The sequence below is a fragment of the Scomber japonicus genome, chromosome 4 (genome assembly GCF_027409825.1).
Source record: "Scomber japonicus isolate fScoJap1 chromosome 4, fScoJap1.pri, whole genome shotgun sequence".
Taxonomy (NCBI): domain Eukaryota; kingdom Metazoa; phylum Chordata; class Actinopteri; order Scombriformes; family Scombridae; genus Scomber; species Scomber japonicus.
In genome coordinates, this window is record NC_070581.1 from 18,435,921 (window position 1) to 18,508,009 (window position 72,089).

Genomic DNA, 72,089 nt, shown 5'->3' on the forward strand with positions numbered 1-72,089 from the left:
ATTATCGAGATTATTGGCATTCATTTTCTTTTCTAAATGATTAACGTAGGGTTGCGACTAATGATATTTTCATCACAGATCAATCTGTTGATTATTTTCTTGATCAATAAATTGATTGATTGATTGGTTAATAAAATGTGGGAAAATTGTGAGAAATATCAATGAGGAGTCCCAGAAGCCCACAGTGATGTCTTTAACTTCCATGCTTTGTACAACCAACGTCTAAAACTAATCATTCTTGAATTAATCATTTAAATAATTTTTGATTTTAATTCAAAAATTGCCTAAATTCACTAAAGCCAGCTCCTCAAACGTGACTATTTGAAGAAGTCATTTGTTCGCTTCGGTTTCCAGGAATAATTACTGACATTTTTCACTGTTTTCTGACATTTTATCCACTGTGCAGTCAATTGATTCTAAGAGAAAATAATAGTCACACCAATAGATAATGAAAATGATTGCTCAGCCTTACAGTACACCTATGATGGAATAATATTACTTCATCCTTAGTTTGATAAAACACAACAACAACAAATGAGTGCAGTATTAACTAAAACATTTAGTCTAAAAACTACCTTTTGACAAAATCTCGTTTTGAAATCTAGTCTAGGCCAGGACCACAAGAAGAAGGATAAAGGACCTGGCGTTGTTGACATTGTACTTCAGTGTTGCAATGATCCCAATTAAGTAGACCTAAATAATATGGAGTAAACCTCAGTTTTTGAAGCCACTGGTAGAAATTCCTAACATGGAAAAAAAATCATGTTTGTCATTTTTACAAGAAAAAAAAGATAAACGACTAAAGTAAATAAACAATTAATTTTCTGTCATTTGGATTAACCATCTTTTAGTGTTACACCCTCCTCTGGCAGAGACAACGACAGTCACACTTCATGTTTTCCTTTCACACAACTTTTTCCTCTCTCCTCACCCCTTTGGTCAAGGGAAACAGCGAGGTGCTGGGTAAACAGTGGCTCTGCAAAGTGCTTTTTCCCGGGCTGTGTATACCTGGGTAATAGAGGCAGTAATGGAGTTTGCTCAGGCTAAGGTAATCCTGGAGCTGTGAACGCAGCATCTGCTGCTGTGTCTCTCTGACGCTGCTCTGTTCCTCAGCAGGTACTGATGCTATTGTAGCTGTCACTGTTACTGTCCCACACAAGCCATTTGGGAGCAAAGCAATGTGTATGTGTGTTTGTGTGAATGTGTATTTTCTGATAAAAAAAACTGCAACGGAGGGCACAGTGTCTGGATGTGTGCGTGTTTGGTGGAACAAGTCTGGGTCTGTATGTGTGTGTGTGTGTGTGTGTGTGTGTGTGTGTGTATGTATGTGTGTGTGTGTGTGTAGAACAAAAAATATACGTGTTTGGATGTTATAGCTCACCTTTGGGAGGTGGGATAAGAACAGGGCTGGCGGCTAGGAATGAATTTACAGGGCCCGATCTCCCAGAAACAATTTCTTTATGTGGGTTACACACATTTAGAGTGGCTACTCGTTCCCCCCGGGCCTCAGCACACCACACACAGCTACTGGAGATGGCCAATGAAATACAGAACACCTTTTATAGGACACATGCTTTTTATTTATTTTTATTTATCCCCTGTAGCTTTCTTTTTTACCCTCTGCTTTTCTCTCTTTCTCATTCGCTCTCTCTCTCTTTCTTTTGAGGTCTTCGTCTTTCTCATTCCATGTTCTTTTTTCATTCCCTCCTCCTCTCTTTTCATCATGCAGAGCTACAGGAGGTGGCAAATAAAAAGAGATCACCTTTTTATAGGACACATGCTGTACGTTTCATTTCTGCTGGTTGCTCTCTTTGTCTTAGTCTCTTCCTCTCTCTCTTTCTTCTGTCTCTCTTTCTCTATTTCTCGCTCTCTCTCTCTCTCTCTCTGGACTTTGACATTATTCCCATGACCCAGAGGGCTTATTGGTAGAAGAGGAGGATAAAGTAAGTAAGTGAAAAATGTGCAGGGAGAGTGTGGTAAAAGTGTATTTTGAGACATAAAGGAGTACTTGTTGTATACTCTTCCCTCTTCATGGCCTAATGTTTTCGCTCAATCTCTACTCGCTGTCAGATCCATCCATCTATGAAAAATATGTTCCAGGAAATTAGATATAGCCTAAATATCTACAGATGTCAAGCAAAAGTAATCTGTGCAGAAAGTTTGCTGATTGAATAAACTGGTGATGTTATAGGTCTTACATTTCATGATTCATTCATAGGCCTGCAGCCACATTAAAAATACATACATACACTTATTGGAGCAACTAATCAGTGACCGCATATTTGTTTCTCTTAATCTATTCCTGTACCTTCAACATCCAGTCTTCCTGCCAGCTCCACTCAGCAGCTCCCTGCATCTCTCTCCTGTCAATCACGTCTCACTGTCAGCTCCCTCTCCTCCTTATTTTGTAACTTCCTCACTCCATTTCTCTGCCCCATCTCCTCTCTGTTCTTCATACAGGCTTGTGAAAACAGAGGGAGGGTGAGAGACAGATGGAGCTGGAGTAGATTGTCAGAGATATATTTTCAGTTGGAATGACCATCTTTGTTTCAATCAAACCAGCTTGCAAGGCTTTTTAACAGCTCACGGTCATGAAAAAACCATCAAGGGCCACAAATGAACATAATCAGGCAAATGTTACTGATCTCCCACTAACACCCCCAACACTTCACAGCCTCTGCTCTGCCATCGCACTGATGCATTATGTTAAGTCACCAATAGATTATCATATATGAATCGCCATTTACGCGAGGTGATCCATGCGGTGCAAATAACGCCCGCAGATGTGCCGCATCCATCGGATTGATGAATTGCTCTACATGTTCAAATCGCAATTGTAATCTTTTTTTATGTTCCCGTCGTGTAAAGACAATAAAACCACTGGTGATTGCAACTATTTGGCAGACAAGTAGTAGGCTAGTGCGTCACGGCGCAGGGAATTGTTCCTTATTTTGTTTCTCTGGGTTCTCCGTGAAATACGGTGACAACATACTAAAGCATTTAGCAGCTCTGGAAATATCACAGCTCACAAAATCAATCAACATGAGGCAAGACAGCTGTTTGCCACAGCTGAACACCAGCTCCTCCTGAAGTGCACAGAACCCGGCGCCATATACCCGTATATGCACACCTGCGTGCCCCGATGTGTGTGCGAGCGCGTATGTGTGTGTGTTTGAGAGAGAGAGAGAGAGAGAGAGAGAGAGAGAGAGAGAGAGAGAGAGAGAGAGAGAGAGAGAGGCTGTGCAACACCTGAAACAACCGCAATCATTTGTCTTTGCACTAAAATCACAACCGTGATAAATAAAACTAATATCATATCAGTGTAGGCTGATGGGATGTTCCCCTGCAATCTTTTTGCATAACTGCCATGCCTTCATAAAACCAAATCCTTGTCTATTCCCCAAAATGAAACAGATGAAGAGTAATCCATTCTGTGCAGAAACGATTTTCAAAGACGAGATAACCAGCAGACCGTTATACAATCATTCATTTACTTTTTTATCACGCACACTTTTCATTCAGTTAACAAAAAGCGCATTATAGCCATGATGTGCACCAGGCTGTTGTGTGCAGGTGTACAGGCGATCCAGAGCTCCATACCTGTTGGTATGTCGGTGTGGTCTTGTTCTATTAGCCCTGCAAGTAGACCTCTCTCCTCATAGCCGCTCCGCTATCCGAGACGGAGGAGAGACTCTCATCCCCTGCCCAGCACCATAAAACGGCTCCTCTCTCAAACCGGCCGCTCAGGTTCCACTGGAGTGGAAAAGTTATACCATACCATCCACCTCCGCAGCCAGGCAGCAGAGAAACGGAGCCGCTGGCAGACGTGACCCCGTGATAAAAACCAGCGCCCTCGATACAAGAAAAGGTCCTCTGAAAGTTCCGTTCCTCTCCTCCTCTTCTGCACAGGAAACTTAGTTATTGAGCCATATCGACATGGAGGAAACATCCAACTTAACTCCCCCAATCAGCCTCCTTTTGTTTGTTTTGCACCGAAAATCCCTTCTTTATCCTCCTTATTGGCAGTGATGAGAAAGTCGCCCAGTGTGGCGGGACAGAGGTGCGGTGCGGTCGGGGAGTCAGGCAGACTGTTGTTGCGCTCCTGTCTGTCCGCCTGGAAGATGAAGAGCGCTGCATGACTGTCAGCTCCGAAGTGGAGCAGCGCTCCCCAGCGGCCAGATGAGGGATCAGCTGACTGGAGAGGCGCATGCAATAAACGTAAATGATACCGTACAGTAATGTGAAGAAGGCCGTATGGACTGTGCCAAGACCTGTTGGATATATGATATTAGTCGTCTGTAGTCAGCCTAGACGGGCAGACAAACAGAGAATAAAAGCATCAGCACATACACACATACCAACACACAAATGCACACACAACTCATGATGCGTCAGCAATGCCTCTCAGGGGGCTTGATGTTGGACACTGAGAAAGTCTGAAATGTTTTTGTCACTTCAAGAAGGACAAAGCAATATTGTTGACACCCCCCCTCCAACACACACACACACACATATCTCTCGGGGCTGTGTGAAGTTCAAATTAAATTGAACTCACTTTAGCTGAGCTATGAGCATTTCCCAGTAGACTACACCAACGCAGAGGGGTGATCGACACCATGCCCAACCAAACTGACCTGTGTGTGTGCGTGTGTGTGCGTGTGTGTGTGTGTGTGTGTGCTTGCGCGCGCTCCACTGCCTGAAATGACCTGAGCTGCCCAAAGAAGTTTATTCACAATAAATGACTTTGTCCAGACTCAGTCACTCTGGCCAGTGCAGTTCATTTAAGTAAGCAGCCTTGCAGGCTCCAGAGTGTAACAGTGTGCATGTATATGTGTGTGTGTGTGTGTGTGTGTGTGTGTGTGTGTGTGTGTGTGTGTGTGTGTGTGTGTGTGTGTGTGTGTGTGTGTGTGTGTGTGTGTGTGTGTGTGGTATGTGCAGTTTTCTCCTCTGGTGGCAACAGAAACAGATAGACAGCAGTAGGTATTAAGGGCACAGGAGTCAGGCAGTGGAGAAACTTGGTCGTAAAAGACACACACACACAAACATACACACACAGACACACACAGCCTACTCAATGAAACAAAGTACAGCTGAAGTTCCGGCAGCATGTGTATAGTATATATACAAGTGCCAGAGTTTGTGCATGTGTGTGTGTGTGTGTGTGTGTGTGTGTGTGTGTGTGTGTGTGTGTGTGTGTGTGTATGTGTGTGTGTGTGTGTGAGATGTAATCGAGGTAATGATGTATGGTTGCACACATGGATGACAGGGTAATTGATCCATAGTGGGGGTGTGATTGTGCGCGTGTGCATGTGAGGAGGCCCGGTGCCAGTCATATATCATTTCACCCTGTGAGCTAATCTGTTACTCTGACAAAGAGTTCAGATTACTAATCTCTCCTCTGCTTTCTGTCGTCCTTCTCCAGCCTTCAACACTCTCCTCTCCTCTCTTTTTTCCCCTTTTGCCTACCTCTGTTTTCATTTTTCACTTTCTAATCCCTTCATATCATCCCCTTAATAAACCAAAGCATAGTCCTTGTCCCCCTCTCTCTCTGTGAAGTAACACAGGTGAATCATGGGTAACCTAGCCATGGGATTTGTCTTCTGCACCATTCTCTTGCAGTACACTTAAACTCAGCATGTGGACAGCAAGATAACAAGTAGACACACACATGCATGTAATGATCCCAGGGCTGTATGCAAGCCCTCAAAAATCAACCTAATCCCTTTGGGATGTGTGGCTTTTTGCACACATACATCCTCACACACACATACACACATTTGGACACACATGCACACTCCAGTTGGTGGCCTCCCAATGGCACAGAGGGGGATTTAAAATGTTCCAATCAGAGACCTTGGTGCATTTCTGTCACAGAAAAGATAGTCAATTGCTACAGAGAATCTTTTCAGACCATATGACAGCCTTGAAGAGCCATGTTGTGTGTACATTGAGTAGCATACACACACATGCCCGTGCAAATGCACACAAACACAGCCACATGGATGTATGAATAGAGCAGATCAGAATAGTCTAATCACATTCATTTGTCAGACATTAGCTTCAGTCGCTGGACTGAACAGTAAATGAGCTCAACAAAATAGCTGAAATGGAGACAAATGCTGCTGGACCATAAGATAATCCTCATGAACATGAGGAGTTTGCCACATGGCTCATACTCATAATAATCACAGCTATTAATGAGGGTGGACAATGTACCATGTGGCAGCTGTTACATGCAAACCTCATATTGAAAAGGTTTTAAACAACAAGGCTGCCATTTCATATTGTTTTTATTTTTGTATCTGTGGCACTCATCCCCACTGAAGATGTAAATCTTTCAAAAAAAGTATGTTCATGCTTAAAAACATTTAAAGCAGCTATAATCAATACTTTTCATTATAAATTGAATGAAATAATTATATGTAATGTTAGTGGTGTGGCTTGTAGTAATGAGTGCTACAGAGAAGTATCACCTAAATCTGCAGTTCCCCTCAGCTTTTCACAGCTTTATAATGAATTCCAGCTCATTGTTCAGCTGTCCAGCTGCAACTTCACTATTTTGGTTCACTCTCATAATTCTCATTGTATCATTTTCAGTTCAGCAGGCAGCTGTTTCCAGAGAAACATCTCTGAAACTCAACTATACACAACCCGTTCAGCAAACAGACACAGTTAGTAACTATCTGGTCTATCAGTTAAAGAGCCAGATGTTTTACTCAAGATATGATAAAACAGCTAGAGGGGAGGTAATATTGGCCTTACATTTATCAGATGGTCAGAACTCCAAATAAATGATAGTGTTGCTCTGTAGTGCTGGATGTGTAAATAAGCAACAGTTTTCTAACAAGTCAACACATAAACTTAAAAGTTGATGATGAAGTCAATATTTTGTTCGCAACTTCTTTCTGTTGCCCCCAAGTGGCAAGAACAGTTCAAGCAGGTTAAAGTTATTTTCTATAAAGCTGGACTGTTTTTTTAACATGTTACTTAAACTGAAGTAAAAAGTGTATTTTCTAGTGACTATTTTAGCCCCAGATCTTGTGCACTAGTGAGTGATGATAGCAGGTGGGCTCTGTATATTGTGTGAAACTTAAATACAGTGTTCATCACAGTGAAGGAGCATGATGGTATTCATCCATACTTTACCATGGCTGCCACCTGTTACAATATATTCGTACTGGCACCAAAATAGTTGCCCTTTGCAGATCTGTAAAAAAAATAATTTCATGTGAAAACATCAAAGTAGAGATGAAGCATCATTTGAGCATGTGTGCATGTTTCAAAGCCCTCGCCAGATGACTATTACCAATACCATGTGGCACAGAGTGCTGCTCACTGTGGTATAAGCATACAAACACACACACATTGTCTCCTGTGTTACATTGGCAGGCTGTAATACCAGCATTAGCATATGAAAGACAGCAGCTGGAAGGTGTAGCTGTCAATGTTGTTGTTGTTGCTTGTGTTATCCATTTGGATGGCAGCTCCTCTGTTCTTGCTATTCCTCGCTCACTGTTGCGCTACCTCCTGTCTTTCTGTGTGTCTTTCTGCGTGTCAGTCATGCTGCTACGTTTAACTAATCACATGCCTCAGGGAATGTAAGAGACATACAGTACAGTATGCATGTTTAAAGATTGGATACTCATTACTCTGACGATGTAAACGGAATTTGCTTTGTATATTTTGTGTAATCTTACTATCACAGTCTAAACATATGCTGACTTTCGGAAAAACCTTCAAGTTTATTTCCTAAAAGTTTTGCTTCTAATCTAGAAATCTGTGCTGTCATTTATTAAATTGAAACTGCTGAAGAAGTCATTTTTTTAACTTGGGCAGTGCTTCTCAGAAAAATGCGAGTTACGGTGTAAAAAGAAGTTACAGTAGATCACTTATCACAGGCTGTAAGTTGAGTTGAAAGACAGAGCTGCCCTCAGCAAAGAACACTTTATCTCAGATAGCAGCAGGGTGCAACCTACCAACTCAACTCTCTCTCTCCTCGTGTCTGTTTCCCTCACTATCTCTTTCACTCAAAGATGTAAATGTTCAAACGGACTAATTCCTTCAAAGCTACGATGAGCATGAAAGACCAGTCTCCACCCTCATAGCTAATTGATGGCCTTGCATCTCAGCATGAAAGCTAGATGAGCCTTGCTTGAGACTCTCATTAGTGGTAACTACACTACAGTTAGCCCCATTAAAATTACATTACAGACACCCAAACACACCTTATACAGATCTCCTTTCAGTCTAATTCCTTAACTTTAAATGTCATTTACAGTACATGCAAGGGAGCTGAATGATCTCATTGCACTTAAACTGGAAGGATGTCCCCACCGTTTTTCATATGTTCTCACTAATTTTGCATAAACATACACTCTTAATAAATAGAAGAAGTTTGTGTGATTAAAGAAAATGTGCTCTGATCCTGAAGGTGGTTTCAAATGAAAACATGTTTTACTCTCTACCACACCTGCGTTTTGTCCAACAGGCATTTACATCAAGCACCACTCCTTACCGTCTTGTGACTGGTCAAATCAAAAGAACATGCATTTTTTTCAGATTGCGCCTTTCCCCTGGGTAAACTGGTAGATGCTAGATTTCGGCTCTAGGCAGTTGTTGAACCTCTGACACAACAGCAACCTGACAGAGTGACTGACAACATTTCCCAGCTGGCATGGCAGCACCTGCAGATCCTCCAGAGAGAGCTGGAGGATGTCTTTGATGCTGTGCTTGCCCTCTGTTGCCACTGCACTTTTGAAACCCTGAAGAAATTGCAAGAAAATAGATGGATAAATGCAGATGAAGCTGCAGTCATTGTCCTTTAGTAAAAACCAATGAATATGAAGAAAAGTGCCTTCTTTTTAAATGAGGAGTAACTACTTATTTTGCCACTGGGCACAGTAGAACAATACAAAAATACAACATAGACACATGCTGTTAGTGATGACTGTAAAACAAGCTTCTTATTTTCACATCCAGCAGAAACAGAGTATAATTAGCATTCATTTGAAGCTGTGTTTGTGGCCATCTGGTTAATGCAAGTCCAGTTTTCACTCACTTTTAAGCTCTTTAGTCTTCAGCATCTCCCGAGGGACTTTTTTCTCCTTTTGCTTCCAAATGCTGCAAATATACCAGCTAGTTGCTAACATACACATAAAGTGAGTTTATCAGAACTTTTTTGCTGAAAACAGCTGCTTTCCATGGCTAAGAACAGGGATGATGACAACAGCAAGACTAGATCAAAAATTAAAACAATGAGCTCAAAGACACTAAAACAGTATGTAGAGCTGTTGATTTGTTTTCAACTCTAAATCATACCTGAGTAAAGGTGGTGATGTGCCTGACTACTAACAATATAATGAAAGTTATGATAAAATTTTCTTAAGTTTTCTTATCTTTCTATATTGCCAGTACAATGATGTATTACGGTGGCCGAGACCCGCCATAGCTGCAAATAAAAGTAACGCTGCAAACAAAAACAAATGCTGCTGCAAATAAAAAGAAACGCTGCTGCATATAAAAGAAACGCTGCAAATAAAAAGACACACCGCAACAAACAAAAAAAACGCTGCAAATAAAAACAAACTCTGCTGCAAATAAAAAGAAACGCTGCTGCATATAAAAGAAACGCTGCAAATAAAAGAAACACCACTGCAGCAAACAAAAAAAAAAACAAAACACTGCAGCATATAATAAAAAAAAACGATGCAAATAAAAAAAGACACAACGGAAGTGGATTACCGGGGACTGTTTTTGCCGAAACACCGGAAGAAGAAACAACAACAACAGGACTACGAATTGGAAAACGAACTAGAAAGTAAGTGAAAATGGTAGTGTTTGAGGGTGACTTGTCTGTTTCAGCCAACATGGGGATGAGGATCGGAACTGCAGACACTTAAAACACGTGGTTCCACCTACGGGACGGGTCGTAGGTTGGGAGGTAGCCACAAGTCCTTCTGAATGTTTTAAACACCAACCCTTAAACATATTTATTCATACCGTACATTGTTAGAAAGCATAGGTTGCCCTGATTCATTCAAGACCACTCACGAATTATGTTGGTTGCTCACAGCCGTAATAGTATTCAGCCACTCAGCTAAAGTAAAAACAGCTATAATCTCTACATACCTTCAAAGTCTTCCCTTTATCCACAACGATCATCTTATGACTCAGGACTTTCTGTACAGCTCGCCAAGTATCCATTCTTGTGAAATATGAAATCCGTTTCCATAACATCGAAATACTTTCCTCAATATGTCCATGTATTTAGTCCAACACGTAACGTAATAACACAAATAACAAACCATATAGCCTACGGTCCCTTTTACGTCTTTTCCTGACCTACACGTACAAGCAACAACAACAACGACAGTAATAAGCTGCCGGAACTATGTAGCCGTCAGTTGTTTCCACTCTCGTTAGTGGTCTCCCGGTGTTAGCCGAAGCTAACAATACACCGGCATTCTCCAGTTCAACTTCAAACCTGGGGCTACATCGCCTGACCAAATAACACATTAAAAAGTGCATGTAGCGACATTAAACACTACCATTTTCACTTACTTTCTAGTTCGTTTTCCAATTCGTAGTCCTGTTGTTGTTGTTCCTTCTTCCGGTGTTTCGGCAAAAACAGTCCCCGGTAATTCACTTCCGTTGTGTCTTTTTTTATTTGCATCGTTTTTTTATTATATGCTGCGGTGTTTTTTTTTTGTTTGTTTTTTTGCTGCGGTGTTTCTTTTATTTGCAGCGGCGTTTGTTTTTATTTGCAGCGTTTTTTTTGTTTGCTGCGGTGTGTCTTTTTATTTGCAGCGTTTCTTTTATATGCAGCAGCGTTTCTTTTTATTTGCAGCAGCGTTTGTTTTTGTTTGCAGCGTTACTTTTATTTGCAGCTATGGCGGGTCTCGGCCACCGTATCAAAGGACTAAGCGACCACAAATCTTCTTTTCAACACACACATACACACACACAGGTTCACAGACATCCTGAGCAACAACCTCCTCATATCCTGTTGACTTTGATAAACACATTGAATGTGCTGTATATGTTATCTATAAGGAGCACATGAGAATTGTGCCTACCTGGTGACTTGTCCGCTGTTCTCAAAATGTCACCTATATTCCATCTTCCTACTTAGCAGGTTGTTCATAAATGTTGACAGTGACACTACAGTGGGTGCAACAGGGATATTTCAGCAGGAACAAACTGTCCTCTACATAAAGAACAAAAACATTTTATGTGCTGATTTGGTGGCAAACTTGGAACCAGTTGGACATGGTTTCTTTTAACTCAGCTTTAAACAGGTGTATTATTTGACCATACATTAACTGACGTGGGTAGTAGATCAGAAAATGCTCTTAAATGTTGTTTAGGAAAGTAGGAGAGTGACAATCCCTTAACTTATCAGGTATCTTTGTGCGGATGGGAGTCAGTTATCCCATACATGGAGGATGATATGCACACCAGCTGGAAAGCTCTCTGAGTGCAATGAGAGAGGGTGCAGAGAGACTTGTTTCCATGGCTTTTTAAAATATTCAGTGAAGGTGAAGATGATGGTACAGGTTTGTGAGGCAGTCTGGTTTAAAAGTGGTATTTCTTCACACTGCAGTCTGACAGCCAATTCCTTTTACAGTAATGGGGGACCAATAAAGAGAAAAGTGAGGAGAGAGAAATGTCTTTTATTGAAGTCATCTTGTCATCTTTTTCAAACCAAATCCTTAGGAAAACTCCTTTCCTCTTCTCCCCTTCATCTTTTCTCCCAGTCTCTTTTCCATTCTTGTGTCTTGACTTCTCAGCTCCACTCATCTGAACAACAGGGCCATGGGGTCATGTTTATAATCTGCAGAGCACAATGAGATACAGGCACAATAATGCAACAGCCACTCATAATCCAAAAGCCTTTCAGGAAAAAACAACGCCCATAAAAATCTGGGATTATGTTGTTCCACACTGCTGGTTCGGGGACAGGAATATCTGTCGCTCCTTCTGTCTTTCTTTTTTTAATCTTCTGTCACTCTCAGTTTTTTTCTATCTTTCTCTCTTACAGCTTTTCTCTCCCTCCTTTCCTAAATCTCATAAACAGCTTTAGTTCTTATCAGGATGGGATCAGATAGGAAAGGCTCTATTTGGGGACTGACGAGAAAAGTTTTCTGCAAATGTATTTGTCAGGTTTATACTGGACTACAGTAAAGTTAGGAGAGACTCACAGAGAGAGAGAGAGGCAGAGAGCATTTTGTTTCTGGGGGTTTAGAGACTGTACTTCCTCTTACATTGAAAAGTATTAGTAGATACTGCATGTGCCCTTAACCCATCCCTGCATCCAACACTCAGTGGCTCAGTGTACATAAGATGGATTAGAGGGTCTGACACAAACACAAGCATGGATGCACGCCTTTGGCTTTACATATTTGAGAAGCACAGCTGGCTATGTGGCCAGGGATAAAACTTTTACTGTCTCTTCAATTCCTGTTTGGTTTTTTTATATATATATCCGCGTGACTCGCTCATCCCAGTAAAGCCTTAAATGAAGGAGGCAATTGTTTTTAAAGTCCTTGTGAACACAGTCTGCCGAAAAAAAAGTCTGCTCAGCCTAGATCACACTCACACAGGTTTAAATTGCCTGATAGTCAAACAACATCCTGCCCATACAAATGTGTTTATATAACCCGTAGAGACATCGCTGTGCAAAGCACGGCCACTGAAAGCAATTCAGTCCATTTGTGTACGCCGCCAGTGGGACCACACTGCATTCATTCATCCGCCTTCCCCTCCCTCACCCTTCCCCTCCCTCACCCTTCCCTTCCCACCTGCTTCTTCCTTTCCTCTCACTGCTCTCCTCCGACTTCCTCATTTCCCCCCCGATGACAACACCTACACATGATTAATGATAATCCATGCTGGCCATTGGCTGCGATTCGGAAGCATTTTATTTGAGAGGCAGCAGGAGGAATATTAACTTGCGCTTTCTCTGTTCCCAGTAGTGTCTTTTACTCAGCTGACTCCAGTTTACCGTGGAAAAAGACAGCAAAGGGAGCCAAGATAAAAGACACACAAAGTGAGCCCACGTTCTCTGCTACTAATAGCACAATTTTGAGGAAAAATCTGCTCCAAGCATGAGTAGGAGGAAGTAGACGAAGCCGGTGGTTATAAATGTCATCTTGTAGAGAAATATCTTTTTAGGTTGGTTTTAGCCTAGTTTAAAAAGATCCCAAACTTATGTTCTGCGGGGGCGAACGAGCATATAAAACAATGTGAAAGAAAAAGTTTATAACTGACACAACGTTTCAGTTGTGGACTTTCGGCAGGCATCATATTCACAGTGTGAAACAACACATTTTTATACTAAAGCCACAGGCTATAGCAACCAAACAAAAAGGGGGGCCAAATGACAAAATCCTGAGACAACTAAGACATACATAATACATTTGTTTGTTGTTGTTTGTTTTTTCTTTTGGTATTTTGATCTTTTCCTAATATATAAATATAATATAATATAATATAATATAATATAATATAATATAATATAATATAATATAATATAATATAACATATATGATATATAGGTGATACATTTGTTTGATGTTGTTTTTTTTGGTATTTTGATCATTTCTGGCCCTCTTAATTTGTTATTTGTTTAAAAAAATATTTTAATATTTGTCATCTCCATTAGTGCATTAACATATGTTATGTTGGTAAAATTATCACTTGAATTAATGATATATTGTTTTGTATTATATTTCCTCATATTAAGTGATTCCATTGTCTCTGTCCTAATGAAAAGTAATGTATGACTTATTTTTCTTTATGGTTGTGAAGATATTCTCAGTTTGAATATAATACATGAGGTTATTGCCTCATCTGCCTTAAATGTCTTTTTTTCTTGTATTTTCATTTGCATTCTACATAATTTAACATATTTTTGTTTTTTGTTTTTTGGTCTCTGTTATTTGTCTCTGGTGTTTGGCTTCCCTCTCTGATTGCTTGTTACCTGCCTGTAATTTTTGAATAAAGATGTGTTGTTTCACATTTTTAATGAAAACGAGCCCAGATAGCCATCTCTATTGTTTCAACTAGATGGTGTCAGATGGTTGTCTAATGATTTCATGAACCACCAAACAAAAGAATGAAATGAAACACAGGCTTATGAGGTTGATTTCCTTCTGTTTCTGTTCATCAGCATTTCTCACTGTCCACTCCATGCACACAAAATATAATGCTTGTAGGTTGCACTGACTGAGAAGCACCACTGAGTGTCACTGTTTGCCTATATTTCAGCTGTGTTGTTTGTGTAAGGGTGAAGTGAGGACATGTAGTCCTCCTCCTCTCTCATGAGTAAACTCCCTCTGAGACATGACGGGTGACTCAGTCGCTCACCACAACTTCAAGCATTTTCTCTTCTTTTGTGTGTTCACTGATCCACAGTGACCAGTGTGGGGAAATGGTGAGAAAGTCTGGGTTTCACAGAGATGTTATTGATATTTTTGATGTTTTGTCCTGAGGGTGAAAAAGGGTGTATGACCACAACACTGAATTACATAAACTTACAATAGGTTGCAGACATGTGCAACTTCTGGTGTACAAGCAGTCCTTTAGTAGTGATACTTGAGTTACATTAATTTCTCATCTCATCGCTCCTCTCGCTATTTTGTGCAGTTGTCATGCTTTAAAAAAGGCTAACTTACCTTGAAAAGCCCCAAAGTTTTAGATGTACAAGATTTACATGCAATATGCTTGGTTTTCTTGGTGCTGCTGCAACTTTCTTGATAATCTTTGTGTCTAACACACATAAGAAAGTGGACTGTGATGATTTACAGATGTGTATTCTGTAGTGGTTTAATAATCATTTCTATCAATCTGTGCATTGATTCACACATCAGATTTTCATCCACCCTATGATTACAAAAACAACCAGCTCACTTTGTTACTGTGACAAAGTCCAGCTTGCTTTTAGCAGTGTGGGTGGTGACAAGTATTCCCACTGAGGTTTACTGTAGCTGTTGAGACTGTTCATTATTACGGGCAAATCTGTGTAGTCAACTTTACTCTCTGGAAGATGTCACTACATATACTGGTCATTTCAGTACTTCCTTTACATGCTTGGGCATTCCTTCGATCACACTGGGAAATCAACTATACAGTACCTGGTGATACTGGATATAACAGATGAAGCTAATTTGAGTGCTTGTTGTTTTTTTTAATGATTCAGAATACTAGTCTTGTGACTGCTCAACACTGATTGCCCATTTCAGATTATAACTTAAGTATAAAGAAATAATAGTGGTTGAATTTGAATAAACATGTTTTTTAAAGCTAGTCAGTAAGTTTTGTTTGTTGTTGTTGTTTTGTTGCTCGTCTGTGATGTCTAGTAGTTGCACTTTGAATTCTCAAAAGTACATACAACACATGAAATTAAGAGTGCCAAATGGTTAAGGTCCGTACCACATAACCACAACGTCCACAGTTTACAACATTTGTTCAATAGACCCTGTGTTTCCAGTCTCTCTTCACTATCAAATAAAGGCAACCCCACCCACTCACACACACACACAGAGAGAGAGAGAGAGAGAGAGAGAGAGAGAGAGAGAGAGAGAGAGAGAGAGAGAGAGTCACACATACATGCACACAAAAGTTATCTTGATAAAAAGATAAGAAAAAAGAGACATAACTCCTGGGCTGTGCTCCCGGGTTGCTAATCAGACATCAAGTTACCACAGTTAGTGTAATTCAAAGGAATGTATTGGTACCATCAACTCCTGTCTCATGATTGACCGCGAACCATGCCACATTTCTGTGTTACAGTTAATGTGATATTTTCCCCTCAGTATTCACTGGTCTCTGTTCCATCAAAGGTCAGTGCTGTCAAAGCAGAAATACCACTGGTTGACATGACACAAATTTACATCTCAGTAAAGTGGAACTCTACCTAAAAGCGCTGTACAAACTAACTAACTAATATCTAAAAGTCTTCCAAATAACTAAATATGCTGTTTAATCATTGGTTAGAGAAATGTGTGGTGTGAGATACCTACCTCTGCAAGCAAATAACTGATCACAGATATTCAACTGAAATAAACTGATTTTGCTGTAATAAATGCAACCTGACTGTCTCTCAAATAAACTGAAATCAGCAGAGGCACCTTGTCTACAGAAGGCCTGAGAGAGACTGATCGAGAGTATAGGGGAGTTGTAAATATATATGCAGGGTTGCGTTCCCTCTGAACTGTGGCTCCACTTCAAACACTCATCTTTCTCCAGTCAACACACATCAGCCAGCAGCTCCCGCTCCCTGACAGCTTACAGAAATAGCATCAGTATTCTATGGGACTGGGAGGTGCCACTGTGCACCATTTTATCTGAAACTACAGTATGTGGTTATTACCATGGAAACTGTGGAGAACGGTCTAAATTACTGTCAAAGTGCCAGGATGCAGAGAAGTCAAATACATTCAGTTTGTGCCTCCAACCTCTTAACAACAGTTCTTTTGATTTGACAGTTTTTTTATCCTCATGAGAAGGGAAAGGGATTCACTAGAAATTTGTTGTTGGGTGCTTTTCATAGGGTAGAAAAAAACGTCCTGATTTGGCTTTAAAAGAACCATGTCTTGATATGATCGTGACTGCATATAATAGGCTACTGTTGGTTCATAATAAGACAACTGTAGGTCACAAAATGCTCGTCTCACCCTGGAGCTGCAGTGTTTTTGTACTGTACTGAACTCTAGGGTGAATGAACTTACGACCTTGTGAGAGAATGGCATGTTAAAAAGCTTAAATCCCTGTTGTGTGATTTCCTGTTGCACTGTGGGAGAAAAGCACTTGGGTCAAAGTCCATTTCCTTACACAACAAGCAATAAATAAATAAAGGAATAATAACAATAATATTATGTGCTCCAGTTAGCATTTTAAAAACTGTATCACTATAACACTGTCTGTAAGATGTTTAAAACAACAGACAGCCTCTTTATATAAATAACTTTATATAAATGATGTCATTATTCGCTAACCATAAAGAGGAGGGGACTTCATAACGGTTAAATCATTTCAACCAATAGCTTGCAGGCGCTGAAATCTCAAACGACAAGAAGACGTGCTGCATTCAAATAAAGTCAGGAATTTAACCGCTCACAATTTGAGCGCTCCGAACCGAAACAAGAATGAGGTATACAGCTGATCCTGTGTCCAAAACAAATAAAAATAAACAGAAAAAAAAGTAAAACAAAAAAATACAAAGAACATGACCATGGTGTTATTGGCCCAGGACCAAAGTGCATACCCTGTGCTAACTCATTTTAAACAATATGTAGTACTGAAAATGTTTCTATTTTTGATGTGGTATAATAATACTACTTTGATGTCAGTGTGCTACACACAACAGATCCTGGAGCCACTCACAACTGGAAGGAAATGGAAAAAATGTTGATGGTATTGTGTGGGCTCTGTTAACAGCTGACACGATTATGAAATAGGTTAGGTCTAATAAATAATAGTAATAAATCCTGTGAATGACAGAAAATCAAAATCATACATAAATCAGTAATTTTCTCCATGGAGGTTCTGTTTGATAATCAGAAGAGTGAGTCTGAGAGGAAAACATGTACACCGATCTGACAGGCAAAGTGAATAACATTGATTATCTCATTAAAATGGCACCTGTAAAGGGGTGGGATATATTAGGTAGCAAGTGAGCAGTTAGTTCTTTAAGGTGATGTGTTGGAAGCAAGAAAAAATCTGCAAGCATACAGATCAGAGCAACTTTGACAAGGGCTAAACTGAAAAGGCTAGAAATCTGGGTCAGAGCATCTCCAAAGGGTCAGCATGTCTTGTGGGGTCTTCCCGGTACATGCCTACCAAAAGTAATCCAAGGAAGGACAACCAATGTGCATGTGGCAAATGAAGGCAAGCCCATCTGGTCCAATACTTTATAAGAGCTACTGTAGCACAAATTGCTGGAGAAGTTACGGGCTATGATAAACAGCTGTCAGAACACCCAGTGCTTTTCAGATTGCTGCATAGCTGCAGACCGGTCAGAGTGCCCTTGCTGACCCCTGTCTACCACCAAAAGGGCCTAAAATTTACATGTGAGCATCAGAACTGCTCCATGGAGCAATGGAAGAAGGTGGCCTGGTCTGATTAATCACACTGTCTTTTGCATGATGTGGATGGCAAAGGTTGTGTGTATTGTTTACCTGGAGAAGACATGGCGGTAGGACCCACTAAAGGAGGCAAGTGTGATGTTCTGTTGGGAAAACTTGGCCCTGGCATTTATGTGGATGTTAGTTTGACATATACCACCAACCTAAACATTGTTGCAGACCAAGTACACTCCTTCATGGCAACAGTATTCCCTGATGATGTCCTCTTTCAGCAGGATAATGCACCCTACTACAATGCAAAAATTGTTTAGGAATGATTTAACGCACATGACAAAGAGTTCAAGGCATAGCCTTGCCCTCCAAATTCCCCAGATCTCAAATCGATTGACCATCTGTGGGATGTGCTGGAAAAACAACATCCATGAAGACCCCACCTCGCAACTTCCAGGACCTACAGGGTCTGCTGGTAAAGTCTTGGGTCCAGACCAGATGACACCTTCAGAGGGTGTTTTGGAGTCCATGCATCGATGGGTCAGAGCTATTTTGGTGGCAAAAGGTGGACCTACACATTATTGAGCAGGTGGTTTTAATGTTATGGCTGATCAGTGTAATGCCATGTAAAGAAAATATGGCTACAACATACACATACAATGGTATTATTCCCTATAATATTTCTAATGCTGCCTCAATCAACCATCAGCTATGTAAAGAAGCCTTATCATAGTTAGGCTACTACAAGAACTGAAAGGCTTAGTTCGGGGGAAACTGATTATTTCTATAACTGAATAAATCTCTCAAATGCTTTATGCAAAAATGGCCAGAGTCATCAATATCTTTGGATTTTGGATTAATAATCATGAATATGTCATGTTGGGCTCTGGAAAATTATACTGAACTGTTTCCAAACATTTTATAGACAAACCAATTATCTATTAATTGAGAAAATAGTAGCGATATTAATTGCTTAACAAAAATGATTGCAGCTCTATCATTCCCGTACAACTGAACACAATGTGGGGTAATGGCAAAGGTGAGTTTCCGAGGGGGGCCATGAACGCAGCATTATGGGAGGGTCTTGTGAGTATCAGTTTGGCTGCTTGTCCGCCGCACACCCTGACTTCAGCTGCTTCAAGGGAAGGGCGACAGTAGGAGGGAAACACGGAGGTCTTCAGTCCCTAAAAACACACTTTAGGAGAGGTAAGAGAACAAATAATATCTCTTTATCTTGTATGTCAATTTGGAAAACTGCCGAAGAGCTCAGTGAGCTAATAAAGCGAGTTTGAGGTTTAAGGGAAAAGTAGTCATCTCAAAACGACCACCATTCTCCAAAGACGCGTTAACGAGGTGGGCTAACGTACCCAGCAGCAGCTCGCTGAGTTGAAACCTGTTAAGTTACTTGTTTCAAAGTTGCCCTGTGGGTTGTCTGCCATGTTTCGAGGTTAGGTTGATGAGAATTGTAAAACGAAAGTATAATAAACTAAAGACACACCTGTTTGGTTCACCGTAGTCAGCTCCTGACGGGAGATATGGATCATATCAGCACTCCTGCCTCACAAACCCAGCCATGTTTCTACCCATTATACACTTTATCACGAAATTAAATCATTTGGACTACAGCTGTGAACCAGAGACAATCTGTACTTGCTGTAAAAAAGTTTGTCGCCTCTGTCTCTTTTGGGAAACCTGTTTGTCCAGTTAAAGGGAGACGTTATTATCGGATTCCTGTCTGTTTTCCCCCTTCTAAATTCTTGGAAAGCGAAATATATCTAAACAGTTTTTTTCCTTGTGAATGAGCTTTTCCTTGTGTGTCCGTGGGTAAGTCTTGTCCACCTGGTTCGTTTTTAAACAACAGTTACAACATTAGTCTCCCCCGAGGAAATTCCTTTCTCCAAGCCACCACACCCTTGTTGTGCTGCTCGGCTACTGTAGCGCAGACCCTCATATATCACAGCTGCTTGTTCCCTTGTCTTGGCATGTTCCCCCATAACACAAATCCTCTGTCGGTATTTGGCGTAAATTAAAACGAAACCTGCAAAAAAAAAGACACCAAAAAACTCTAGTATACTTTCTCTCAGCCTCCACACTGGCACACACACAGAGGATGTAGCATGGCAGACACATGTACAGTAAAAGAAAGCAAAAGAAAAAATATCCTGCATCCTCTTTTTTTTGTGTGTGTGTGTAAATGTAAATGTAAATTGTTTGTGTTTGTGTGGATACTACACAGGAAAGTATGATGTCATTGTAGCTTGAACAGCTGACTGCTGACCAAGCTGTTTGTTCAGGTAGTGGGCTGAAGTGGAAGTGATATACCCTGTGGTATACACACATACACACACAAATCAGTGGCAGTGCAGTGGAAATCCCTGTCTAGAGAGCATGTATCTAGAAGCAGAAGTCATGATGATATTGCTGTTGTCATCATATTGTCACACATTTTGTTTGTTACCATATACAGTGACGTAATCCAGAGGCAACTAGTTCGTAGTGGGCTTTATGGTGTTAAGTTACACGTAAAAAAAAATAGTTCTCACACAGATGAATGCTAAACTTTAATTAGAGAAATGATAATGTTAAATATCTCAGATCAAAACATTGACTAATTAAATGTTGTCAAAGCAAGCCATTCATAAATAAGAATCAAATTAAATATTTGTGAAATAAACCATTGTCAGTTGCAGCACAACAAAGTATGAAGAAAGAAGTCATTAATAATGTAAAAATGACGTATGTATGATGACCCACCGTGTCACTCAGCTTGTACAGTATGATGAAATCCATAACTGCAATGCAGCCTATTAGGGTTTGACATCAGGGTTTACAAAGTGTTTTATAAGGTTTTATAATGGAGGTGGATCACCTCGCCTGAAACACAGAACAGCTCCACTAACCTAATCCAGATCTTATAAAATACAGCCTTACCCTTCAGGGACAAAGACTAGAAGTCCTGTTTCACACATTCAGGTTCAGGCTGCCATCTATTAACTAAACTGATGTCAAAACAACATGCGTCAGGAATTAATTCATTAAAACAACACAACAGGGTTTCTCATGTTGACCACATTGATATTACTCTCTGATTTGTTGCATGTGAGCTTTCGTTCTCATCTCAATGTATTGAGGTCATCTCAGAAGATGCCTGAATAGCTCAGTGGGTCAGTATGAAGGCCTTCATGTAAACTGTTATGAATCAGAAACTCCATTTATGCCGTGCTAGCCAGAGGCCATTTCACCCCGGTATTGTGCCTCATTTTGCTCCTCTTGGCATTGCTTTCTACCACTGACCTACTGTGACTGTTTTATTGTTTGTGTGTTGTACGTGCCAGCTGGAGCTTTAGGGATGGCGAACGCAGGAAGTAAACATATAATAGTTCTCGATGCAGATCCCCCAACTAAATATTTAGGAAGTCCTGCATGGAGAGAAGATGACTGCTTAGTTTTTCCATCCCTCCAGAGTCGTAGTTCATATGGAGCTGTTGGTTTGTACATTGTTAAGCTATAGGTGCTTATCGGCCGAGGTGTCCCAACACGAGGCTCCACAGTATCCTGTGTCAGATTAGTCTGGGCAACTTTCCAGCCTTTTCCAAGCTGGACAATGTCACGCTGAAAACTAATTTGACAGTAATTTCTTTTTATGTGGAGCGCACAAGAAAATGCTGAATTTAAGCTCTTAACTGTTTCTAGTCATATGACGGTGTCCGACAAACATGGAAAATTGTGTGTGTGGGTCGTTGGGTGTATTACAGTCAGGCAGCGTACAGGCGATTAAATCCTCCGGGAGTGTTTCCTGTTTGGATCTCAGTGCTTCAGGAAGTCCCTAAAAGGACAATTTAGAAAGCTAAACATTTCTTGTGAGTTACATTAGCAGCAGCAGCAGCAGCAGCAGCAGTAGCAGTGCCTGAACGCCTCACATGGGTTTAGGGCACAGATGAAGTGGACGAATGAGACAACAGCAGCGGGTGGTGGTGGTGGTGGTTGCTCCGTCCTGGCTGCCTACATGTGTGTCAGGTTTGCTTTCGTTTGTGCTGTGTGTGTCAGTCGGAAAGGAGGAATGCAGCACCCTAAGGATACGGCACATTAGCTCCCTGATGGTGACATCACACTGCAACACAGAAAGAGAGAGGGAGAGAGGAGGAGTGAGCGAAGGAGGGGAGACAGTGTGAGAACAAGAGCCTGGAGGAGGGAAGGTAATAGAGAGGGGGCTAAGAAAGACACGATAACAAACATGGTACAATCAAGTCAGGTGTGTGTGTGTGTGTGTGTGTGTGTGTGTGTGTGTGTGTGTGTGTGTGTGTGACTTGGAAAGCATAAATACATTCATCATTTCAAAGCTAATCTTACAAAAGCCACTCTGTGACCCATTTATTTATTTCGTACTCATGTATTATTAATCAAATGCATCCTTACTACACTTTGTTATGCTCTAAGTTTCTTCATATCTGTTGCTTGAGCTATAATGCTCTTATGTTCCAGTTTTCCTCGCCTCTCCCCATGACCGCCATGCCTCCTTCCATCCTTCCTTCCTTCTTTCCTTCCTTCCTTCCTCCATCTGTCCGACTTTCTCGTCTGTTTGAACTGCAGGCAAGGGTCAGGGACGGATGAAGGGATAATTCCGTGTGATATTTCTCTCTTTCGTCCTCTGCTTTGAGCTGAGCTGTATGCAGTGTGATAAATTGGGCCGGGGGAGTCTCAATGGCTCTGTCCTATTTTGGGCTCCAGCTAGGTTCTCTCGACTTTAGCCTCTTCCCTGGCCTGGATCCTGAGCAGCCAGTTCTGGTCTCAAAGTTGGATTTCAACCTTGAAAATCTGAGCTTGGCTTCAACTTCTCCGTAAGAATTTCTCTAATCCTACTGCAGGCCAAAGGTTGTTTTATTTGGTAAGAGAGAGAGAGAAAATGTCAGATTGAAAGTGACATATATCTAAACATTATCAACACCAGAGAACAGTGACAAATGCCAAAATCACTATTTCATGGGTCATCAGATATCTTGTTTTGCTCATCAGTCTAAAACCCAAAGAAAATCAATTTACTATAATGTATCTCACATATAGAAGCTGCAAAAATCACTTCTGCCTTTTTTTTCTCCAAAGTGTGTGTGTGTGTGTGTGTGTGTGTGTGTGTGTGTGTGTGTGTGTGTGTGTGTGTGTGTGTGTGTGTGTGTGTGTGTGTGTGTGTGTGTGTGTGTGTGTGTGTGTGTGTGTGTGTGTGTGTGTATCCCTATATGTGTTAAGCAGTCTGAAAGGTAATTTTCTCCTGTTTTGTTTGTAGTTAACAGTAATTTTCATAATTTATAAATGATCAATCATACAAATTTACTTATTCAAATAGTTTTACCCAAACATGTTCAGTATAATGTCATAAAATGTAAAGAAAAATAATAAATATTAAATATTCTTATGGCAGAAATGTTCCAGCTTCTCAAGTTTTTTCCTTAAAACATTGTTTCAGAATTGCTACTAATGGTTGAGTAATTGTATCAGCTCCAATCTTGATAACAGTATTTATTTAATAGTATCTTTGGAGAGGAGTGTCAGTGTGGATCTGTTGTAGCAAGAACATTCATACAGCCTCTCCATCCTCAGAATAAACAAAACCCAGAAGCTGAAACACAGTTTTCAGCCAGCAGCAGCAGAGCTGTGAATGTAGCTAAAATAGATGCAAAGCAACCTTTATGTAACCCTGAGCAGCTCCACCCCCGTAATATCATTAGAGTTAAAACTGCTGACTGGAGGTTCGTCTCATGTCTGTTCATCATGCCAATTTCTGAATTTGGAATCACTTTTCTCACCTGAATAGGAGACGTGTAGAAAGGAGCGGGGTCAGACTTGAAATCAGAATACTGCATTAACAGAGCAGCCTCAGTCCTCAACGTATCAACCAGCACTGAGAGAGAAAGAGAGAGAGAGGCTGGTGGGGGTAGGGATGTGTGTGTTTAGAAGAAAAGGGTGAGGGGTGTTGAAAGTGGGTGAGACATTCCTCATAGCTTATGTCCTCCCACATTTTTACACAGTCAGACAGGGTTGTGTGTGAGCATTCAGTGATGCATTATTAATCATCATGTGGAATGCGTTTCGCTGCTTCAACCAATCAGCGTGTCGATACCTGAACTACAAAACATGCTCAGTAGTTAATATTTGTCTTCAGAGTCACACTTGTTGGGTCTTATGCATGAGTGTTTTCTTATTTTTTCTCTTATATGGGTTTTTGGACAAAGACAAAATCCTACATATGATTGAAGAAACTCTCTCAACTGCCTGAACTTTTTGGAAATGGCTCGTTTCAGCCTGATGACTGTCACCTGTTCATGAGGAGGTGCACATTTGTGAGATGTGGTCATTAGCATAATTTACGCCACTAAAATGATCACTTAAGGCTCTATGTTCTGCTCCGTTTGTGGGTGTAAAAGTGGAAAAACTGCACAATTTCAAGTCATGCTTTCAGAAATTAGAAGACAACCACAGAACACATTTTGGAGTGATGATAGGAGACTTGAAACAATTAGAAACAGAAGTAAAAAGGGAATGATTTGACTTGATGTTTAGATGCTAAAAATCATAGTCTGTAGCAGGTGATGTTACGCTGTAAGCAGCAACACAAGATGATACTAAACAGAGACTTGGTGGCAGCTGTAAACGGAATATTAATTTTACTTTCTGTATCATATTTGCATTAAAAAATTAATTAATATTACAGCAATTGTTTTCCCCAAGTGAAGATAGGCAGAGACGATCTGCTTATGACACACATGACAGGTCTGGACCACTTGCTTTGTACCTAAAACAAAATTCAAGAAAGTATGAGAAAATTGCTGAATGCCACAAATGTTCTTAAATCACATTTTAAGAATGCATCTGTTCCTACAAGCTCTTATTACATGAGGCCTATTGTTCCCACATCACTTACATTTGAACTTTAAGTGCACAGTTAGCATACATTTAACGGGGGTATCCCCAGGTCTTCTTCTCCTCAGGAAAAGGTCAACAAAGAGGACGTATATTCATTTGTGGTCAAATGCAGGTCTGCTGAGCAGCTGAACAACTTTTAATTTACCTTTTTGTAATTCTATATTTAGTTTTTCCTGTCCTTATCCAGTAACTTGTGGCAGTGACTTTTGCCAAGTTTGCTTCTTGGAAAAAATATACATTCAGCGCACACTACTACTACTACTACTACTACTACTACTACTACTACTACTACTACTACTGTCTACAATTAGCCAGTTAGCTGAGCTAGCAACGGAGTTAGCAGCAGAAAGCTCTCAGATGTAGCATCCATGTTTCTGGTAGAGGTGGTGACTTTGATTGACAGGTGACACTTGGTAAGGGGCGGGGTTTCAGCGAACTCGGTGGGAGCAGAGAAAGAGGCTGAGTTTTACACAACTTTGAAGCCTAATTTCATATATTTGTGGATTTTTTTAATCATTCAAATTTGGCAGGGTGGTTAAAACACACTTTTCTGTGGCATGTCAAACTCAGAACACATTTATTCTTACTTTACACGGACTTTAAATGAGTAAGTTTAAGGAAACTGAAACCCACTTTGTATCCGCACAGAAGCACGCCACACTCTGATAGTTTTGATTTCTTTTTGCAGACTTGCAAAGGACCATTTGTCCCCATTCACTCAAGGACATGAGTGTTTTTTTTTCTGTGTTTTTCACGTCATATTTGCACTGAGACATCCTCACCCCTGTCTGAGGTCATGTGCATCACAGAGCAGGTTTTCTCCCCTCTTGATGTTTTTCAGTTAATTTGGCCTACAAGTCTCCACCAGGGAAAGAATAAGTCTTGTGACATGTAGGTCACTTGATCCTTACAGGAAAAAAATATTTTAAAGTAAGTCTACTTTAATGTTTTACAGCTGAGCTGAGTGAGCTTGCACAGCACTAAAATGGATCCTGCATTAGCTTGTTTTTAATGTAATTAGGATTTTTCTGTTGTGTTTTTCTGTTCTGTGAAGAACAGGGTTGAGTACTGTTTGAACTGTATTGATTCCCATCATGCTTATTGATGATTAAATGTTTAGATCTATTTTTTGAAGTATTTACTTAGACTTTTATTGTTTAATTAAAATATGTAAACTCTAAGGGCCGGATTTACTAAGATCCCAAATAGAGGGTACTAAATTGCGTGCACGGTGCAATAGATTGCACATTTCGTTCGCGTGTGCTTTTGCGGGTGATCTACTAAGAATAACTGCGTAAATGAAAACAGGTGCAACAGGGTGGAGACAGCAGTATTTAAATGAGAGTTTTGCGTGTCTGAATGGAGAGTTTGGACAAGCAAAAGCTGCAAGCGCAAAATGAAATGTGATCAGGTTCTAGTGGAAGAGGTTAACAAATATATTGAGTTAGACACAGCGTCAGTAAAATTACCTTCAGGTTTGGTAAATCACAATGCGTGTGCTAAATAACATATTTGCATTTTCTCCTCCCTGTATTTTGCACACTGGGGTTGAAACGCCCCACATTACATATTCATTATGGCAAACATACTGAATGGACAGCGCGTACTATCTTGCACAGTTGCAAGACACAAACCCCAGTGCGCTGCGTTAGTAGATCAGCTTGCACATTTTTTGCAGGTGATGTCAAGTTTGCACACGTTTTTACACATGCAGACCTTTAGTAAATCAAGCCCTAAGTCTTTTTAACTAAACTACAGAATAAATACAGTAAAGTGGATGATCAACAGTCTGTACATACACTTTTCTTGTGGATGTTGTGGTATTATTCATTCCTCTCTTTAGTAATCTTTCCCTTTTATTGACAAAGTGAATGATGTGTCATGGCTCTGTATGCCTGACTTTACCTGAGGCATAAGCGCAGGCTGATGACACTCAGGCTCAAAGACCACAAGACTTCAAACAATTAACATTCTTTCGGATCAATGCCATGGACATTATTCAGTATTTGTTTATAATTAATTGAAAAAATAATAGGCAGATTAATCAATGACAATAATAATTAGATTAATCAAAAAATATCTTGACCAGCTGCTGTGATGATGTCTGTTTGACCTCTTGACCTTTTGACCTCTTGACCTCTTCATCGCTTTCAACATTTCGATAAGCCTAATATCATAAAGGCATCAGATTAGATTAGATCTAAACTTTATGGCTACCGACTATGTCGAGTCAGATCATATATTATCATTCTGGTCAGTAATGTCCCGTTACTGACAGGAAAATGTAGATATACACGTAAATGTGGATTTTTGCTTGAATTGGACGTGGACTCGTAGATGCTTACATAATATTCAATAGAAGGAGCTTCATGGCTTGTAAATACTTGTAATCAAATGGTTCACTAAGTGCTGGGTTAATGTAAATACCTTCAGTTTGCTGAACCGTGTGATTAGAAGCAGGATGATAATGCAGGAGAAAGAAGTTTCCATCTTTTTGCCCTTCGGGGGGTTTTGTGCTATTGTTACCCCCCCCCCCCCCCCCCCCCCACCACCACCACCACTTCTGAGTCCCGTGAACAAGACTGGCTAATGTGTTACTACTCCAGGAGTGACTCAGAAGCTGACTATGGATAATGAGGAAGAAAGAGGCATCTGTGCTGCCTGCACTAGGACTGAGAACTTTGTCCTCTACTACACCACAGAGGGACAAACATTATGTAAGACAGGGTTGTTTATTGTGAGACACGTGTGAACACACAGTCTCAAGCTCAGTTATATGACCTGTCTGTTCGAGGTCAGCATGTGTGCAGGTACTGTATGTCTGTGTCTCAACACTTATATGGTTTCAGTGCATTTTTGGTTTCCAGAGATTTATGCAGCTGTATTGTCATCTGATTGGCTTGATCTACAGCTCTGATAGTATGAGTGATTCAATAACATCATCTTTATCCTTGCTGACTACAACTTTTTAGCAACCTTTATGTCAATTATTCATACATTTTGTAACACTTTTTTTTTTTCTTTTACAATTATTTTTTTCCCTCAGCATTGACAGACCTACTTACTGCAAGATAAAATCCAGGGCACATTTAATAATTGATTGTTGAATATAACACAAATTAGTGTCATAATACAAAAGCAAATGGCAAAACAATGACTGCAGGGAAGGACCCATTTCATTAACTGTAAGATGATATTCTTAGGCGCATATCATCAGCTTTAAATGAGGTTAATGTATTTGTAATATAACTAATAGCTTTTAGGCATAGGACGAGTGTCCTTGGTAGTATTGACTTGATATCTCTAATTTTCATATGTTGTGTGTGTGTGTCTGCCCTCGCACACTGTAACTACTCTTTAACAGACTATTGTTAGAGAAAACAAGTAAATCCCAGAGAGAAGACAGATTGGTTGTGTAGGACTTGTACTAATAAAGCTTATTTGAACTGACCTGAGCTGAGAAACTTAAAGGGTGGGTACATTACTTTTGAGGTTTTTAGATCATTATGTCGCTCCACATTAGTGTTCCTTATGTATTCAAATCTTAAAATTTAAATTTTGGTCAAAAAATTTATATTTTAGTATGATAATGCAATTCTTTTCAATCCCTTCTAAAAAACCTTTCCCCATGTGACCTGATGTAAATTTCTGTATGATGACTTTGCGCCATATAAACCAATATAAACCCTCTAGCCTGCCTGAGCCAGTAGCCACAGAGACAGATGGTGCACTTACTGTTGCTGCTGCTCAAAGTTTAAAAAATAAACTCTGATCTCTCCTCCTGCCAGTAAACGGCTCTGGATCAGAGCAAAATCCGGAGTGACTTGCGGGTGGTATTCGTCCTGAAGCTCTGGCTCTGCTCCCGGCTCTGTTCTCCAGCACTCCAAGCACTCAGCAGCTGTCTGTCCCTCCGCTCCTTCCTGTGCATTTATTCTCACACACACACTCATCTGGACAATTTTTCAGGTTATAACTTATACTGTCAGCAAACTGTGTGTGAGTGTGTTAGGTGTGTGTGCGCACACTCTGGCTCTGACCCACTTCACAGCTTTTTTTGCTAAAGGCTAAGTGTGTGTTTTCCATGTGAAAAACCTGTAAAGGAACACAGGTGGAGTAATCTTTTTAGGGAGAGAGAAAAAAATGGCAAAATGGGCGATTTCCATTTGGGCTCATTTACTCCTCCGTCACTACCATTTATGTCCAAACAGGAAGTCACTTAAAGGAAGCGAGGAAGGCGGATGAGGACAGCAGTGACATGGGAAAATCCTGCAAACACATTCAGCACCTGGAGCTCTTTATTGTAGTCCTCTGTCGTCAGGTGAAGCTGAACTGCCAGCAGTTTTAGAAGTGAAGACTTCTAGCAGCTTCTGCTCTTTGCTGAAAGGTTTTTAGTGTAAATAAATGCTAAACTGTGAATTAAGAGAATACAAAAGCATAGTTCATGAGTCAATGATGAAAGCTTTGAAAGCTCAAAACTTATTTATTTAAAATCATTTCACTGGTCTACACCTACCAGTTCAACACAAAGCTATTATGTGTCTGGCACTTTTTTCTTACACCTAAAAGTGACAAAGTGTAACTAAGATTAAATACTAGACCATTGACTAATTATTGATTTAATGAACAGCAGGGTTTTTTTGTTCTGTTTTTTAATACTTCCTAAACGTTTTTGGTTTTCAATTGTGTTGCTTTCTTTACTTAATATTTAAAGTTTTAATAGTTAAAAAAAAAGCCCCCAGCTGACAATGATTTTCATAACTGATTAATTGATCTGTAAAATGAGCGTGGAAAAATGCTGATCGCAACTTCCCAAATCCTTAAACAACACACTCAAATGTCTTATGTCCAACCAACAGAATCCCAGTTATTCCATTTACAATCCCATAAGATAAAGAAAAACAGCAAGACAAAGATTTGGCATTTTTTGCTTGAAAAATTACTTATTTTATTGATTTGGGGAACCCCACTGGTCAAGAAGTAAACAAATAATTGTCACTGTAATGGAAACGTTTGCAACACTTTTACTTAAATGGTGATATTGTTATTAGTTGTATTTTAAATGAATATTTTAGAACCATATATAGTATGAATAACTTGTCACGGTTTAAGTGAATTGTCTTGTCACATTTTCAGGGTAGCAGAAAGCATCCAATGAGTTGTTGTCATATTTAGGGAAGAAATCCTTCAAGTCCCCGTGCCATCTTTACACTGGCACACTGTTGTCACACATTAATACAAAGGGAAGAAACCATTATACCCACTAAGCACCATATGCTGTCAGTCACTGTAGGCATCCTGCTATGAAGGCTTTTACCATCAATAAGCTGCATTATTTTATCACAGCACAAGATCTGCAAGACTAGACTTTTCTGAAGCTTTCTGGGGCTGCACTGTAGCTACCAGTAGTGCATGCGTGCGTGTGTGTCTTCCCTCTGGCAGTGACAGTATGATGTATGGAGTAGCAGCAGCCTGCTATCACAGAGAACAGGTGGCTCTCTCCAGAGACAAACTCACAACACACTGGCCTGATTTAATGTGTGTGAGAGAGAAAAGAAAACTGAACAATTGTCTTTTTATTCTGGTGGTGAAAATGGAAGCTGTTGCTACAGTGAATGAAGGTGAAGGACTGAGGCCTGCACAAGCTGAGGGAATCAATACAAGGATCATGTAGAGATTATAGCTGCAAAGATTAGACGACTAATCGATTAGTCTGTAGGACATTTCCCATTTTCAAATGTGAGAATTTGCTGCTTATAGTACATTGGATATCTTGGAAGTTTGCATGAGAAAAAAGCAAAACATTAAATGACCTCACATTATGATTGACATTTTTCACCGTTTTCTGGTGTTCAAATAGACCAAACAATTGATTAATAAAGGAAATAATCAGCAGGTCAATCAGTACTGAAAAAACACACACACACGTTTTAACATGACTGTAGTAAATATAATGTGTCCTATCCTACAGGGTTACTGAATGGCAGAATAAAAATGATTTGGTCACTGTGTGTGGAGGGACCGCCATGCTGCCTCTAACAATTTAATTGGTTTCAGTTCCTCTGAAGATTTTGTAGCGACGAAGCCTTTCATCCCACCCACGCACCATTTCAGAGGAAACAGCTGTTAATGCACGTGATAAGAGCAGCCAGGGTCTGTGAAAGCCAATGGAAAAGTTCACACTGGGCAAGTTGATCAGCCAGTGGGTATACAGTTTAAGGGGGGGGGGGGCATTTGTCTTCATTTCGAAACATTTCCGAGCAAGGAGAGGGAGTGGCGGTAGCCAGAACACAGCCAGTGAATGAGAGATAGTAATACTAGTATTAATTAATCTGTAGATCTGTGGTCACTTTTTATTTCAGATGCTCAGATTTTATCCTTTCTTAGGTCACTTTCTGCTTTTTTCCTGCAGTCATACTCCTCAGTGGCTCCATAAATAACTCTGCTGTGTTTTTCTGTTCTTCATCAGAATGGCAGAGGTTTAGGTTTTCAGGAGTAAATGCCTGCGCTGGTCCAGGTAGTCTGAGATTTGTGGAAGCTGATGCTGCTGGCAGGCAGCCAGTGTGTTGTCTCATCACCTACTGCCTTCTCTCCATTATTGTCAGCTTGTGGGAGATGGCTATTGATCCGTGTGTGTGGCCTGTATCTTTCTCTGGCTTACACACACCTTTCAGTGATACAAGCAAAGAGAATGGGAGATAATTGGGTGCAGTATAGAGGTGTCAACCAAACACAGTAAAAGCTGTAAATCACCTGGCCACAGGGATGCATAAGTGGCACGTTAAGGATCGTTTTTATTGTGATTGTGACAGAGGCTGTGCATGTGCAGCGCTGTGTGGAGCTGCAACATTCCTACGACTGGCTCTCCTCCTGTTCCCGTCCCTCCCACTGCTTTTTCAGACCAGTCTCTGAACCCTGAAGCCCAACTCTGTTTTTCACCTCACACACAGGACACGGCCCAGGAAAGGGAAGAGGGTGCGGTTCTAAAACAGACTTCGATCATCTTTTCCCTCACTCCCACTCTATTTCTGGCTTATTCTCTCACCTCGCTCCCTTCACTTTACTGATCATTTGGTCATTTTTCTATACTAATCACAGTGTGTTTTGTTTGTAGATGGCAGCCATCAGGAAGAAGCTGGTGATAGTTGGAGATGGTGCATGCGGGAAGACCTGTCTGCTCATCGTTTTCAGTAAGGACCAGTTCCCAGAGGTCTATGTTCCAACTGTGTTTGAGAACTACATCGCTGACATTGAAGTTGATGGCAAACAGGTAACATTATATTTTCCACTTCTGTTCATTTGTTTTCTGTTAAATGATCTGTGACATTGTTCAAAGAAGGCATGTTTATATGACACATTTAAACTGCTGCTGTAGTGTTGAAATTCTGACCCTGTTGGCCTAAATGGTTGAGAACCACGTGCAAGGTGAGACTGATGGGAATAAGTGTAAGCAAATCCTCAGGTCGTTTTCATTGTCATGAAGCAGCAGACCTCCAGCCAATAACAGGAAATGGATCAGCGCCAACTTCCTGTGCAGAATTGGAACCCCCCCCCAAATCACATATCATGACTAATGCCCTTTTTCCTGTTCCTGTTTCCTGTGCTGCAAACTCTGGGATCAGCCTGCTGGGGTTTTGGCTGGATAATACAAAGTTACTCTCAAGTGTTGTATAAAGATTTAAACAACTGTTCGACTTATCATTGCCCCTCCAGCTGTGGCCACAATAACTAAGAGCAGGGGGCTGAACAGAAGAGTTCAGACAGGCAGCAGGATAGTAAAATAACCTACAGATGGCACTGACTCCTGAGAGACACCTAGTGGTAAAAGTATTTAAAAGCAGCATGCAGTTTAAGAATGGACATCAAGGTTTGTCTAACTGCTCGTTGCTTAGAAGATGTGGTACCTCCAATTACACAGAACCTACTGTGAGCCTACTGTAGAATTAGATTAGCAGGATTCAGGAGAATTGGCTAAAGCTAAGAGACCACAGTCTTTTTTGCAAAGACTCTTCCAGTCAAACAAAAGCAACAATACATACTCGTGGAATGATGCTTCTATGCATCTGTGTTGAAGACATTCCTACATGTTGCAGCTAGGGGTGCACAACTAATCAAATTTTAATTGCGATCTTGATTTTGGCTTATCACGATCAAATTAATGTCATCGAGCGATATTGAAAACGTGTCCTCTGTCCATAGAGCGCTCCGCATCAAAGCATTTTTTCCACTGTAAAGAAAAAAAAATTCAGCAAAGCAAGTTTCTTGGATGCAGGCTGAAAGAGCGACGTGTGAAAAATACATCAGCAGAGGGTGAGGAGATTTTCCAGTGGATCATCATGCTTTGTTTGGAAATATTTAGATTTTAAGGCAAAGAGTGCTGGTGAGTTGTGTAGGCACCACAAAGCCACACAACTAACTTATTCAACCACCTGAAGCGATTGGTCTAATAACCATCAACACAGATCTATCAGGACACTGTGCTCTCACACGCGCTGCATTAATAGTCACACAAACACACACGTGTGCAGTCACTCTCTAGCGCGCACTCTTGCTCACTTGCTCCAGATTCTGGGAGATTGGATCTCATTTGCGGGTGTCAGGGAGCCGCTATCAATATGCTGCTATCAACTCCCCGAGAACTTCCGGGAGAGTTGGGATGTCTGAAATAAATGATTATAAAACTTATTATTACCAATTTATTTTGATGTAAAGATTTGCACAATAAAAAGCATAAGGTGCAATTTGGATGTGAAAGCAATAAATATATTTTTTGTCATTAAATCATTGAATAATTGTGATATTAGTCGGGATCTTAATATTGATCAAATCAATCGCGATTATCATTTTGGCCATAATTGTGCAGCCTTAGTTGCAGCTCAGCTGAGATCCAGCAAATATTTTTTTTCTTGGGTGTTTGTTTTATCTAGAGCAGGTCAGGCTCCCAGGGACTGGTAACAGTTTAATTAACAGCCTCAGAAGAGCCGGTGGGAGCCTTCTCCGCCTCTGGGGAGTTGCTTTACAAGCTGATCGGGGAGGAATGAATTGTTCACATTGCCTTTATCCTCTCAATCTCTGTGTGGCTCTGCCCTCTCCTCCTGCTATAAACGATGCTTGACTCCTGTGTCTTAGTTTAATAATATGACTGACTCACTTGTTGTCCTCTTTTTACTCCTATCACAGGTGGAACTAGCACTGTGGGATACAGCGGGTCAGGAAGACTATGACAGACTGAGGCCTCTCTCCTACCCTGACACTGACGTGATCCTCATGTGCTTCTCCATAGATAGCCCGGACAGTTTAGGTAAGGTTGGATACACTGTAGTGTTCCAGTGAAGTCATTTTTTCCTTGCATTAAGAAGCCAAACTATGAAACATCACAAGATGTTGATGTATTGTTGATGTCACAAAGCAGGGTTTCAGTGATCCTAGTTTCATGAGACCTGATATAAATCTGGTTCTGGACCTTTTGTAGTGATTCCATGGTGAATGGACACAACTGTTGATGTTTCTTCACAGTTTAGACAGAACTTAACATTTTCCAGCTATTTGAATTGTGCTGTTAGATGAGGCTTGTGTGGATTCAATCCACAAAAAAATAAAATGCAAAGAAAAAGCAGATGATGAAAAGTAGTGTGTCATTATATTATCCATATTGAAATAACCCTTCTGCTGCCACCCAAACACACATTACAGTTACCTGTGTGTTACCTTTCCTGCTCTGGTTAATAATAATAATAATAATAATAATAACATTAATAACAATAATAATAATTATACATTTTATTTAAAGGCGCCTTTCAAAGCACTCAAGATCACCTTACAATGCACATATAACACAACAACAGTACATCAAACAATATAAATCAGGTAATATTTAGTGCAAGGATAAAGAATAAATATGGATGTGACTACAAAGTGCATTAGTTCAATAAATAAACAAGAACGAAGATTGCATAGTCAGTGTGAGACAGAGTATGCCACTCTGAATAGATGTGTTTTCAGGTGGGATTTAAAGGTAGAGACAGAGACAGAAGTGCGAATGTCTGGTGGGAGAGAATTCCATAGGCGGGGGGCAGATCGGCTGAAGGCTCTTGACCCCATGGTGGTTAAGTTCGCAGATGGGGCGAAGAGCTGGTTGGCAGAGGAGGATCGGAGAGTTCGGGAAGGTGTGTAGATGTGAATAAGTTCAGAGAGATATGATGGTGCCAGATTGTGAAGGATCTTGAGGAGTACAATCTTAAAGTCAATGCGGGATTTGATATGGGGCCACTGAAGTTGCTGCAGGGCAGGAGTGATGTGTTCAATAGAGGGAGTTCTGGTGATGATAGAAGCGGCTGCGTTCTGGACCAGTTGGAGTTTGTAGAGAGATTTCCGTGGAAGACCAAAGAAGAGAGAGTTACAGTAGTCCAGACGAGATGTGATTAGGGTGTTTACCAGGATAGCGGTGCAGGTTGGTGAAAGTGAGGGACGGAGACGATTGATGTTACGTGGATGGAAGTATGCAGACTGAGTAACGCTATTGATGTGGGCTTTGAAATATAGTGTGCTGTCCAGGATGACACCCAGGCTCTTTACCTGAGGGGATGGAGGAACAGTGGAATTGTTGATGGACATGGAGAAAGTGTTGAGTGTTGCTAAGGTTGATCTGGTACCAATGAGGAGGGCCTCAGTTTTGGAAGTGGAATTGTATGTCAAATTTCCTGAGAATGTGACCAAGAGGCAGAAGTTAAATAATGAACAAGAGGGGGCAAAGGACAGAGCCCTGGGGGACACCACTAACGACTGGAGAGGAGCCGGATCTCAGGTTCTTGATTTGAACAAACTGTGTGCGGCCAGAGAGATATGATCTGAAACAAGCCAGAGGGATGTCAGTGATTCCAATGGAGGCTAATCTGTCCAGGAGGATGTCATGAGAAACATGTCGTGTCGTGTCGAAAGCTGCGCTCAGGTCGAGGAGAACCAGAATGGAGAGAAGTCCAGAGTCAGATGCCATCAGGAGGTCATTTGTGATTTTCACTAGGGCTGTCTCAGTGCTGTGGAGGGGACGGAAGCCAGACTGAAATTGTTCATAGAGATTGTTGTCCAGAGATTGGATAATCCACGTTTGAGGAGTTTGAGGAGTATCAGTGTCACAGTAAGCAAATTTTGGACAGTGGATCAATGCATCCTCAATAGAGAGCCTGTTGGGCTTAAACTTAGTTGTTTCCACTTCGAATAAAACTGCTGCTGTCGTGTAGTACTTGAGATTATGAAAACGTTTCCTGGAAGCAGAGGCAGAATATGTCACATGTCACGAGGATCTGAGTGTTCTCAACCCTAACCCTAACCCAAATAACCAAATCAAAGAGATGAAGAAATATGTCTTGTTTCTGCTTTTTCCCACAGTGTTCATAGGGGCAGTGCCACAGATGGTATTCCTACTATAGTGCAGCATGGCATCTCCTTCCAGAGAAAACTGTGCTGATTTTGGCTAGCATGTATCAGCCAGGGGTCAAAGACCTCTCAATGTTTATGTCTGTACAGTCACAAGGGAAAAGACGAGGGTCTCCCAGCTTTCCTTGTAAGGCAGTTACTCTGTGCGTGTGTGGGGTTTTGTTGTTATTTTTGTTTTAACTTTATTTTGAATTTTTTCAATCTTGTAGAGAACATTCCTGAGAAATGGACACCCGAAGTGAAACACTTTTGTCCCAATGTCCCAATCATTCTCGTGGGTAACAAAAAGGACCTGAGGAACGATGAACACACACGCAGGGAGCTGGCCAAGATGAAACAGGTGTGTTTGTGTCTCTGTGTACATTGTTGTTAACTGGCAACAAATCTTTCTGTTTAATGTGAACACCCACCACATAGTTTTAAGCCTCTGTACATGAAACCCGCAGGAGCCAGTGAAGTCTGAGGAGGGCAGGGACATGGCCAACCGCATCAGTGCCTTTGGCTACCTGGAGTGCTCCGCCAAGACCAAGGATGGTGTGCGGGAGGTGTTTGAGATGGCCACCAGAGCAGCGCTGCAGGTTCGCAAGCGCAAGAAGAGGGGTGGCTGCCAGCTACTGTGAATGGGCGGAGCTTGTTTTGCCAAACCACCAATCAGCACCTGAGGGAGGTGCCCCCACCCCTCCACCCCCTACAGACAGAGCAAACTTAGAGAAACCTTAAATCAATGGCTTCCGTGGACTTTGCTTACTTCACAGATGCAGATATGCCACAGGCGAATATGAGAGACTGACACACCTGTTTAAAAGCAAAACAAATCAGCCTTTTTTAAAACTCTTTCCTCTGCCACTCACATCTGTCAGGTTTTGTTTTTTTCTTTTTGCTGTTCTGTTTTTCTCCACAGGCACACCAGCCTTCCTCTTATATGTATGAATGTATGTTTGTATTTATATGTGCATATACTTTACAAATATATCCTGCGTCTGCCTTTGTGTTATGATTGTTTACGGAGAACCGTCTGTCTTGCTCTCACAGCTGTAAGGTGCAGACGGTTTAGATTTGTGTTAATAGTATGGAACCCCTGCGTATCTTGAAACTGCATGTACTACTCCGTCTTTTTTTTTGTACATCAGCTTCAGCCACAATTCTCCATCCATTTTCATACCACTATTAATTTTAAACCCTGAAAGTCCTATTTCACCAAGTGCTGAGTCAGCAGAGCTCTGTTTTCATCAGCGTTCTTCTCTAACATAAAGGACTAAATTTAGAATATGTTTACACGGCATTCATCCAGTGAAACCTGCACATACTGAAGCAGTTGCTATTATTTGTGCAGAGAGGTTTTGGACTGCACCTTGCTCTGTCTCTTCCATGGCGACAGCTTGAACTGGCACCGGAGACAGTGCTCTATTGTCACGGACACAATACTCCCAGTCACACTCACACTGGCTCTAACAGACTTGCCTCCTGTCTGAATTCTGTACTGTTTATTCACATCTACTATACAATCATGATGTGATGAGCGCACACTGTAATCTGCAGGTTTCTGGGCTCAACACATAATGGATGCACACTGTATACAGCTATATTAATATTCAGACTGATTATTATTCCAGGTCGGACATTTTTAATAAAATACCCGAACTGACAACTTGATTGGTAGTGACAAAGCAATATGCCATCTCCTCAGTTTGGCTCACCAAATCAGTAGCTCTCTTGTCTATTAGAAACTGGGGCTTTATTGGTGTGTAATGGCCCTTTATTTTACACAACAGGGACATTCCTTCAGTTTGATTGGAAAATGAGGATATGAGTGCTTAGCCGGTGAAAGTTTTCTCTTTAGAAGCCTTTAAAGATATCTGAAATGGGTCCAAATGGTGTGGTAGAGCCAACCAAATAAACAGAGTGTCTTCGGGCACACTGGAGATTTGAACAAGAAATTGTGACAGAATTTAGATGAAAGCCTAAGGGCCAACTTCATCAGTGGCAAATTGTCACAATTTAAACCACAGTAATTTTCTCAGAAATACATTTTCATCACAGTGACAAAATAATTAAACCACTTCATCTCCCTACAGGCTGCCACTGATGCAGATAAAGTAAACTTGGTTGCGACAGTATGCTTGTGTATTATAGCTAAAGCAGAGAATTGCGGTGCATATTCAACAACAGTTCTTATCATGAAAGAGCCATGAACACAGGTGTATGAAATGGTCCCAACATTGATCTTCGCACCATCATAAGCTACAACTGTTGTGATGTTTCTTTTATCCAGCATGTTCAGATCCACTGAGATCAGAACTTCACAGGGCTTGGCTAATTCCTGGACTGTGCCTCTGTCTGTAATGTCATAAAACCATAGTTCAAGAGAAAATGTTGATTGTGATGACGCTTTACAAACAGGAGTGGGGATGTGTTGAAAACATGAGACAAACATGTTAATAAAGTATTTTTGAAATACTAAGTAATCTTTACTATTTGGGTTTGCTTACATTCTACATTTTTTAGTTTTTTTGTAGCTTTTTGTTTTTGCAGTACTGTAAATGTGTTTGCATTTCAATTCATAATCTAAAATATATTGTCTAACATTTCTATCATCAAAAGAGGATAAAAGACTGTATAAGTGATGCTGTGTTTATATAAATCATATACATGTATTCCTAAAATTAGGCATTACTGACCGACATTCCCAAATCACTGGCTTACATTTGTGTTTTACAGGCAAGGATTAATTTACATGTTTCCATTTTATATTAAAATCAAAACTGGATTTTTACCCTTTAACAGAAAATCAAGTGCTAAACTAAAGAAATTCCAGCTTTGGTATTCATGACCTGACCGATAAAAAGTTTGGACATTTAGTGCACTTCCATTTATTGGTCTTAAAACATCATTAATTTTCCATTCAGAATAATCCAGACACACATATATATAGGTCATAAACATTTTTAATTTGGTGAATATGATTAAGAAGCACTATACATAGATGGACCCTGCTTCATGGCTATTTCAATAAATTATCAAAAATACATTATTCAAATTGTATCCGTTGTATCAATCACGATTGAGCTAACTCACAATTAAAAAACCCTGAGACTAGTTAATCCACTTAAAAGAATAATTTAAATCAGTTAAAAGCTGAAGGTTTAGGCCCATGTCTCTGAGTGACTTGAACTGATAACAAACAGTAACAGTGGCATTTGCAGTTGTGTTGAATGAAACTGTCCAAAGTAGTCCAAAACAAACTGTCTGCTCTGTCCTTCATGGTCTTTGGTAAAGTATTCGTAATTGACATGAAAAAGATTATAAATCGATGTTAAGATATTTTTATGTACAAGTGACAGAAAGGTGTCACTAAGCCCTTTTCGGAGAGACTTGACTAAAATTGATATTTGACTACAAACATAAAGAATAATCAACCTATTCAAGTGTTCCAGGCAGGAAGTCTCCTCTTCCTCACAGGTCACTCCTCCACTCAGGGTCCAGGAGCTGCTGGACGACACTCTCTTCAGTCTCCACTGGATAAAAAGAGTCACGGGGAGGAAAGCAAGGTGGACAAACTTTAATATTTGGTCAAAAAGCACATTGTTAGGATAATACTAATGGAAACAAAGAGATGCAGGTCACCTTCAGTTGTAATCTGCATGAAGAGCGCAGCGAGTCTCACCACCACGTCCTCGTCTTCCTCTGCCTGTACAAATCCTGTGTAGCCTCCCTCATCTCTACAGTACTGGATGAACCTACAAATGAGCAGGAAGAGGGGAAATGTGAGTGAGAGAAAGATACATTATGGCAGTAGATTAACAAGGACTTTATATTAAAATACTTATTAATATGTATCTGCAGTGTCTGCAGAAACAAGAAGCAGCAATGTGGTGCATACCGGGCCCAGACAGGATCTGCGTTCAGCACTCTGGGGTTTCCCACCACTATTAGAAGGGCTTTAGCTCGAGTCACAGCCACATTGAACCTCTGGCCAAAAGAAATAAGAGTGTCAGAATAATATTTTGCATGTGTGTACAGTGTATGTGTTTTGCAACTTGTACCTTCTCATTCTTGACAAAGCCGAGGTTGAACCGTTTGTCTGTCTCTACGTAGTCGTGGCTGCTCCGAACTGCAGACACCAAGATCACTCTCCTCTCCTGACCTTGGAACTCCTCCACCGAACCAACCTGACAGACACATATGCATACACACTTAGGACAAAGCTTCTACTGTGTGTTTCTCATTACTTAAGTGTGAAATATTAAGTGACCTTCAGAGTATCCATGTCCACACGTTTAAGGTCTTTCCCAACTTTTTGCAGGGCCTTACGGATTTTCTGCACCTATGTGACAACAGAAAAAAATTAGCTCCAACTTTGAATCTAGATATAAATACATTTTTCCACCTCAAAGTGCATTAATTTGTAAAACAAGAAGGTGATTTGATGTATTCAGTGGATGGAAGTTCATTCTAACCTGTTTCCTGTAGGGGGCGATAATGCCTATGTCTCGAGGCCTGATCGCAGACAGGCCCTTCTTTGCTTGTGTCGCCAACAGTTTCGTCACATAGTCCATCAGCACCTCCACCTCTGCTCTGTTGAAGAACGAAGGACTGCTGGCCTCACGCTCATCGATGCCCGTCACCCCATGAAAAATTACTGGGAAATCCTGAGAGACATGTGAGTTGTATTTCATATTTGAACCCTGTATTTGAGTTTTTATATATTCTTGAACACTTTATATATTAGAGACTTGCAGAGCTCTAACATCCGGTCACATGGGGCTATTTTAAAAACAAAACAAATTATTGTCATGAGAGGAATTAAGACTGATGTCCTGACAAGACAAATAATAACCTCCATTTCACAATGTTAAACTGAGAGTATAAAGTGTATAGTTCTTGTTTAACATGTATAGATACACTGTATAGATTAGATTTTCATGCTTTGATTTCTACATGACCAGTTTCTGCACATGAAATTTACTGTATATGTGTACTAAAAGAAGAGTCCTTACCCTCCGTGGGAGGTATTCCCAATTGCAGTAGGAGTTGCGTAACATTTCATCCGCACAGACCTGGAGCTCTCCGTCATAGAAGAGCTCGTTGGGAATCTTCAGAATGGCAGGATGGGACCTGATGAGGACAAACAGAAATGATGTGTCCAGGAAATCAAATGCATCATTCTTGTTGAGAAGTGACCTTTAACCTATGTACTACACCTGTAGTTGCGCAGCAGTTTGGTGACAAAGCGCGTGTTAAACACATCCTCTTCCTTCTGGTATAGAGGGAAATCATTCATCATCCGTTCCAAGAGGGACACTCCTGCAGGCAGCAGAGACTTTTTAACTCTAAAAACCAGTCAAGTAACAACACATACTGCATACACAAGTGGGACAAGGCTATGATGCTATGAAGTTTAAGTCCAAACAAGAAATGAATTATTGAATTATGCATCTTCATTCAAACTACAAACTACAGTGAAGTTGAGTTGAATGAGTGTGTCTGTACTGACCCATGCCGTATTTCAGCACAAAAGGGGATCTGAGAATAGGTCCCAGCTGCTTGGGGTCCCCAGCCAGAACAACCTGACCAGACTCTGCAGAGAGCAGCCCTTTGTTGCACAAATAAAAAGAAGAAATCAACAAACACATGAAGAAAGTTCAATATCACTACAGAAAACACATCATTGTGTGTTTTCTTCACCTGCCAGTGGGACTAAGCATTCGGTCTCCACAGCGTGTCCCGCCTCATCCACAAACACGTGAGTGAAATGTCCAACAGGAATGTTCCCTGTGACCAGCCTGCAGAGATCAGAGAGAACATGTCAGCAAACTTATAATCACAGAAATTCATCTGTAGAATTGACAATTGTTAGTGTCTGTGAATGAGAGCATAAACAAGATATAAATACTGTAGTATGCCAAAGTGAAATGCTGATTTTTTTACTCATGCAGGTGAGCACTGTAAGGGTCATTCATTACCTTCCAGCAGTTAACAGGGTGGTAACCAGAATCCTGTACTCCATCAACTTCTCTTTAGCAGGATATTCGTAACACTCCCCTACCAGGTTAGAGCATGCCTGTGAAGACACCACATCACAATGTCCATGTAAACAAACCTCAATCAGGCGAGAAAAAGACTCAGTAGTATCACATAGTATAAAGTACAAGGAAGTGCAGCAGTATTGCGGAAAAAGCAGGTGAATGGTCCTAATTCATTTGTCATCTATAGACACTGTTATGCATGCTAATGGCCACTAGGAGGAGACAATGTAACTGTTAATGTGAAGGAATAGTGAGGACGTTTGTGGGTCCAAGAAATGCTTCACATCTAAACATCAGTCAATCACAATGACTTGGACTACATGAGTGCACTGACCAGTAATTCAACAGGGACAAACTTTGGTTCCCGGCTGCTGGCATACATGCGGTACACTTTATGCCCGTCCACATGGTCCAGAATCTTCTTGCAAAGCAAATCAGCAGCGCTGTTTGAGGGAGCACAGGCCAGGATGTGGCAGGAGGTCTGATGCTTCTCTATCTGTTTGATGGCCTCCACCAGAGTCACTGTTTTGCCTAAACAGATCACAGTAAAGTCAAGTGAATTGAATTTATGGTCTTGAGAGCAGTTTAAATGTTAAAAGGTCAAACCTAAATCTCTAATCTAATAAGGACAAATAGAAAGTAGCATGCTGGTACTTGTTATACCTGTTCCAGGAGGGCCAAACACCAGGTAAGGAGCTGGTTTGGATGAGCCAGCTACAATGTGTTGCACAGCTTGATACTGCTCCGGGTTTCTCTCCAGCTGATAGTCAAACAGCCTATAGATGTAGATAGTAAGATGTCAGACCTGAGTCAGCAGGTATGCTTACATGCATGTATCATATCATCATATACTCATCAGTTAACTCAAGCTTGGACCAGTGCTGTTACAATAACATAGTTTATCTTCTAATGAGATTATGAGAAACTTTTTAAAATGACTTTATTAATTTTATATTTCATGTCAGCTCCTTGTCAAGCCTCTGCAAGCTGCATTACCCATAACACCCTTTTCTGTTTAGACACTTACACACATACAAACATAATTTCAGCCTTAGAAGTGAAGCTCAATCATTGTCTTACATTATTCATTAATATGAAGAGGAGAGAAGGGACAGAGAAATGTATAGATATATTCAGTATACACACTCATTGGCCTCTTTATTAGGGACACCTGTGCAATCTAATGCAATCCAATACAACAGCTCTGCTATAGATTCTATATTTATGAAGTTTATACATTTTCAGTTTTTGTTGAGATTAATTGTCAAGAAGTTGATAACTCTGCTTTATGTTTATTACTGAGGTCATAGTGGGTGATGGTGATGTACTATTGAATGTTGTTCCTAATATTTTGTCCACTCCATTAACATACATGAGGGGGGCAAAATATTAAGAACACCAGTCAATATAATGCAGTTCAGTATGTCACCACAACTTAGTATGACCTCAGTTATCAAAAACAGAAAATGTATAAACTTCAAAATGAATGGAAGGGTTGTTGTATTGAATTGAATTAGATTGCACAGGTATACCTAATGAAGTGGCTGGTGACTGTATGCTGGCATGTCTAACCTGAGACTGGGAAGCTCAGGTTGCTGACAGAAGGATGTGGGTGCAGCAGGGAACAACACCTCTTTGAGTCTGTACATAGCTGCCAGCTCTGCTGCTCTGTGCTGAACACGCAGAGTCAGGCGGTTGACAGTGAACTCAACACTGAACTTCATCCCATCTAAAAAGAGACCCAGCAATCTGCAAACAAATACACACAACACAATATAAATAGCTGGTGCTAAGAACGACCACTTATGTTGTCAGTGAATGTTATGAATGTTACTTTGTTGTCTTGATCTTACTCTGATCCAAAGCCCAGGTGTACACTGTCCAGCTGTACACTGTGGACGTAGCCGCAGTACTTCACCCCTTTCTTTCCTTCAGGATACACAAGCAGTTTATCGCCTCGCATCACAGACGGACGATTCTCAGACACACCAGGTACCTGGAAGGTGAACAAGATCTATGTCAGTAATAATCCAGGTGAATATAGTCTAAATACATTTTAATAGTGTTTATCAGACATCAGTTGTTGGAAAAATACTATAATTTTATAAACCTTAAATCACTCGTCTTTTTTATTCATATTAATGTGTAATGAACACTGACACACCTTATAAATGATGGCTGACATTCCCTGAAACTGTCCAGAACAGCACCAGTAGTGGATACCAGAATGGCTTTTAAATGGGACATGTTATGTAGGTCTATATTTTTATTCTGGGTCTCAATAGGAATATTTTTGCATTATTTACAGTATAATAACTTAATTGTCTTAACCTGTCCCCTTTAAGCAGCCCCTCAGTTCAGCCTCTGTCTGACACAGGCTGTTTTTAGCTCCTGTCTCTTTAAGGACCCCGTCCTATGAGGCCACTCAGTTCTGATTGGCCAGCTTCCAAAAGCTGCCCCTTGACAGACATCAGACAGCACTGCAGGCTTTGTAAACAAATAATAGTAGTCAGATTTCACATCTTTTTCTTGTTCTTTACTTGAAATGGAAACTTCTCAATTACGTCTATACAGTACATGTTCGTGCTGAAATCCAATCCGAAATATGCAGGTGGACAACGGGAACAACTAATGGAACAAACTTAGCATTAAAGGTTACAGAGGGGATGGCTGTTTGTGAGCATGTGCAAACAATCTCAGGTCATCACAAGGAGGAAGTAGAAGTAACACTGCAAACAGAGCAGTCAAAGCAGGCTTTTGCTATCAGGGAGCTTTTACATATGCTCACCTCAAATGTTGGAACTTCTACCATAGACATCCAACATCATAACAGTATGAAAATAAGAGAAAATCACAAAAAGCATGATGTCCCCTTTAAATTAAACCTAAAACTCAGGTTTAAATCAACACAATCATATAATCCCCAATGGTTTCCTCACAGGTCGCTGTGTGGAGCATTTTAAAACTGTGATGAAGAAAAGACTGATGATGTGAGTAAGTGAATAAGCATCACACATATTAACCTTCAGAATGAGAAGTTTCTTGTTGTTTCGATCTCTGTCCATGGGGGCATATTCTCCATCATTATTGGGGATGTTGTATCTCCTGATGTCCACCTCCATCTGAAGCTCCTCCAGATACAGCAGCAGCTGGAACCTCTCTGAGTAGTTCTCCCAGCTCAAGGGACATTCAAGCAAGGCGATTCTAAAAAGAGAAAAGGAGAAGAAACTAATTGTACAGTAGCATATGAAGGGCATACAGTTGCAATCAAACTTATTCAACCCCCACTGCAAATTAGGTTTATTGGCAAAATGTGCAAACCAGCAGCTGTTTGCAATAAACAAATCAAACAAGAATAATTTAAATAGCTCAACACAACTAATATTACAAATTGTTTCCCCAAATTCAACACAAAATGCCACTTTTAATGACTACTGCAGTCTCAAAATTATTTAACCCCTTCATGAGAAGCATCTTTAGTACTTAGTAGAGCACCCTTTTGCTGTTATGACTTGCTGCAAACGTGCCTCCTCAGGAATCTTGTGGCAGCCATTGGTAGCTTCCTTTTTCTGCCATGTCCAGGTAGTGTAGCCACTTTTCCTTTAACTTTAAATTGGCGAACTATGCTTCCAACTGTATCTCTAGGAACATTCAGTGCCTTTCCTATCTTTTTGTATCCTTTTCCTTGTTTGTGCAAGGTAATGACCTTTTCTCTGAATGTTTTGGACAATTCTCTTGACTCAGCCATATTTCTAACATGCAATGAAACGTCACGTCATATTTTTGAGACTGCAGTAGTCATTGAAAGTAGGGTTTAGTGTTGAATTTGGATAAAATCCTTGTAATATTAGTTTTATTTAACTATTTAAACTGTTCTCTTGTCATTTGTTTATTGCAAACACCTGAACATTTTTAAATTTTGCCAGTGAATCTAAAATGCAATGGGGGTTGAATAATTTTGATTGTAACTGTATGTGTCATTTATGAAAATGTTCCTTTTTCATGTATGTCACATGTATGAAATGCTCCTTGGACAAACAGACAGTGAGGGACAGACAGCTGTCTTCTTCCCAGTCAAGCTGACCTGGTGCCATGATTGTTGCCATGGAGACAGTACTAAAGTAAACAATCTTATAGCAATGTTGTGACTAGGGACAAGGTCGACTGGGTGCTGCCTGAATTACTGAATGGTTCAACTGCGGATTTACTGCGGATTTTCTTTGCATTTCACTGGATCTACACTGGCACTTTGAATTATAACTGGTATCTCCTTTGTCGATCAAGTTAGTGTGTGCCAGTAAATCTTTTGTATAAGACATCCATATCTCCAGAGGTTTTTTTAATTGATGAGCTCAATAACAGTTTGTCTTGTAAAATAGAAACTACTGATTTCCAGTATAGCTGGAAAAGACAAAAAAACTGAACTGAATTTACCTTCTATCGTTGAAGTGGGTACCCTTCTTCAGTGACTGGATGAGCTGATTCATATATGGTGGTATTTTGTACTTTTTTAACTCAACTTCATTTTTTAGCTTAATCACAGAGAGCCTGGTAAGAGGAGACAAATGAAAAAGGTTAAATACATCACAATGAGACAACTTCAGTTTTACAAACCATTTATATTCAACAGTGTATTGAGTAAACTTTGATACCCTTCAGGTCGCTGCCCTTCAACAATCGTGCAGTAAGTTTCAGGGATAACGGCAGGAAGGGAGCGAGGTTTGTAAGGGGCTATAGGTGCAAGCTCCCGTCCTAAATAGGTCATACATTGAGCCTCAATAAAGCGCACAATGTGGAATGCATTGGAGGACTGCAGGTCTGGTTGAAACTCAAAGGCCAGTGTGGCTGGATAGAAACCAACCAAAGTGCAGTGGAATCGAATCTGGATCTCATAGCCATCACCTGAGAATAGAAAATAACAATACTTCATATTCACTGTTATTTATTCTACCCATTATTATCTCTCATTGGGGCAAAAATAACAGTGTCACACATTAAAATAATACATAACTTTATTTGATTTTTGCATCACCTGGGTTTAATGTGAGAGGGTTTTTCTTGGTCACTCTGCGTTCATCATTTAGAGAGAAGTATCTGAGCCAGTGCAGCGGGGTGTAGTAGGTGAAATGCACAGGTTTTGTTCCTGTGTTTTCCACAGTCAGATTTACCACATACTGGTAAAAAAAAATCAAAAACAGATCAATATACGGGAGCTTCACATTTGTACAACAGTCAGATATACCTCCAGGAACAACATCAATACCTCAGACGTGCTTTCCACACACAGGCAAAGTTTCCCATCCTCAAACTGATGGTCGGACCTGATGCTGACACCATGTTTGTCAGAAATGAACTGAGCCCTGTGGGTACAAAGGTAGTTATACACTACATAACTGACAGTACGTCACAGATTCTGGTGTATCCTTTCAATTATATTCTTTTTTTTATAGGTGCAGATAAATACAGGCAGCAGAATGAAAGGCCTGTGACACAGGTTAATGACCAGTGTTTGATAAGGAGTTGTATAATTCACAACTTTGAGAACTGCTGCTGTTAATCTGTTAGCCATGCTTCTGTAATTATGCTTATAAACCTAACAACACTACACACTTTCCTGTCTGCTTTTTGCCCAGGCAGCTAGGTCCAGGTCTGAAAAGTGAAGTCAATGCAGAAGTGTCTTAAACCTTGGGGTTGGGGCCAGCTTTTTTGTTAGAGGGGCACATACAACCTCAGTACAAAATCATTACAAGAAATGTGTAATTTTATTATTAATGCAGAATCTGAAATGCATTTTTATTTTATTTATTTGATCCTCTTACCTGTCCATCTTGAGCTTGTTCATCAATAAACTGGCCAGTTTCCTCCTGGCTCGAACCCCTGTCGCTGTTTCTTCTGCTGAGGTAAAGGTCTCTACTGGCCCGGGACTGGCTGCTCCATTCTGGGTCTGCACTGGCTGACGCTCCCTGCGTGAGTGCCACTGGTCCACATACAGAGCTTTGACCTGTGTGGAAGATCATTTTAAGTCAGTCTTGGGATGAAGAATACCTCTATCAAGTTGCTGAGTGTCCTGTACACACAATGGTAGCTTCACCTGTTTTGTTTAAAGGTACTAATCTGCACCACCTATCTGTCCATATGCATACAACAGTAAATGTCACAGAGGTGACAAAAAGGGCTTTTTCTTAGACCGGAACCTTTGCATGGGGGAAAATGTCTCCACTCAGTTCTTACACAAACAGTGAATCTGCAAGTCAGCAAGGTCATCAAAGTGACACATAGTGGTTGACTTAAACATGTCTAAAGTCACTTGCGCATATGTCACTGTTATTTAAGGGGCGAATCATCAAGAGTCCAATATGCTCTATATAGGCGGGTGCACAGCGCGCAGACACTGTGCTTGTTACACACACACAGGCGCGCAGCAGCACACAAACATGCAAAACATCACTAATAAAAGGACCACAATGTGAATTCATATTATGATGTACATCAACATATTAAAAATACATGTCATATTAATTAGTCATAATATTTATCAGATTTAATTAATTGTCAAAAATGGAGAGCGCCGCTGCTGACAGTCCTAACAACCTATGAAAGTCTGTAGCCTCTGAGATGAGGTACAGAGCGCAGTGCCATTACGCACAGCCACTCACTGTTTATTAAATCAGCTGATGACACCAGGCTGCTGCAGAATAACCACACACACCTCTACACTCATCAGACTGGTTGGTTATATCTCCATATTCTTCCTTTATATGAATTAAATGTGAGGTTAGCAGCTCATCAGCCAACTTTCTTTTCAGCAAAAATAACTCATGTTATATTATTGAAACGCATTGCTGGGTAGATGCGCTGTTATAATAACAATCCGCCAAAGTGACAGCGCTCCTGGATGTTGAAGGCGAGATGACACTTGGTTTACCGCATGTTACGTCCAAAACACGCCTATGATTAATGAGGGGACTTAAATCCAACCCTTTTAGGTCATGCGCCTGGCGCAGTGACCATTTTCTGCCGTTAATAAGTGGATTTGGATCCGACCCAAAGGCACTTGCGCCACGCGCTTCATGCCATATAGATCGTTAAAATGGGGCCTTAATCTCTTTAGCAACTTCCAAAAGATAAAAAGACAACAAACCAACAAAAAAACAGGACATTCTTTACCAACTGTAGAAGGTTTGTTGTACTGTTTCTTCACCAAAGTCAGAAGGTTTTGTTGTTTGTTTGTTTTAAAAAAGAAAGAAAAAGAAAATAATAATATGTTGCAAGTCATTTTAAAATGACGACAGCAGTTAATGATGTGGTCAGATGTGTAATAGACTTTAACCTTAAAATAAGAGTAGTCAATGACAGCACTTAATAAACAGGTTAGGCCCGACCTACAGCCACTGTTTTAATCTTGTCTGATTCACCACTGACTTCACCAGCAGAAGTTCAGATGATACTAACATATTGTATAGCTGACATTTGTGCCAGTTAAAGCAAAGCACTTAAACCAAACACCAAATTCATACTATTCTCCCAAAAATAACAAAGATGACTTTGTATTTACACTTTATCAGCTTTTACTAGAGAAAAGTGACTTTAAATTGTGATAATACTTTTTGACAATACTGTTGTCTACTCTTTAAATAATAATAAAATAAACAAAAAAAATTTTTTCATTATTGGATGTTTTGTTCCTTTGTCTTTACGAGATCTGCTTTAACACATCAAAAGCATAAACTTGAACTACTGAGACAGGCTTATGTGTCTAAAATATGATGTAACAGTGCACATACTGTAGAGTTGAAGCGAATAGTGTCTCCTCTTCTTGTCACTTTGTTATACAATTTCAGGGCATAAAGGATTGAACCAAAGTTTGGATCTCTTGCATTCCTAAAACACACACACAGAAACATGTAAACACATAATTGCTGACGCATTTATAAAATTGTTATACATTCAGATGTCTGAAGCTACATGATCAACTTACCTGTCTCTGAACTCATTGTTGTAAATGTCTCTGAGTTCAATTCTATTAGTGATGGATGCTCGATCACTTTCCGCTAAAAACTCAAAGAAGTCGAGTCCAATTTTGCAGAGTTCAGATCTCTTAAATTTACGCATGATCAAAAAATCCGTTCAAAGGGATTCAAACACGACAATGTCCGGGATATTCAGCTGAAGGTGGATATATCGCTCAATCAAACATTGGTTATGTCTGCATCTCAGAGGAAAGCCCAGGAACGGCTCGATTTATATTCCGGGATAGTCCAAATGGGCGGTGTGTGACTCTGTCTAGGGTTATGTAGCACTGAAACTCTCCTGTCTGTCATGTGGATGTCATGAGGATTAAAGCAAGTGCACACACGTACACATACAAACACACGTAGAGAAAACTAATCCAGAGAAACGAAACCTAACGCGCGGAGAGCCAAGCCATCGAAACCGAAAGCAAACTTGAACCCAATTTCTCAGACATTTACAATTACATCCCCCCTAAACTGGCACAAGATAGAAAATGTGTGGAGCCGTGCACAGCTGCGGACCCAATCTACTTCGCTGGGGACCTCCATAGAAAAGGCCCTCAATGTATAATCCCTTATATTCAACTGCAGTGTGGGTGCTGTTCTGATTCTGCAAATGTATTGGTTCGTTCTTGTTACTATGGTTCTTTTTGGGGGTCAGCCAAACAGCTATGGGCATGTCATATATTTTAGCAGTTTTCTGTGTAAAGGTCTAGAATTCTTATCATTCTATCTTTTTGTCTATCGCCTTTTAAAAATGTGTCTGGAATTGCTTCCTGCTGCATTTGGGCTTCCTGTTAAACAGTTTCTACACACCTGCAGCTTCCAGTAACTCGGTATTCACACTTTTGACCTTCTGACAATACGTGTTCTTGGCCTGAGTGTGAACTTTAATCTGCATTATCACATCAACACCCGAACTGACAGTGATTAACCATGTCATGTCCGTGTTCATCATCAGTTTAACACAACTTGATATCAAGGTTTACATAACTTCACATTAGGAAGTTCGTTTAAAAAAAGGGGGGGAATCATTTCAACAAATTTTGCAAATTAATTCCATGTTAGTTTATATATGAATTCAACTGTGAGAAGTGATCTGTACACGTGAGGTAGTATGCCTCCTGAAAACACACTTCCCCTCTTACTGTTATACGACCAACATTTTCGAAGAAACGCATAACAAACAAATCTGTTGCTTAACTCTCCTTACAGCTGATTTTAAATAGTTGCCTACAATATTATCAGAAGTCCTAATTATTCTCACTCCAGTTAAGAAAACTTACACACACCCACACTCACACAGTGCAGACAATAATAAAAATAATCATGAACTTTATTTATATAGCACCTTTCAAAACAGTTACAAAGTGCTTTACAGTAATACAAAAAAACACAGATTCAAAAGAACTAAAAGTCACAAAAAAACACATTATAAAACACAGATGGAATAAAATGCTAAAATAAAAATAATGAACATGACATTAAAAATAAGCAGACAGCTCAGTTAAAACCAGGAAATGCTTTCTGTTAAAAGTCTGTTTTAAGAACAGACATGAAAAGAAGACACTGACTCAGACAGCCTTATTTCCTAGGGCACGTCATTCCAGAGCCTCGGGACCCCGATGGCAAAGACTCTGTCCCCTTTAGTTTTCACTCTATAAGAGAAACAAAGGTTCATAAGGGATTACAAACTCTAAAATATAATCTGGAGCCAGGTCATGAAGACCCTTAAAGGTCTTTAAAAATCTTAAAATCAATCCAGAAACAAACAGAGAGCTAATGTAAAGAGGCTAAAACAGGTGTGATAGTAGTCGCTTCAAAGTTTTTTGATTAACATAAAAGAAAAGATTGTTGCAATAATCAAGGTGCCAGGATATAAAAGCATGTACAACAGTTGTGGCATGAGTAGGGCCAAGTGCATGGGAAACAGGGCACAACAGTTTGTTGAAATGAGATACCTGTTCTTGCCAATGTCAAACCCTAAGAAAGAAGAGAAAGTTCAGTAGGTGACACTAAATATTCACTTTTTACAAAGCTGCACATATCTTGCGGAAAGCCACAGGCGGTTTTCCTTAAACTCATTCGACACATGAGGGAGCATATCATTGAAATAAAATTCTCTAAGTCTTTCCACAGTATCCACACAGAATCGCTCATCGTATGTGACTGTTAGCCAAACTTGTTCTTCTGGAGTCCAGATGAGCAGCTGACAGGTCCTCAGCCCTGTGCAGAACATGCCAAGTTGCACTTGCATGTAGAAACCCCGTTGACCATTTGGCTGCAGCTCAGGCGTGCCCTCCTCCATCTTCACGTCATAGTTTGCTTTTCTAAACAGGTCATCCAGAGACTCGTTATCTTTCAGCAAGGGACATTTGATCTCCAGCAGTTCCTCCATTTGATCTCCTCCTCCAGAGTTCAGAACTCCATCAGGGCTTGCTGACAGCCAGGGCTCAGTTTCACACACGACTGTGCCTTTGCGCGTGACAGTATCTCCATGACTCTCTATCCACTCGATGGCCAATTTCTCACTTTCTATACCATGGTGAGTTGCCTCATTCCCTTTGAAAGTGGGGTTGAGATGATTTTTTATGTAGTTTTTAGGGTTGCCTCTGATGGGGACTTTCTTTGCTGTGCTTGCAGTGATTCTTATCTTACGAGCATCATGCCACATGTGAGAGTTGCCCTGCTCAACAGTTAAACGCTCCAAGGCTCTACATTTGTTGGGAGCAATGGCCACAAAAGTGTTGTAAAACAACCTACACATCCCACAAATTTTGGGGTAAGCATGGTCAGCATGTGGTGGGTATACTGAAAAAAAGGAGGAGGGCACAGTCTCTGCCTCAATAAAGCGCACAATGTGGAAAGAACGGGAGGACTGCAGGTCTGGTTGAAACTCAAAGGCCAGTGGGGCTACATAGACACCAAGCAAACTGCAGTGGAATCGAACCTGGATCTTATAGCCATCACCTGAGAATAGAAAATAACAATGTCTCATATATTGATTGTGCTTCATTGTACCCATTATTATCTTCCAGTGAAGCAAAGTTACATCATCACACATTCAAATAATAGAAAACTTGATTTTTGTATCACCTGGTTTTAGTGTGAGAGGGTTTGTTTTAGTCACATGGTGCTCATCATTTAGAAAGAAGTGTCTGAGCCAGCGAAGCGGGGTGTAGTAGGTGAAATACACAGGTTTATTTCCTGTGTTTTCCACAGTCAGATTTACCACATACTGGTAAAAGAAATCAAGAAAACAGATCAATGTAGTGGAGCTTCACATTTGTACCGTAATCATATATACCTCCACGAATAACATCAATACCTCATTTGCGCTCTCCGTACAAAACCTGATGTTCCCGTCCTCAAACTCATGGTCAGACCAGATGCTGACACCACGCTTGTCAGCTATTAACTGATCCCTGTGGGTCCAAAGCCAGAGATACTTTGTGTTATAGGCATTACCAAGCCAAGATTCAACTATCTCCTTTCAATTATATTCTTGTTTTATAGGTGCATAGAAATACAGGCAGCAGAGCGAATGCAGGGCCAATGGCACAGGTTAATGACAAGTGTTTGATAAGAGAATCCGTCACACTACTTGCTCGAGTTTGGATGTGTGACTATAATGTAAATTTGCGTCATTGTGTCACTCGCGCAAGTAGCAAGTCCGCCCATTTAGACTAGATAACAACAACACTGCTTCTTCAATCATCTACCATGGCTGAGATCACTTCCTCTTTTCTCTCATATATGTGTCCCTGAAGCTCTTCCATTTACTGCAAAACACATCAACTAACAAAAACACATGTAAATTAACTGCTGAATCTAGTAAACCAGTAACTTTATGCCGGGAAAGGCAGCTATTGTTTTTTCTTCAAAACTTCATAAGGGAGAGCCAGCTATGCTAACTGGAGCTATACGTCAGTGACGTCGAGAGAATCTCAATCAACTTTCAACTTGTGCGTTGACGCGATGGACGTGAATTTCGTGGCATTGCATCCATGGCGTCGCTGGTGACACGTCTCTGCATTGACTTTATATGTAATCTTAGCGCGCGATTGGACGACATCGTGTTTGGTGTGAACGCACCTTCATTCACAACTTTGAGGACTGCTGCTGTTAACCTCTTAGCCATGTTTCTGCATTTTATGCTTGGACCTTAACAACATTATAATTTCTACTGTCTGCTTTTTGCTCCACCACACAAGTAATTTTACCCTTTATTGTGTGCTTCTCTCCAAAGAGGAACTTTATTTTTTAGTGTGACTTTTTATATAATTTGGTTTCTAGAAAGTAAAACATATTCCAGTTTCCTTTAAAAATGATTAAACATTGAGTTGGGAGAATTGTATTGCAGCAGGAAACTCATATTTCTCAAAAATGTGAAAATATACAACAAACTGCTCTTGCAGCACTTAAAACAAACACAAAAAAGACATTCATTATTTAATCCTCTCAAACCTGTCTATCTTCAGCCTGTTCATCAATGTGTTGGCCAGTTTCCTCCTGGCTCGAACCCTGGACACTTCCAGCATGGGCCTGTCCTCGCCATTCTGGATCCACCCTGGCTGATGGTCCCTGAATGATGCCCACTGGTCTAGATACTGTAATATGACCTGTGCAGAAGATAATTTCAAGTCAGCCTTGTCTTGGGATGGAAAATACTTCTGTCAAGTTGCTGAGTGTCCTGTTGATGGAGTTTCACCTGTTTTTAGGTACCTAATCTTCACTACCTATTTGTCTGATGCATACAGTAAATGTAACTGCCAGTGCAACTTAGGACATTAAAAGGGGCCTTTTCTCAGTTTCATTTATATGTGTTTTTACTTTGGAAAGGACCAATCCCCACTCTATCAGAGATTTTACAGTTTTTACATGGTAACTTTGCAGGACTGAGATTCACACTTAACCATAGCCATATGCACATAAATGTAACAAATAATATGTAATATTATATATATGTAATATGTGATGTTCTAGACCAATATGATTAAAGTAAAGCAGAAATGTTATCTAAGTTTACAGACAGAAATTACTAAGACATTTCCTATGTGCAGAAAAAAGTGGACTCAAAAAGAAGAGAGGTTTATCTGCAAGTTGAACAATTCTCCAAATCTAAGCCACACCTTATTTACTGCATTTCATTCCCCAATTTCAAGAACATCAAGGACCTGATCTCTACCTGACCTTGGTTACCATGGGAGACAGACAGCCTTATCAAGAAGGCAGTCAACCTCAGTAGACAGAGAAATGAACCACTCTGAAAGAGACAGGTCATGACCAACTGTTCCCAGGATAGAAAATGACCAGGGAATGACCCGGGAAACACAAACATTTAGATTTAGAGATTTTGATTGGGAAAGACAACAGTAAATAGGGTCAGAAAATGTGGTCAACAGCATACATTTGATTGTGATGCTTGTGCATTATTGCAATATGTAGGGACAAACAAGAGGAACAACTTCTACAGGTGACCGAGAATATCAATGCAGGACATAACCAGACTTTGTCAGCAAGAGCAGTTTGTCGACAATTACATAGAGAGGGATATTATTGCAGGTCTGCAGTACATAAACCTCTCATTACAATGATGAATGCACAATTGTTCAGTGGTGCAAAAACCATAGGCATCGGTGTAGAGATGTGGAAATGTGGGGAAAAAATATGGTCAATTATTACCATACTGTATTCTCAACAAGTGGGCAACTGCATGTGTTGCATCTATAGAATGGTACAGGCCTGAATGCTTTGATGTTGATGAGTATGAAAATGATGTGAATCTTATGCTATGGCATTCACAGTCACCAGATCTCAGACCAGTTGAACATCAATCCTGAATTTCGTTTAAATTAATTATTGAATCAGTATGCAAGCCATGTAATGGTATTTGTCGTACAAATAAAAGAAGTGTAATTTTAATAGTTGGGTCATGATCTGTCGAAGAGATGTTTCATTATAGATTTTATTATAATTTTCACTTCATGAGACACTACTGAGACCACTACACTACTAGTGATGAGTTAAACTCCCTAATGTTTAGAGTTAATCAATATTTGGTAACTATGCAATTGTATTTTTAAAATACATTATGTGTTATCTATTAACCTCATAGATAATCATATTTTCATAGTAAATCAGATAAGTTGTATTGAAAGAATTCATTTTCTGTAAAGATATAGTGTTTGAAGAGTTCCAGGTTTTAGTATGATCATATTTTTTATGTTATTTATATTTTAATATGTTTCTTAACGTTGAATGTAACCACATAGTCATTGTTTTAACATTATAAGACACTGCCCCCTTTAGGACGTCTCTTTCTTTCCTTTTTTCATGGGTAAGCACATAATTTAACATAAATGTGTAATTTAATATTTTTAAAAATTGCCTTCCAAGCCGGTTTCTGTCAGAATTAGTGAAGCTTAATGCTCTGAATTATTTCACATTAATTCCAAGTGGGCAGCGGAGTTTCTGAAGGAGCAGGAAGAAAGGTGGGTGTTTGTTCCGAGTGTTTAATTCAAATATCAACAATCTTTCTTCAGAATGACTGACTCTACCTTTAATGAGTTTTCATATTGGTTCTTAAATATCTCATATCATCATTTATGTAGCTTTGTAGTGGTTTTTGTATTTTCTGTCATGTATCTTGTTGCTCTTCCCATATACAGCACTTCATGACAAGTTTTTTTTTTAATGAAATTTAAAATGTTTAGTAGTATGCCACTTCAAATAGGCACAATGGGCACAAACTTAAGTACCACCCCTTAGTTTCACTTCCCCAGTTTATGGACCCGAATATGGTGTTATCTATGTCCTTATAGGACACTCCCCTTGCCTCTCTGCCAGTCTGAGATAATTACTGGCCTGAAACCACATGAGTATATTCAACCCATCTCTGTAGGTGCCCCATTGGCTGACGTGTGCGTGGATATGATTGGTTGAATTTTTGATTTGTTTTTTTTCTGTTTCACACCAACACTAAAATATAATGTAAAAGATGACCAATTACACTCACTTAGACATCGTAGCGAAAGCCTTAATACTGTTTAAACATGTGAAAGGGGTGACGACAATTTCACTGCTTTTATCCCCATCCTGACCACATTAGACCAGGTCTGGAGCCAAAAACACTATATTATTTGAACTTGCCAGTAAAGATTTGACAAGTCTATTAATGGTATTGGAACTGGACATCTTCTAATATGGTTTGGATGGAGATATATCAGAGAAATCGCCTCATAAGCAAAATAAAGATGTCACAAATCTGAAAGTGGGTTTAAGCTACAATGTCTAACACTATTTCACAAATACAAGTGGTGACTTTCCTCTTAAACCCGAAAAGGAAGTTAACTTCAGCGTAGAATGTCAAAGTGTACATACCTTCGGGCTGAAGTAAATGGTATCTCCTCTTGTTATTTTGTCCGCATGTTTCAGGGCATAAAGAACTGAACCGAAGTTTGGCTCTCTGGCCTCTCTAAAACACACACAAGCACAAAGAGAAACATAGAATTTCGGACACATTATTAAAACTGTCATGGGCCAGACAAAGATGTCAGAAGTTAGATGATAAAACCCACTTGTCCTTGAACTCATAGTTGTAAATGTATTTGAGTTCATCTCTGTCAGTGATCAAATCTCGATCACTCTCCTTCAAAAACTCATAGAACTCGAGTCCAACACGGCCGAGCAAATATAAACTCATCTTGACCATGATCAAAACAAAAATCCGTTTGTTCAAAGTAATTCAGAGAAGACCACGTCCGGGATATGCCGCTCATGTAAGTCCGCTGGTTGTGGAGGGAATCTAGCGGTGTACCACCGTTCTATACGCCTTTCAGTGGGTGTGTCATGTCGATAACACGCGCTGGAACTGCAGTCGGATCATTTTGTGGTTGTCAGCATCCTTTTACAGGAAACCTCCTATTTTTTGGTTTAACTGTCGGACTACAAACCAACCACCACCCAATGTATCAGAGTGTGTAACATTATGACTTTAAGCAACAAAAAGCCATAATTATTTTTTTTAAAAATTAAAAAAAACATATTCAACATATCACATATCAAACATTTGAACCAATTCAACCATGATCAAAAAATCCGTTCAAAGGGATTCCAATCGTGTTTGAACGTCCGGGTTATTCACCTGAAGGTGGATATATCGCTCAATCAAACATTGGTTATGTCTGCATCTCAGAGGAAAGCCCAGGAACGGCTCGATTTATATTCCGGGATAGTCCAAATGGGCGGTGTGTGACTCTGTCTAGGGTTATGTAGCACTGAAACTCTCCTGTCTGTCATGTGGATGTCATGAGGATTAAAGCAAGTGCACACACGAACACATACAAACACACACGTAGAGAAAAGGTCTAGAATTCTTATCATTCTATCTTTTTGTCTATCGCCTTTTAAAAATAGCTATGTGTCTGGAATTGCTTCCTGCTGCTTTTGGGCTTCCTGTTAAACAGTTTCTACACACCTGCAGCTTCCAGTAACTCGGTATTCCCACTTTTGACCTTCTGACAATACGTCTTTTTGGCCTGGGTGTGAACTTTAATCTGCATTATCACGTCAACACCCGAACTGACAATCATGTCCATGTTCATCATCAGTTTAACACAACACTTGATATTAAGGTTTACATAACTTCACATTAGGAAGTTCGTTTAAAAAAGGGGGGGGGGGGGGGGGGGGGGATCATTTCGACACATTTTGCAAGTTAATTCCATGTTAGTTTATATATGAATTCAACTGTGAAAAGTGATCTGTACACGTGGGGTAGTATGCCTCCTGAAAACACACTTCCCCTCTTACTGTTATACGAGTCGACCAACATTTTCGAAGAAACGCATAACAAACAAATCTGTTGCTTAACTCTCCTTACAGCTGATTTTAAATAGTTGCCTACAATATTATCCGAAGTAATTATTCTCACTCCAGTTAAGAAAACTTACACACACAAACACACACACAGTGCAGACAATAATAAAAATAATCGTGAACTTTATTTATATAGCACCTTTCAAAACAGTTACAAAGTGCTTTACAGTAATACAAAAAAAACACAGATTCAAAAGAACTAAAAGTCACAAAAAAACACATTATAAAACACAAAGGGAATAAAATGCTAAAATAAAAATAATGAACATGAAGTTAAAAATAAGCAGACAGCTCAGGTAAAACCAGGAAATGCTTTCTGTTAAAAGTCTGTTTTAAGAACAGACATGAAAAGAAGACACTGACTCAGACAGCCTTATTTCCTAGGGCAGGTCATTCCAGAGCCTCGGGACCCCGATGGCAAAGACTCTGTCCCCTTTAGTTTTCACTCTATAAGAGACACAAAGGTTCATAAGGGATTACAAACTCTAAAATATAATCTGGAGCCAGGTCATGAAGACCCTTAAAGGTCTTTAAAAATCTTAAAATTTAATCCAGAAACAAACAGGAAGTTAATGTAAAGAGGCTAAAACAGGTGTGATAGTAGTCGCTTCAAAGTTTTTTGATTAACACAAAAGAAAAGATTGTTGCAATACTCAAGGTGCCAGGATATAAAAGCATGTACAACAGTTGTGGCATGAGTAGGGCCAAGTGCATGGGAAACAAGGCACAACAGTTTGTTGAAATGAGATGCCTGTTCTTGCCAATGTCAAACCCTAAGAAAGAAGAGAAAGTTCAGTAGGTGACACTAAATATTCACTTTTTACAAAGCCGCACATATCTTGCGGAAAGCCACATGCGGTTTTCCTTGAACTCATTTGACACATGAGGGAGCATATAATTGAAATAAAATTCTCTAAGTCTTTTCACAGTATCCACACAGAATTTCTCATCGTATGTGACTGTTAGCCACCTATGTTCTTCTGGGGTCCAGATGAGCAGCTGACAGGTCCTCAGCCCTGTGCAGAACATGCCAAGTTGCACTTGCATGTAGAAACCCCGTGGACCATTTGGCTGCAGCACAGGCCTGCCCTCCTCCATCTTCACATCATAGTTTGGTTTTCTAAACAGGTCATCCAGAGACTCGTTATCTTTCAGCAAGGGACATTTGATCTCCAGCAGTTCCTCCATTTGATCTCCTCCTCCAGAGTTCAGAACTCCATCAGGGCTTGCTGACAGCCAGGGCTCATTTTCACACACGACTATGCCTTTGCACGTGACAGTATCTCCATGACTCTCTATCCACTCGATGGCCAATTTCTCACTTTTTATACCATGGTGAGTTGCCTCATTCCCTTTGAAAGTGGGGTTGAGATGATTTTTTATGTAGTTTTGAGGGTCGGCTCTGATGGGGACTTTCTTTGCTGTGCTTGCAGTGATTCTTATCTTACGAGCATCATGCCACATGTGAGAGTTGCGCTGCTCAACAGTTCCACGCTCCAAGGCTCTACATTTGTTGGGAGCAATGGCCACAAAAGTGTCGTAAAACAACCCACACATCCCACAAATGTTGGGGTAAGCATGGTCAGCATGTGGTGGGTATGCTGAAAAAAAGGAGGAGGGCACAGTCTCTGCCTCAATAAAGCGCACAATGTGGAAAGCACGGCAGGACTGCAGGTCTGGTTGAAACTCAAAGGCCAGCGGGGCTACATAGACACCAAGCAAACTGCAGTGGAATCGAACCTGGATCTTATAGCCATCACCTGAGAATAGAAAATAACAATGTCTCATATATTGATTGTGCTTTATTGTACCCATTATTATCTTCCAGTGAAGCAAAGTTACATCATCACACATTCAAATAATAGAAAACTTGATTTTTGTATCACCTGGTTTTAGTGTGAGAGGGTTTGTTTTAGTCACATGGTGCTCATCATTTAGAAAGAAGTGTCTGAGCCAGCGAAGCGGTGTGTAGTAGGTGAAATACACAGGTTTATTTCCTGTGTTTTCCACAGTCAGATTTACCACATACTGGTAAAAAAAAAATCAAGAAAACAGATCAATGTAGGGGAGCTTCACATTTGTACCGTAATCATATATACCTCCACGAATAACATCAATACCTCATTTGCGCTCTCCGTACAAAACCTGATGTTCCCGTCCTCAAACTCATGGTCAGACCAGATGCTGACACCACGCTTGTCAGCTATTAACTGAGCCCTGTGGGTGCAAAGCCAGAGATAATTTGTGTTATAGGCATTACCAAGTATCTCCTTTCAATTATATTCTTGTTTTATAGGTGCATAGAAATACAGGCAGCAGAGCGAATGCAGGGCCAATGGCACAGGTTAATAACAAGTGTTTGATAAGAGGTTGTGTAAAGGGGCATTCACACCAAACACTATGAACGTGGATTATTCGTGCGACAAACGAGAATCTGTCACACTACTCGCTCGAGTTTGGATGTGTGACCATAATGTAAATTTGCGTCATTGTGTCACTTGCGCAAGTAGCAAGCCCGCCCATTTTCACTAGATAACAACAACACTGCTTCTTCAATCATCTACCATGGCTGAGATCACTTCCTCTTTTCTCTCATATATGTGTCCCTGAAGCTCTTCCATTTCCTGCAACACACATCAACTAACAAAAACACATGTAAATTAACTGTTCAATCTAGTAAACCAGTAACTTTATGCCAGGAAAAGCAGCTATTTTTTTTCCTTCAAAACTTTATAAGGGAAAGCCAGCTATGCTAACTGGAGCTATACGTCAGTGACGTCGAGAGAATCTCAATCAACTTTCAACTTGTGCGTTGATGTGATGGACGCACATTTCGTGACATCCCATCCATGGCGTCGCTGGTGACACGTCTTTGCATTGACTTTATATGTAATCTCTGCGCGTGATTGGACGACATCGTGTTTGGTGTGAATGCACCTTCATTCACAACTTTGAGGACTGCTGCTGTTAACCTCTTAGCCATGTTTCTGCATTTTATGCTTGGACCTTAACAACATTATAATTTCTACTGTCTGCTTTTTGCTCCACCACACAAGTAATTTTACCCTTTATTGTGTGCTTCTCTCCAAAGAGGAACTTTATTTTTTAGTGTGACTTTTTATATAATTTAGTTTCTAGAAAGTAAAACATATTCCAGTTGCCTTGAAAAATGATTAAGCCTTTGAGTTGGGAGAATTGTATTGCAGCAGGTAACTCATATTTGTCAAAAATGTGAAAATATACAACAAACTGCTCTTGCAGCACTTAAAACAAACACAAAAAAGGCATTCATTGTTTAATCCTGTCAAACCTGTCTATCTTCAGCCTGTTCATCAATGTGTTGGCCAGTTTCCTCCTGGCTCGAACCCTGGACACTGCCTCTTCCAGCATGGGCCCGTCCTCGCCATTCTGGATCCACCCTGGCTGATTGTCCCTGAATGATGCCCACTGGTCTAGATACTGATATGTGACCTGTGCAGAAGATCATTTCAAGTCAGTCTTGTCTTGGGATGGAAAATATTTGTGTCAAGTTGCTGAGTGTCCTGTTGACATGATGGAGTTGCACCTGTTTTTAGGTACCTAATCTTCACCTATCTGTCTGATGCATATACAGTAAATGTAACTGCCAGTGCAACTTAGGACATTAAAAGGGGCATTTTCTCAGTTTCATTGATATGTATTTTTACTTTGGAAAGGACCATGGACCATTCACGCTTAATCATAGCCATATGCATATAAATGTAACGAATAATATGTAATATATATATGTAATATGTGATGTTCTAGACCAATATGATAAAAGTAAAGCAGAAATGTTATCTAAGTTTACAGACAGAAATTACCAAGAAAATTCCTTTATGCAGAAAAAAGTGGACTCAAAAAGAAGAGAGGTTTATCTGCAAGTTGAAAAATTCTCCAAATCTAAGCCACACCTTATTTACTGCATTTCATTCCCCAATTTCAAGAACATCAAGGACCTGATCTCCACCTGACCTTGGTTACCATGGGAGACAGACAGCCTTATCAAGAAGGCAGTCAACCTCAGTAGACAGAGAAATGAACCACTCTGAAAGAGACAGGTCATGACCAACTGTTCCCAGGATAGGGAATGACCAGGGAATGAGCCAGGAAACACAAACATTTAGATTTAGAGATTTTGATTGGGAAAGACAACAGTAAATAGGGTCAGAAAATGTGGTCAACAGCATACGATTGATGATTGTGATGCTTGTGCATTATTGCAATATGTAGGGAAAAACAAGAGGAGCAACTTCTACAGGTGACCGAGAATATCAATGCAGGACATAATCAGACTTTGTCAGTGAGAGCAGTTTGTCAACAATTACATAGAGAGGGATATTATTGCAGGTCTGCAGTACATAAACCTCTCATTACAATGATGAATGCACAATTGTTCAGTGGTGTACCCATACAGTGAGGGGATCCAGTGAATCTGGTACACTGTTGGGAGCGATTGGGTCCACTTGTCTAATGAATGGTTTGATGTTGATGAGTATGAAAATGATGTGAATCTTATGCTATGGCATTCACAGTCACCAGATCTCAGACCAGTTGAACATCAATCCTGAATTTCATTTAAATTAATTATTGAATCAGTATGCAAGCCATGTTTGTTTTTGTATTTGTCATACAAATACAAGAAGAATGGTGTCATTTTAATAGTTCATGATTTGTCGAAGAGATGTTTCATTACAGATTTTATTATAATTTCCACTTCATGAGAAACGACTGAGACCACTACACTACTAGTGATGAGTTAAACACCCTAATGTTTAGAGTTAATCAATATTTGGTAACTATGCAATTGTATTTTTAAAATACATTATGTGTTATCTATTAACCTCATAGATAATCATATATTCATAGTAAATCAGTTGTATTGAAAGAATTAATTTTCTGTAAAGATATAGTGTATGAAAAGTTCCAGGTTTTAGTTTGATCATATTTTTATGTTATTTATATTTGAATATGTTTCTTAACGTTTAATGTAACCACATAGTCATTGTTTTAACATTATAAGACACTGCCCCCTTTAGGGCGTCTCTTTCTGTCCTTTTATCATGGGTAAGCACATAATTTAACATAAATGTATGATTTAATATTTTTAAAAATTGCCTTCCAAGCCGGTTTCTGTCAGAATTAGTGAAGCTTAATGCTCTGAATCATTTCACATTAATTCCCAGTGGGCAGCGGAGTTTCTGAAGGAGCAGGAAGAAAGGTGGGTGTTTGTTCCGAGTGTTTAATTCAAGTATCAACAATCTTTCTTCAGAATGACTGACTCTACCTTTAATGAGTTTTCATATTGGTTCTTAAATATCTCATATCATTATTTATGTAGCTTTGTAGTGGTTTTTGTATTTTCTGTCATGTATCTTGTTGCTCTTCCTATATACAGCACTTCATGAGAAGTTTAAAAAAAAAAATCAAATTTCAAATGTTTAGTAGTATGCCACTTCAAATAGGCACAATGGGCACAAACTTAAGTACCACCCCTTAGTTTCACTTCCCCAGTTTATGGACCCGAATATGGTGTTATCTATGTCCCTATAGGACACTCCCCTTGCCTCTCTGCCAGTCTGAGACAATTACTGCCCTGAAACCACATGAGTATATATTCAACCCATCTTTGTAAGTGCCCCATTGGCTGACTTTTTGATATGTTTTTTTTTCTGTTTCACACCAACACTAATATATAATGTAAAAGATGACCAATTACACCCACTTAGACATCATAGCAAAAGCCTTAATACTGTTTAAACCTGTGAACCTGAGTGCGACGACAATTTCACTGCTTTTATCCCCATCCTGACCACATTAAACCAGGTCTGCAGCAAAAACACTATATTATTTGAACTTGCCAGTAAAGATTTGACAAGTCTATTAATGGTATTGGAACTGGACATCTTCTAATATGGTTTGGATGGAGATATATCAGAGAAATCGCCTCATAAGCAAAATAAAGATTTCACAAATCTGAAAATGGGTTTAAGCAGCATTAAGGATTTTTGCTACAATGTCTAACACTATTTCACAAGTGCAAGTGGTGACTTTCATCTTAAACCCGAAAAGGAAGTTAACTTCAGCGTAGAATGTCAAAGTGTACATACCTTAGGGCTGAAGTAAATGGTATCTCCTCTTGATATTTTGTCCGCATGTTTCAGGGCATAAAGAACTGAACCGAAGTTTGGCTCTCTGGCCTCTCTAAAACACACGCAAGCACAAAGAGAAACATAAAATTTCGGACACATTATTAAAACTGACATGGACCAGACAAAGATGTCAAAAGTTAGATGATAAAACCCACTTGTCCTTGAACTCATAGTTGTAAATGTATTTGAGTTCATCTCTGTCAGTGATCAAATCTCGATCACTCGCCTTCAAAAACTCATAGAACTCGAGTCCAACGCGGCAGCGCAAATATAAACTCATCTGGACCATTATCAAAAGAAAAATCCGTTTGTTCAAAGTAATTCAGACAAGACCACGTCCGGGATATGCCGCTCATGTAAGTAGCTGGTTGTGGAGGGAATCTAACGGTGGACCACCGTTCTATACGCCTTTCAGTGGGTGTGTCATGTCGATGACACGCGCTGGAGCTGCAGTCGGATCATTTTGTAGTTGTCAGCATCCTTTTACAGGAAACCTCCTATTTTTTGGTTTAACTGTCGGACTACAAACCAACCACCACCCAATGTATCAGAGTGTGTAATATTATGACTTTAAGCAACAAAAAGCCATAATTATTTTCTAAAACAATTTTTAAAAAACTATTAAATATATATTAAATAGCCTATTAAATATTCAACATATCAAATATCAAACATTTGAACCTCTTTATCCTCTTAACAGACCTCTGATGCTCTACTACCCTCCCAAATTTACCAGCCGGTGATAAGTCTCAAAATAACTAAGACTTTGTTGCTTTCTCTGTTGTTCAAAAATGTGTTCAAGGTCTCCAAAATCACCAGGAATTTTCTGAGTTCAGTGCAGTAGAGTTTTATTCGCAAAACCCGAGATCCACACACAAGCAATGTTCTAACATTCAGTGTTAGATGCCCTTTTTATCTACAAATTTGCTGATGTTTGTTCGAAAGTATTTTTTATCTCCTTACATGAAATTATTCCCACCTACTGAACATGCCCTAACATGCCCAACCTGTTTTTTTGTTTTTCTGCTGACACCATTATTTTCCAATCCCCCAGCATTTTTTTTTTAACAGTGTTCCTTTTTTAAAATACACCATTATTTTTTCTCTTTCTCTTACTGCATTTTTTAAATGATTTTTTAATGGATATGCATTTGGTTATATACTTAGTTACTTACACACACTTTTACACTGGGTTACATTTCACATCTATGGGTTTTAATACAGCAAACCTAAATAGTAGGTGTACATTAAATCAGCAGGTGTAGGATAAACATAGTCCATTCTTATTCATATATAATCTCCATCATTAACATAATCATTAAATGCAATTACTACTGTAGATATCTTATATTTACCTACACAGTACCAAACCTGCTGTTCAGTCTTTCTACAACCTGTCAGCACATGGTCAATAGTTTTCCTGCAGTAACAAGTCTCACATTAATTGGTCACTGTCTTTTTCATGCTTTATAAAGTAGCATTTAGTCTGGAAATATTAACATTTGCTACATTCACTTTTATAACTCTCAGAGGAAATCCCCAGAAACGGCTCGATTAATATTTTGTTGCGTGGGCGGAGATTAAAGGAAGTATTACTCACGCACACAGCCAGCTAGTCCGAAGAAACGAAACTAACTCGAGAGCTAAAAATCCTTTTATTTGGATGAGTCAGGTCAGCAATTACGGCAAATGACTCTGAAAATGGTCTGTAAATAATTATTTCAAAACCTTTTTGTTTTAGTACCAATGTTTTGGGGGAATCTTTTTATTACTCATGTTCACCGCTATTCTTGTTTTGAACATAAATAATAATCATTTTCATTTCTTCCAAACACTGAAAGAACTACAACAAAATAAATGAACAAATAAATAAATGAGCTTATATAAGACTATCACAAGCACAAACATCAATCAAACTGGATTAAAATGTCCAGATAGATATCAATAAAAGGATTAGATAACATATTTATATAATAAAATCACAAGACACCTTATAATCTACCATTAACATTTAACCCTTACCTTTAACTGTTACAATAATAACTTAATTATTTCTTTTGTATGACTAGAAAATGAATTGCACGTAGCCTATATCTGTTATAACTGTAGCTGAATAAATCACAACAGTAAGTGAGGAATGTTTAAAATAATAGACTAATATTAAATGTGATAGTGTGAAAATTGAATTTATTTGGCACCAGGCCAAGAGGAATTATGTTGGAAGAGCAACTAGATGAAGGAGAGATAACCTATGTCTACTAAATCATTAGAGGGTCAAAAGGCTCTATAACTAACATATCAGCTCTCTAACTATCATGCCATAAATTTAACAGAGAACATTCACTTTCTTTTCTCTCACAGAATGAAAGCTCAAAATATTCATATTATAAGTGAAAGTTATAAATCAATTGCACTTTCTGTTTTCCATTCCTGGCTACTTAAGTACACAACATGCGTGGGTTTTTGGGTTTGTTTATTTTTTAGAACTTGTGCCCAGGGGCCAGAGGACACGGAGGGCCTCCGTGTGAAGTTATTGTTAACTTTGCATTTTTTTTCACATTGGCAAAGGTCTTAGTCATTCATGTCATTAACAGGGCCCCAAAAGTCATAACTGAAAAACTGAAGCAAAAGCCAAAACATTAATTTTGAAGATGTCACAAGAAAGAAACCATCATACCTTTTAGGGTTCATCCCCTCAGTTTATCTGTAGGACTTCAGAGGGGCTGAGTACGCCATGAAATATGGGCCCTTCAGCTCGGGGGTGAAATTTAAAAAGAAACTGCAAAACAACAGAATTAGAAGCTGTGTTTTACCCCGATTCCACCCCCCACCAGACACACACTATTGAGCTATTTATGTAGCATTTCTATAAAGTCGTGGCACCCCATAATTTTGTTATCAACACCCGATATGCCCTTCAATCATATAACATGGGTCTGTGGTGTATCACCTGACTGTATGCTCCTTTTAATATTTTTTAGTGATGTGCAAGTGACATTCCTTACATGAACATAAAAAAAATATTTTGAAATTGTTTCCATAAATTAAAATTAAAAATCAAATCATTACTTCACTATTATACTAGAAATACCCAACGATACAAAATGATGGTGTCACAGTCACAGAGGAGCATTGCTGGCCAGCATGGCAGGTAACAGTTAACTTTTTGGAGCATGCTCGAGGCCATCATGACAAGTAACACTTTTTGGCAAGTTTTTGGCAGCACACTTAAGCCACAGATGTGTTAGTGCTCTAGTAAAACTTTAAAAATTCAAGGCCATAATTGATGTAATGTGTGAGAGAACTGTCATGATCATGGCATGTAAACTCCACCTAGGGTGGGTATAAAAGAATGCAAGTTCCAGATTGTCATTTGGTGTCTGGTCTGCAGGTCAGCCCCAGTTTACTTATGTTATGCACAGTAAATATAATATTGCATTGAACTCTGCCTGACTCAGTGTCTTTTGACTTTTGAAGTTCTTTTTTTAATTGAATTGTTTTAATTGAAAAAACATGTTGAGAAGAACCCTCAACTGGCCCGATCTTAAGGTTTTTTCTCCAACGATAGTATATAGGCATTAGGCCGATTATCATCATTTTTACAAAAAGAGAAGCTTGTGCAGGCTAATATCCACTCTCATTAGACTGATATAGAAATTGGTTGTGCACTATTAAGATCTGTGTACTGGAGACAGTTCACAGTTCCAGAGTCATGATAAGTCAGTCCATGCATGATCTTGACAAATACATGTGCATTGAAAGGAAAGAGTGGAAGAAGCCTGTGTGCGTATTCTGCCCAGGAGAGGCATAAAGGTAGACTGTTGGGGAATTTTCCATTTTTAGATGCAGCATATTGAGATACAATGGGTTAAGCATGGGAGTTGAGGTCATGGTAGGGGCAGCACTAAATCTTGGTAGAGAGAAACGCAGCTGTCTGTGATGGTTGGAGAAAGCAGGGGCCATTCTGATAACAGTGAAGCAGCATTTCACATGTATTAACAAACATACATGTGGTAACCTAGGTCAGACGATATGGGGGTCTATGGCGGTAGACATCATGGATAGGTGACTGTGTTGAATCCATTGATGAAGTCAGATGCAATGTGATCTGACTTAAGGTACACTCCTTGTTTGCAGATTAACAAACCAATAGGTTAATTCCATATACTGTAGATGCATTGAGTTTGACTGTCTGATTGATTGATAATTTCTCCATTCTCCTCGGCCAAGTTTCAATAAACATTTTCAGCACAATGCATCCTGGCCTCCTGTACATAACTGTACCCATGATCAGTGGGTGTAGGGGAATTCACTCTCTGGAATAAACTGCATAATGATATTGGTTGAATCACAACGGTGTTGTCTTTTAAAAGCAAGCTGAAGACGTGCTTGTTCTCTCTGGCCTGTAGTGTCCCGTTGTATTACTCAGGTTGCTCTACAGCGTCTCTCTGGGCGTATGTGAGTGGGTGTGTTATATTGTTACTGTATGTTTGTGTGGGTGGGCGGGCAGGGGGTTCATTATTGATCTAATCAGCTTTAAAAACATATTCCAGTGCTACTCAGTCTTCATCACCGCAGTTGCAGTATTGCATGGTGATATCACATCAGTAGCAGTCAAAAGACCGTGTGCTGTTCGCCGGGTGCGGTGGCCCTTACTGGGAGGCTGAGGCTGGCGGATCGCTTGAGCTCAGGAGCTCTGAGCTGTGTCCGCACTAAATTCGGTATCGATATGGTGCTCCTGGGGGAGCCCGGGATTACCAGGTCGTCTATGGAGGGATGCACCGGCCCAGGTCGGAAACGTAGCAGGTTAAAGCCCCCGTGCCGCCGCTCAGTAGTGGGACCGTGCCAGTGAATAGACGCTGTAGTGCAGCCTGAGTAATACAACGGAAACCAGTCTTCTTACACACAGCAATAAACTGCTGTCACAACACAAACACACACACACACACACACACACACACACACACACACACACACACACACACACACACACACACACACACACACTCAAAGATTGTGTCTTTACACCACACAGCAGTTGAATTATTGCTGCTCAATCTTCTTATTCCCGTCCAAAAACCGTTACAAAGCAGCTGCTCTGCTCGCCCTACACCAACTCCACCTGCAGGACAGAAGACACTACAGCAAATACTGTCTGTCAGTGTCAGTGATTCAAATTAGACCATGGACACCCATCTGATAAGATTTTTGCTCTTAGAAGTTTTATTACAGAAAGTGTGTGAAGCCCATGAAAAAAATCGTCATACATTCTGTCATTGTGTGTTGTGAAGGAAATACACTGTAAAAGTTGCTGTATATTTACAGTAACTTGCTGCAGGTCAGTCCAAGCCACTTGCCTCATGAACGTTTATAGGCCACACTGTCTTTATACCCTTTAATTAAATAAACCACAGAGAACTAAAGAAAGAAAAGTTTTGATACATGAAATCAATGAAACAATGAAAACCATGAGAAGTTCTCTCTCTTTTAACACGCGAGTCATTGATGTAGTGTTTAAACCATAGACGTTTAAACCCACCCAAAGCAAACTGACCCACATTTTATTCTCACACAGTATAAGGGAAGCTGTGTCAAACGTTATATCTACATCTTTAATGAAACAGGCTAATATTTTACTGAAAATTAAACATACTGTTGAGTTATTTGTGGTTTAATATAGTTTATGAGCTGGGTTATAGTTGATGCAGTTTTCTTCAAAACAAATGTGAGGTTTGATCATTTGTGTCCCACAGCAGAATTGAATAACAGTGAACTCATGGAGGAGGAGAATGAATGAACTATAGACAGCAGAAGAATTAACTAGACAGCAGAACTAGATATCATTAACAGCTTTCACACCAGATTATGTGATCAAGTTCATTTGTGTATAATGGAGAAAGAACCTGCCTGATTAGTTAAAGGTCATCTATAATCATCAATGATTTGTGGAAGCCAACAACAGTTCAGAGGTATGTTTCCTTTGGCTGAACACATGTTGTGCCCTCTTTTTTGGGGTGCTAAACTCTCATCCAAGGTTTTTTCAGCTACAATTTGGTAGCCCCTTGCATATCAACTATTCTTTAATGTCTTAGGGGTGTGTGGTGGTGGGCGTGGTTTGGAAAGTCAGCTCTAGGAGAGAGAGGCTGGGCAGAGCTGGCTCAGCAGCACCAGGTGAGTTGATTAGCTCAGCTGGGGTGACTTGACTAATCAAGCTCTCCTTTGTCTCTGCAGTAGCAGTTGGTCTGAGTGAGAGCTGGACAGAAGGAGCGTCGGGGGTAGAGGGAAAGGGCTGCAGTGTTTTAAGTTATATTGTTTCTGAGCAGAGCTGTGTGCCCAAGAACCGGGCAGCAACAGCACACAGTCCTGTGTCGTTTTGAGTTATTTTGTACAGCCCATCAAATAAAAGGCTTGATTGAACTCTGTGTCTTCCTGTAATCTCTGCTGAGGAACCCACAGTGGCAGCAATCTCTGCCACAGAGTGTTAATACAGACTGTATTGGGGTAAATTTAGAATAAGTGGGTGTACCTGCTCTGGTACTGGGGTGCTCTGTCAGAGAGTAACATACTCCTAGGAGGAAA

General features: G+C 40.0%; 2 protein-coding genes and 1 long non-coding RNA gene across 3 annotated transcripts; 1 reads left to right on the forward strand and 2 right to left on the reverse strand.

The window, feature by feature from the left end:
* The first annotated feature begins 19,191 nt into the window (after positions 1 to 19,191).
* LOC128357883 (rho-related GTP-binding protein RhoA-D) lies at positions 19,192 to 38,883 on the forward strand. Its single transcript, XM_053318289.1, has 5 exons — positions 19,192 to 19,283; positions 32,104 to 32,259; positions 34,170 to 34,290; positions 36,632 to 36,762; positions 36,869 to 38,883. The coding sequence occupies exons 2-5, from the start codon at positions 32,104 to 32,106 to the stop codon at positions 37,040 to 37,042; spliced, it is 582 nt and encodes a 193-aa protein (XP_053174264.1). The 5' UTR covers positions 19,192 to 19,283; the 3' UTR covers positions 37,043 to 38,883.
* A 758-nt stretch (positions 38,884 to 39,641) lies between these two features.
* On the reverse strand, positions 39,642 to 50,736 carry LOC128357862 (putative helicase mov-10-B.1). The gene is made up of 23 exons (XM_053318259.1): positions 50,427 to 50,736; positions 50,233 to 50,329; positions 48,268 to 48,449; positions 47,712 to 47,808; positions 47,481 to 47,622; positions 47,101 to 47,350; positions 46,883 to 46,996; positions 45,472 to 45,652; positions 44,302 to 44,444; positions 44,021 to 44,197; positions 43,112 to 43,224; positions 42,783 to 42,979; positions 42,386 to 42,483; positions 42,108 to 42,205; positions 41,917 to 42,015; positions 41,624 to 41,726; positions 41,420 to 41,537; positions 40,880 to 41,071; positions 40,675 to 40,746; positions 40,466 to 40,591; positions 40,303 to 40,391; positions 40,047 to 40,159; positions 39,642 to 39,937 (listed from the first exon to the last, which is right to left on the reverse strand). Exons 1-23 carry the CDS (start codon positions 50,558 to 50,560, stop codon positions 39,876 to 39,878), a joined length of 2,997 nt encoding a protein of 998 aa, XP_053174234.1. The 5' UTR covers positions 50,561 to 50,736; the 3' UTR covers positions 39,642 to 39,875.
* A 10,615-nt stretch (positions 50,737 to 61,351) lies between these two features.
* Positions 61,352 to 65,544, reverse strand: LOC128357892 (uncharacterized). Its single transcript, XR_008321233.1, has 4 exons — positions 65,469 to 65,544; positions 62,651 to 62,811; positions 61,461 to 61,557; positions 61,352 to 61,368 (listed from the first exon to the last, which is right to left on the reverse strand). It is a non-coding gene; the product is annotated as an uncharacterized LOC128357892 (long non-coding RNA).
* Between the last annotated feature and the right edge of the window lie 6,545 nt (positions 65,545 to 72,089).

Coding starts and splice junctions, on each gene's coding strand:
- LOC128357883 (XM_053318289.1), top strand. CDS start 32,104: ATGGCAGCCATCAGGAAGAAGCTGGTGATAGTTGGAGATGGTGCATGC. Junction 32,260..34,169: donor TTGAAGTTGATGGCAAACAG/GTAACATTATAT, acceptor CTCCTATCACAG/GTGGAACTAGCACTGTGGGA. Junction 36,763..36,868: donor AGCTGGCCAAGATGAAACAG/GTGTGTTTGTGT, acceptor TGAAACCCGCAG/GAGCCAGTGAAGTCTGAGGA.
- LOC128357862 (XM_053318259.1), bottom strand. CDS start 50,560: ATGCGTAAATTTAAGAGATCTGAACTCTGCAAAATTGGACTCGACTTC. Junction 47,809..48,267: donor AACAAGCTCAAGATGGACAG/GTAAGAGGATCA, acceptor TTGTACCCACAG/GGCTCAGTTCATTTCTGACA. Junction 46,997..47,100: donor GAAGGGCAGCGACCTGAAGG/GTATCAAAGTTT, acceptor TCCTCTTACCAG/GCTCTCTGTGATTAAGCTAA.